Source organism: Mustela nivalis, assembly GCF_964662115.1.
Source record: "Mustela nivalis genome assembly, chromosome: 16".
Taxonomy (NCBI): Eukaryota; Metazoa; Chordata; class Mammalia; order Carnivora; family Mustelidae; genus Mustela; species Mustela nivalis.
In genome coordinates, this window is record NC_139035.1 from 20,972,197 (window position 1) to 21,044,285 (window position 72,089).

General features: G+C 39.5%; 1 long non-coding RNA gene across 2 annotated transcripts; it reads left to right on the plus strand.

Annotated features, from left to right (window-relative positions):
- Nucleotides 1–29,130: 29,130 nt before the first annotated feature.
- LOC309849912 lies at nt 29,131–53,958 on the plus strand. 2 transcript variants are annotated; one of them, XR_014303981.1, is made up of 4 exons: nt 29,131–29,324; nt 29,888–29,957; nt 50,039–50,118; nt 53,922–53,958. It is a non-coding gene; the product is annotated as an uncharacterized lncRNA (long non-coding RNA). The 2 variants fall into 2 exon arrangements; XR_014303982.1 differs by lacking the exon at nt 53,922–53,958 and having other exon boundaries at nt 50,039–51,853.
- Nucleotides 53,959–72,089: the final 18,131 nt, after the last annotated feature.

Below are 72,089 nucleotides of genomic sequence, written 5' to 3' on the forward strand. Positions count from 1 at the left end.
GACCCTGAGATCATGACCTGAGCCGAAGGCAGCGGCTTAACCCACTGAGCCACCCAGGCGCCCCGAAGAGAAATTTTTTTATGCAGGTGGAGATGATACAGTAGAAAGGGAGACATTTATCAATATTAGCCATTGAGCAAATAGCTGATTTAAACGATTTACTGGTTTTGAAAAGTCAAATGATTTCTGCACAACTGCTCTGTAGACTATAAATTGCTTTAAGAAGAATTTTGGGACTCTATTATTTCTAGGCTTTGTAATATTGTGGGTTTTTCTGTTTATCTTTTACAGTAAATACCTGTATGTTGATTGATGTTTAATGAGTGCTTTTTCTAAATCATCTCTTTTTGGAATTTTGACTAGTTGTTTTACACTCCTGGATTTCAATATTCTGTTTTGAAAATGTATGGTAAATGATGAAGAACTGTATTTATTGTTATAGAGTGAAGTTCAAACATATTGCTGAGTGGAAAGAGTGAGGGGGGAGTTAAAAACAACATATAGTGTATAATTTCATTTTTGTAGAACTGTATACATCAATATATTTATTTCCTTCAATTCATTTATTTCATTTGTCCACATCTGGAAGTATTTTTAATAGAATATCAAAATGGAACTGTTTATCAAAATTTAATAATGTGAAATAGAAAAATAGAAATTTCTATGAAATAGAAATTCTCTTTATTCTCTAAAGAGAGTAAAGAAGACAAAACCAGGAAGAAGTAGATAATATTTTCTTTCCCAAGGTATGCCAATTTTATCATTTGCAAAGGTATAAGTCTCAAAATCAAGGTGGATTGCATGGAGAAAAATCCAGTTTGGTTTATGTGAGCATGAGCCCACGGAAAAGGACCATGTTAATTTTGAACTTACTACTACTCCTAAGTGGGGAAAAAAAAAATCAGCCTGACTCCAGGTGTCTTTTGATTCTTATCCTTTCCCATTTTCTATAAGCCATTCCTCCCACAAAGCTTCCCTCTGTCTCTGCTTCGCTACCAGTACCAACCCCACCTCCTGACCCAGTTCTTTGGGTTCTGGCTTTGCGGATTTTGTCGGTTGAATCGTGCATCCTTCCTTTTATTCTTGGCTTTACCCAGAGAATGCTGAGTTCCAGCTCAGTGTCAATTCTGGAACACAGATTTCCTCCCTGGCTCTGCAGGACAAATGCTACTCTGCCAGTACTTTTTGTGGCTTTGTTCCACTCTATCTGCAGTGGCCAATAGTAGGCATCGTGTTCTGGTGCCCTCTGATGCAGTCTGCCACTTGCCCGACGACACCTTGGCTTCCATCCCTGTGTACCAGTGTTCTTTGTGATTGCCCTTTGTGAATTAGACATGCTTTATAAGAAATTGGTAACTGTGCTTACTTTTGGCTGCTGGGAAATGAGTCTTAAAAGTCTTGATCCTGGTGATTCACAGATCTGTACCCCTGGGGATAAAAATATATGTTTATAAAAAATAAAAAATTAAAAAAAAAAAGTCTTGATCCTTAAAAAAAAAAAAAAATCTTGTTATTTTTCCAATAGTTTTCTTTGCTTTGAAAAGTTATCTGAAAGTGAAGGAGTTGAAGGACATATTCTTGGGCTGTTTACTCTGCCTCTGAGGCCCTCCTGCTTTCTCCTTATCTAGTACAGCCCTCCCTTCAAGGTTCCCCTGAAATCCCAGGCACTCTGTGAAACCCTCGTCACCCCCGCTTTGGGGAACTGCCCTTTCTCTGTGTTTCGGTATCACAGAATAGCTGCACTGTTTTGTTTTCCTTTCCAACTTAACCTGTGCTGCCTTTCTGATAAGCATAAGCTTTGTTTTTCCAATTAAACAATCAGCTTTTTTCTTCCCCTCACTCATTGATTCCAGGGATAGGCTCTGGAGTATGAATTCCTGGAATTCCGGCTCTGTCGCTGGTGAGCTGCACTATCTTGTTCAAGACACTTACGTTTCTATGCCTTAGGCTCCTTCTCTGTTCAATGTGGTAGTAATACCCATATTTGGAGGCTGTTGGGCTAACATGGAACATGTTCAGTACAATGCCTGGCACACAGCTGGTGTCCAGTAATTTGTATCTTTTGCATTCTGATTGTTACTTAACTCCTCTGTAGCTGGAGAACTGGAGAAGAACTGGAGAGATAGTTACAAAACAGACAATATTCTACAGAACTGGTTTCTGCCCTGATAGAATTCACATTCTAGTCCTTAATAAGTGATTACTCAATTATTTCTTTAAATTCTACTCTTTTAAGAAGTACAGGGTGCCATGAGCGTGTCTTCTGACTTCCTCTGGAGGGTTTGGGAAGGTCTTGCTAAGGAAGCAATAAATGACTTTATTTTTTTTTTAAAGATTTTATTTATTTGACACAGAGAGAGAGAGATCACAAGTAGGCAGAGAGGCAGGCAGAGAGAGGAAGGGAAGCAGGCTCCCTGCTAAGCAGAGAGCCTGATGCGGGGCTCGATCCCAGGACCCTGAGATCATGACCTGGGCTGAAGGCAGAAGCTTAACCCACTGAGCCACCCAGGCGCCCCAATAAATGACTTGAAATTAGAAAAAGGGATAGATAGGGATCAGATTAATGTCAGGAAGAGTATCAGCAATGAGAGAATTGGGAAGGCAAAGGGAATAGCATGTGTGGGGAGGCAGTCCATGTGGCTGGAATTCAGTGATCAAATGAGGAGAGAGTTTCTAGACAGCCACCCCTGGGTTTTAATGTCTCATCATTTCCCTAATATCTTGTGCCTACATATTAAGGAGCCTAATTAATACTTGTTAATAATTAAGTCTATGTGGATAAAGCTGGTTCATCGGATTCCTTTAGGCACCAAAAGAAAACGGTTTTCTGGGTCAGTGATGTATAAGTGAGGGTCCAGTCAGGAAAAGAGGAACATGTTGGGCATTTCAACACTGAGAACTTAACATAAGGAGGTGGTTATACTGGCGTCAGAGAATTGAAAAACCAGAGTGACACCGAAGTAGCAAAGAAGGAGTAATGGCAGGAAGCCGCCACCTCTACAGACCAGAACCTCAAGCTGGTCTTCATTTCATTTTTTCCCTACATGCAGTCTCTCGCAAAATCCTCTAGCAAAATCCTCTCGCAAAATTTCTAGTCCAGAGGAGATGGAACTCAGGCCTGAGGTGAGGGTAGGGGAAGGTACGTGGGGGAAAGGGAAGCAGTCTCTCTGCTGCTACTCAGCAGATGCTGGGAGGACATTCCATATAGTGCTGGTACCTGTATCTCTAAGAGTGAACCATTCATGTCAGTTCTACGCATACTGAAATAAAGGAGGAGACCAAGACCAATTGTCATTCCTGGACTGGAGGGCCATTGCTAAGATAACAATGATAGGAACAGTCAAAAGCAGGAAGGAACCTGCCTTCTAGTCTTTCTCTAGTAGCCATGATGGGTGGAATCCAACAGGGAGTCAGAAAACAAAGGGGACACATGATCTGCAGAGCCCCAATACCAGCATCACACAGCATAGGATAGAAGGGTGCGATGAAGTTTCTATTTTTATGATGGGTTTATAGAAAAGATAGAGGGATTGGGTGTCGACTCTTGGTGCGCATGGGGTCTTAATTTTGGGGCTGTGGGATCAAGCCCCTCCTAGAGCACCATGTTCGGTGCAGAGTCTGCTTGAGACTCTCCCTCTTCCTCCCCTCCACGCTGCTGTCTCTCTCTCTCTCTAAAATAAATAAATAAGTCTTTAGATTAAAAAAAAAAAGAAAAGATACAGAGGATAGGAAGATAAGAACAAAGGAGAAGGTAAGCATGTTCATTGGATATCAAGGGTGGCATAGTCTTGCTTTGGATAGCATCCGATTTTCCGATTTCTGACCTTCAACATATAATAAGTTACTTTAAAAAGACTTTGCAGAAAAGATATTCCATTAACTCTTTCTTTGGTAGTAATAAGATGAATTCCTCCACTAATGTACAATCACAGTGAAAACCTCTTTGTATGTTTATGCCACTGTCATCTGAGTTGGAAATATGTATATATGTATATATGCACATATGTGTAAAAATAAATAATACATACATGTACACACGCATAGATATACACATCCATATTTAAGTATATCATATATATTTAAGTCTGTATTTTAAATGATGGGAAAAGAACAGATTTTGCAAGCTCTCACCTGTGGGCTTAAAGCTGTTGAAAACTAGCACACCTTTCATTAAAAGGAGACTGCAGGTCGTTCCGCAGGCCTAAAACGGTTTTGCCATATACGAAATCTGTTGCCTGTGCATGCCAGGGAAAGCTCTGCTTCCCTGCCTTTGCCTTGCTGGTTGACTGTAGACTCCCCGGGATCTGGGGAATCCCTTGTTCCTTTTCTCCCAGCTTATAGCCTAGGTTTCAACTGTCTAGTGAAGCCGAGCAGGTGCCACCCAGAGCCCTTTTTATTACTCCCTTTGCCCTGAGTTTCATGGTATGGGAGAGTTCACCTAACCCACAAATCACAGTTTACAAATCGTTGCTCAATATTTACGAATAAAAATATTCTTTTTTTTTTTTTTTGGAAAAGTTTACTTTATTTGTCTTCTTGGAGAGAAGGTAGCCTCTGCAAATCTCAAACTCATAAGTAAATATTATAATTGTGCATTGGCAGTGCAGATGTCAACCTGGCCCACAAACTTTGAGGAGGAGTCATTGGGAAGGTGTAGCAGGGTGAGGGAGCACAGCCCAAGCAAAGGGTATCTTTGATTAGCTTATTTTGCAAATCAGGTGTTAAACCACACTTTCGGTCAAGGACATATCTTGAAAGATGATAATATGAAGGCAGAAACTATTTTTATTTTTACTATTGTATTCTCAATATCTAGCAGAGTACCTTGGACATAGCATTTATTTAAAAATATTTACTGAATGAATAAATGAATGTGAATTCTATAAAAAAGTCTTCTATCTAAACATGAGGTTAAAGAGAGGCAATAAAATACCATCAAAATAACATAATCAGCCTATATTTCCAACTGTTTTGAGTTTTGCCTAAACATTTTACTCATCTATCTAGCCATCCATGTGATCAGTAATTCTTTTGTTCATCTGAAATAAATTTGACCTTTCAGTATAAAAATATTCTTAAAGGTTAGCCACTGTTAGGACACGAAGTTGATTGAATTCCAATCGTAAACAAATGGATGTTTGGGTCCCCCCAGATAGTTCCAACAAATACAAAAATGTGATATTAATTAGCTATCTTGGAATCTTAAAAGTAATGATTGGATCCCTGACAAGTACCTAAGAGACACAGATTTAGGCATAACTAATTTTTTCCCATGTGTATTGTATTAAAAGATATGTTTGCATGGAAGGTCTATTTAGTACAGACGTGTGATTTGACCAATTCCCTCAGTACGACTGTACTTGACTTAAGCACTTTACTTCCTTTATTTCAACTCTCCTATTTCTCCAGAGAATTAGTGAAATAAGTACTTCGGTGGGGAAGGAATTGATACTACAACATTTTCATATAAAAGGAGCATTGAAAATGTTACTGATCATTCAAATTGACTCATCTGTCTCAAACATTCATTTCCTAAAAAATAATCCCTTGTAATAATTGAAACCTTCTTGTTTCATTTCACCTGCTTTTCTTGCTCTGATTTTCAGCATTAGAAAGCAATAATAACCTTGGTACAGATAATTCCTGTGGATCATTATAACATGGCTAGCCCTAGCTGGCCATTAATCCCTCAGTAATGCTGAATACTTTGATTCCGTTGAGTCAAAAAAACCCACAATTACTGACCGTCACAAACCAAAGTCTGATAATTCAGTGTTCAAATGTAAAACAAAATGCAGTTTTTATCAGTAATATGAAATACAAGTAAACAGATAAATATATTTTTCAAAAATAGGGGCTTGTTACAGAGACCTAAATAATTACTCAGATACCAGTTTTTTTAAAAAAATAAAGTATGCATTATTTATGTGTTTGTTTTCCTGCTGGTAACAATATTTATGTGAGAAACAAGAGGAAAAATTCACAGTGCAAACATAGCATGAATCTTTGATGGGGTTTAATCTGCATGACATTTGTTGCCTCTTCACAGGACCCATTATGGGTTTGAAAGACCAGTCATTAAATTAGTTCATTTATTCTGGATGCTTTGTTTTTCATTCAAGTATGTTACCACAAAGTGCTCGGTAGTGCCTTGATTATGTTGTAGAGTTGCATACTTCAACATGAATGCATTAAAATGTTATCTGCCTCACACAGTAAAGCATAAACATTGGACAGAATTATGAAACACAATTATTATCTTTAAAATAAATGGCAAATTGAAAACAAAATAAACCCAAAGACTTATTAGGTACATTTCTGTACCTTTGTTAATGATTCTTCACTGTTGGCAATCAAACCTCAGCTCCTGTCTCTTTCTAGTCTGGAAAGAAACTGTTCATCCTCAACTTGACCAAAGACCCTTTTGGGGGCTTTTCCACCATACTGAGTCTTTTTAATGGCTTCACTAGGTAATCATTTACTATTACTATAAAATTTAACTTCCTGGGGCATTTGGTAGCTCAGTGGGTTAAGCGTCTGCCTTCAGCCCAGGTCATGATCTCAGGGTCCTGGGATCAAGCCCCTGCTTCTGCCTCTCTCTGCCTGCCTCTCTGCCTACTCTCTTATTGGTGCAGTCTTTTGTCTTTAGCCTTTTTCACTTAGCACTACTTAGTTCTCTCACTATCTTAGTTCCAGGTACCCAGGCTCTTACTTCCTCCTAAATAGGGTAGAAAATTGTTCTTTGGATTCACCGGGCTGCTGTCAATGGAAATTACAGATATGATGTTCTTCTCCCAGGCAAGAGCACGGAACAATCACATTTTTCCCTTCAACTATACAAAGACTTACTAGTTTCATTTGCCTTTCTTAAAAAAAAAAAAAAAAAAAAAAAACCTACTCTGAGCTTCTTTTCTCCTTTCTTGGCAAATTGCTTAGTTGAGTACCTTTAAAATGAGATGTATATCATATCAATTCCATAGCCACTGTCATGCCCAAGATCTAATATGTTTTCTTCCTGTCTTAAGGAGGCCATTTATGCTAAGTTAACAATCTAAGTAATATATCGGAATGTAACTTTGAAAACCACATTGAAATTCTTCCAGAAAGCAAACAAAAAAGTATAAAATAATTTTAAGACAAATTCAGATGTTAGGGAAAATAATAACTATGTGTAATGAAACTTGTAGCTAAATTAAAACAGCTCCCCACAAAAGATCTTGGTTGACAGAGCTCATATTTGGGGAGGAGTTAGGAAAATCTGCGTTAAGAGCCAAGGAGATTTCTGAGACTGAAGAATCAAGAACCTGACCCATCTCTTGTGAGTTTCAGTGTTATTAGAATGCCTTCAGTAGACAGAATTGATGCTAACTGAAGTCTGTTGGCAGGAAGAAATGTGCCAGCATTCCTAGGGAATGTGCCCAACTGGTACTTCAGTTTTAACACCAAGGTTTGCATGTTGAAACTACTTTTGGTCAAGCCAAAAAACTACTTGGGTCAAGTTTTAGTCGGAGTGACGGAATATTTGATCATGACCTAAGAAAAGTGCAGTAGGTACCAACAAAGACATCATCACTACAAGTGGACAGGTATCCTCTGGGCATCCAATGTGCAGTAGCTGTGTGATGTGGCTACTATTGTGCAGTTACACTAGTGGTCTCATTTGACTTCCCGGTTTTCTTCACTTGGTATTGAGAAGTAAGACTGACCACTTCAGACTGAACAAACATGAAGAAACATACACAGTTCAAAGCAAATATGGTTCCCGAAGGCAAATATAGGTCTTCAGCTAATGAAGTAATTAGTGGTATTATAGAGGAGTTATAATCACCTTTGTACTCTAAGCTTGATATAAAAAGTATCATCAGTAATGTAAGGTTGAAAATGTTAAGATACTCAGAATTTATTCTGAACTTCCAAAGAATTTCTCTTACATTATAACATCATGTTTGTTACATTAATTTTTTTTCTTTTTGGCCAAGAAATGAAATCTTGCCATTTGCGACGACATGGATGGAACTAGAGGGCATTAGGCTTAGCGAGATAAGTTTATCAGAGAAAGACAATTATCATATGATCTGCCTGATAGGAGGAAGTTGAGAGGCAAAGTGTGGAGGTTTGGGGGTAAGAAAAGAATAAATGAAACAAGATGGGATTGGGAGGGAGACAAACTATAAGAGACTCTGAATCTCACAAAACAAACTGAGGGTTGCTGGGGGCAGTGGGGTAGGGAGAGAGTAGTGGGGTTATGGACACTGGGGAAGGTATGTACTATGGTGAGTGCTGTGAAGTGTGTAAACCTGGCGATTCACAGACCTGTACCCCTGGGGCTAATAATACATTATATATTAATAAAAAAAATTTTTTGAAAAACTTTTTTTGCAGGGGCGCCTGGGTGGCTCCATTGGTTAAGCATCTGACTCTTGATTTTGGCTCAGGTCATGATGTCGGGGTTGTGAGATTTGCCCCGTAATGGGCTCCATGCTCAGTGCAGTCGGCTTGAGAGTCTTTCCCTTTCCTTTTGCTCCTCCCCCAGCTCAACTAAGTAACTAACTAAATAAATAAATAAATAAAATCTTTAAAAAATCTATTTTTGCAAAGGTCTTATCTCTCTCTCCAACTTTTGTTTATTGAAGGGCATGGCTTTATCTTCATTCTTGCTTCACCTCCCATGGAATACAGCAAAGTGCTTTACCTAAAATAAGCGTTAAATTTAAGTGTTAAATTATGGAATGAAAGCATAAATTTGGAATACCCAGAATATTTCAGATACTGAAAGATACACACATTTTTAATGAGCCATATTTATTTTACTTGAGAAAATATTTTTTTTTTTACAACTAAAGTTGACAATCATGGCTATGGTGTTATGATGCACAGAGAATTGGTTTAAGGAGATGAGTTTCAGTGAAAAGAAGAATTAGCTCTCAGATGTGCAGCCAGAAATTCTAATTTGTATTTGGAACTTGCTGTTATGTATTTTTGGAAGGTCTTTTGATCTCAATTTTCTAATTTCTTTGTCAATTTTATTTGTCATTATATATTTTACATATTGTATTAAAGTGTGTTCCAGTGGTTTTATTCTCAAGATTTAATTTTTTTAAAGATTTTTAAAAATTTTTATTTATTTATTTGACACACAGACAGGCAGGCAGAGAGAAAAGGGGAAACAGGCTCCCCCCTGAGCAGAGAGCTCGATGTGGGGCTCCATCCCAGGACCCCCTGATGAGATCATCACCTGAGCCGAAGGCAGAGGCCCAACCCACTGAACCATCCAGGTGCCCTCAAGATTTAATTTTTAAAAGTTTGCATCCTATTCTCTTAAAAAGTTTGTATCTTGTTTGTAATGGTTGTTTATGTGTAAGTTTAGCTGGTCTATAGAACCCAGATATGTGCTCAGACATTATCCTAGATCTTTCTGTGAGGGTACTTTTGGATAAGATTAACATCTAAATTTCATAAAGTAGATTTCATAAAGTAGATTGCCCCCCTTAATGCAGCTGGGTCTCATCTAATCAGTTGAAGGCTTGAATAAAACAGAAGACTGACCTCCACAGGAAGAGGAAATTCTGCCAGCAGATGGCTTTCAGACTTGAATTGCAGCATCAGCTCTTCCTTGGTGTCTAGCCTGTTGGCTTATTCTTGCCGACTGCCACAATCATGTGAGCCAATTTCTTAAAGTAAATCCATCAATCAATCTATCTATCTATCTCCTATTGGTACAGTTTCTCTGGGGAACCTTAACTAACAGAAAGTTAATGAAAGAAAAAAGAACAGAAACCATGGTATAACAGGATTGTCATGTACAGTAGTTTCATTGCAGAAATGAATTATTTGGTATTCTCTTTGATTTTGAGAAAATGTAGAGAAAAGGAGAATGTATGCAGTGATGGATACAAGGAACAGAGGAAGACATTAGAATGTGATACTATCACTAATTATCCCCTTGTATCAATTTCTCTTTAAGTGATAGGATCCCCTTTCACATCTTCATTTATAGCCATGTGTGGTCTTGCGTCTAAACTCTGTCCAATGGTATATGCAATCGACTGGATGTTTATCGAGCTCCCAAATTCATATATTGAAATTCTATGCCCCAATGTGATGGCATTTAAAGATGGGGCCTTTTGGAAATGACTAGGTCATGAGGGTAGGGCTGTCTTTTGAAGCAAGGATGTAAGTTTCAGGGTCATTGGAATGGTATCAAATCTTAAATTTATGTTTAAAATTATAGATAGAGGAACAGAAGGTCAGTACACACATACACACTCAGTGATTGTGTCCTGATTATGTTATAGCCTGTCCTGATTTTGTTAGCAAGCCTTTTCTCAACCACTCTCCTTGGGGTCATCAAAACCCCACAGGGTAGGGTCTAACAACTAAAATTCCTAGTGTTGAGGGGTCATGACGTTTGCATGTGATTTCCTTGAATGGAATGTCTAAACAATGGTTCACTACCGTGATGGAAACATCCTGGTCCCTGAATTATGAATCGAATATTATATCATATATGCCTGAGTGTAAGAAGTAACAAGGACCCAGAAGGAGTCTTTCCCAAGTCCGTGTTTTAGACTAATAGAAAAGGCTGTGAGGCAGCCTGAGGAGTTATGCACTCCTTAGGGGTGTGCTCAAGAAGGTAAATTCAACCACACAAAGGAATTTAGGCAACAAAATTCATAACCTCGAGATTATAACCCCAAATAAAAAATGGATCCAGCACTCATTTAAATGATTAAAATGTGGGAGAAAAGACAAATCTTCCATTAAAAAATCAAATAATTTAAGCAGATTCTGCCCTTTCAAGAAGGTGGAATAGAACTCTTTATCCCTCACGTGAGGACCACACTTAGTGGCTTAATTCTGAAGAATACAGGAAAAATAAGGAAGAATAACTTTATAGTGGAGAAATCTGGCAAATGCTGCGTCAGCTGGGCCCCCCAAGTTAACCCTATCAGTATATACCCTTGACATGACATGATAAGAATGACACTTCACCTCTGTGTTCTTTTTCTCCAAACTTATAATCTCAGTGAAATAATGAGAACAACAGCAGACAAAAAACCCAAAGTGTGGGGCGCCTGGGTGGCTCGGTGGGATAGGCGGCTGCCTTCGGCTCAGGTCATGATCTCGGGGTCCTGGGATCGAGTCCCGCATCGGGTTCTCTGCTCGGCGGGGAGCCTGCTTCCTCCTCTCTCTCTCTGCCTGCCTCTCTGCCTACTTGTAATCTCTCTCTGTCAAATAAATAATAAAACCTTAAAAAAAAAAAACCCAAAGTGTGTGACATTCTATACCATACTTGACCAATACTGCTCTACACGGTCGAGGTCATCAAAAACAAGGAAAGTCTGGGAAACTATCACAGCCAAGAGGAGTCTAAGGAGACAGGACCACTAAGTGCAATGCATCCTGCATGGGATCCTGAAACAGGTGAAGGCTATTCAGAAAAACTAGAGAAATTTTAATAATCATGGTTTAATTAATAATAATGTATCAGTATTGGTTCATTAGTTGTGATAAATGTACACAGCTGTCTGAGATAACGGGAGAAACTGGGTGTTGGATATATGCCAACTCTCTGTGCTATTTTTGCAACGGTTCTAAAAATCTCAAACTATTCTAACATGAAAAGGAGTTTGTTTTTTAAAAAAAAGAAATTTAGAGATAAAACATATGCTTTTCTTCTTAAAGAATCAGTCTAGGCATATAGTTCACAGCAAAATTGACTACAATCCCGTTTCTTTCTTCTCTGATTCTCCAGGTTTCTGAAACTCCCTGGTGGACTCTCTCTCTCTCCCCATATCCCCACTGGTTCCTCATTTCATGTCTCCCTGGTCACCTTCTTGATTATATGCTTCTGTAAGCTCCATCTTCCTCAATACAAGAAGTTCCCCACCAGGCTTAGCCCCATGGAAATTTAGTTTGTCCTCTGTTGCTACTGTTTTTCTTGGAGAAGTTAGGAGGCCAGGCTCTTGTCCTCTGCACTCTTCCTCATCTTTGTTTCATTTCTGGCGGAGGGCTGGGGTGGATTGTGGACCTGTTGGTCATTCTCAGTCCCACTACATGCACAGATGACAATAAATTAGCAAATTAAAGGGGGGGGGGAGAAAATGTCTTTATTTTGGAAAAGTTATTGCTAAATTAGCATAGGAGGAAGTGACCAGCCCAACATAATATAGTTAGTGACCAGAAGATCCTGGACTATTCTCCTCCTCTTCATTTTTTCTGTTCTTCAAACACCAAATTCAAATTTTTGCCATGATTGAGGAGAATTGCAGGCTTTCATGTGGTGATTCTTCTTTCTTGTCAACCAAGAAACATGGAAAGAAATGAAACAGGAAATGAATACACTGGAAGGATGAAACTGACCGAATACTGTTATATTCCCTTTAACTTAAAGAATATCTAGAGATGTGCATCCAATAAGAAGGCTTGTGTCAGCAGCATGACAACCTGCTTGATGAACTACTGCCTTATGGTACTTATAGTCTCCAGAACTATGGGGCTTCTTAGCGCCAACCTTCAAGTAGATTTCTCATTAAATAACCTGCAACCATTGTTTTTATTGAAGCCTTTTAGGGCCTTAGGAAGCAAACATCTTGTTTAATTACTTCTGTCTTTATCGCTTCATTCAGGTGGGTAGTCATTTGCTCACGTGCTCAGGCATCCATTCATCCATCTCCAAGATGCCAGACACTGAGCTAGATGCTAGAAACACCAACACGAGGAGGCATCATCCCTAGAGTCAAGATGTACACTGCCTACTAATTTAAGTGTTGATGAAGAAAACCTGACAGTGCTTCGTGTAAAATCTCTACAGTTCTAACTTAACTGTCCTCATGAAATATTGAACCCCATTTCATGACCTATTAGATAAAGACTCAAAGGGTGTCTATAGTAAATACGAGCGGAGAATTCTTAAAAACCACAAAATTCAAGAAAAGAAATTTAATTGTACATCATTTCTTCTCTCTTTTTAAGTGTAAATATGTATACACACACATGCAAGCATAATACTTTCCATGTCAATCAACAAAAATTCAGTCTCAGAAAGACACTGAAACATTATCCTACCAATAATTATTTTAAATATTTATAAATAAAACTGTATAAATGTATCAAGTCCTCTGTTCCCCTGTACCTCTGTGACTTGGGTTATCCAGTGATGATTTCAGTATCTGTATGTCCTTTGTGCACCTGTGGGTGCCAGAGCTATCTCAAGTGTTAAATCCAACCCAGACACTTTAGCTTCCCTTTACAATAGAAATCAAGAAATATTTTCTCATCAGTTATGCATAAGGGAATGTATTGAATATATAGCCCAGGTTATTGTAGATGGAGTTATTAAAGAATGAAGTTCTTTTACGGACTTAGACAAGAAAGCATAACTACAATGCTTTAGCACCTAGTGGCAAGACTCAGGACATTTGTTTTTTTTGTTCACTACATCCTGACACTTACCTATAAAGTTCAGTGTCATTGCATAAATTATGAATACTAGCTCTGTTTGGCACAGTCCCTGAGAATAAAAAATGTTATTGTCCTACCAAAGAAGAAAGACTTCAGGATTATATTACATCATTCCCGCAGCTAATCAGTCTGTTCCCATGCCACACTCTGTCCGTGGTTGCCTTTGAAAATTACAATTTCTTGCATAGTCTTTGGTGCCATTCCTGGTATTCAGTCAAGGTATAATGAAAACATTGTCAGTTGCTGCTCAAAGGCAGAGGCAGAAAAAATGGCTGCAGAAACGTTCCAAACCAGCTAACTGCCTGAGTTCTAGGAGACATTCTGGGAGAAATTCTTCACGAGAATAAAAATAGCAATAGTGAAAGTAGCTAGCATTGTGACATTTCCTTTGCCTGCATCATCTTATTTAAACCTCACAAAACCCTTCTGAAGCAAGTGTAATCACTATTCGCATTTTACAGGTGAGAATATTGAAGGTCTGAGAGATAATTTGCTGAAGTTCATACGTCTTATAAATGGTGGAATTGAAATTAAAATGGAGAGCATGCTGTCCTTGTAACCATTAGTTTTTAAGGAATTTGTATTTCAAAAAAGAATGACTTAAGCTCTTTTTTAAATAGCTACTGTTTAGTTTTGGAACAAGATCTAGATTGGTCATACTTCGAAGGAGAGTTACAAGTAAGTTACAAGTTACAAGTAACAACTCATTGAAATGTGCCCCCAGTTTTGTTTTCATTTCTGCCATTGATCAGGATGTTAGAAATGTGTATGTGTCTAGACGCATACATACACGTGTCATTTCACGTATCAGGCTCCTATCTTAACATTTCAAGTTTCACGTTGTGATTCTTGTGTTGTCAGCTGAGCTTTCTTGTTTTCCTGATTTTGTTCATGATCTTCTCCTTATTTGGAATATTCTTTCTCCCATGTCTACCTAGCTAACTCCTTCTGAAACCTCCAGCTTTGATCAGTTACCTCACCTAATCCTCATAACCAGTATTTTAACATTTTACCACTCTCTACTGAACCCTCACTTTATATTTAGCTACCTATTGCTGCTCTAGCAAATTACCATAAACCCAGTGACTTAAAACAACAGGAACACATTATCTTGCAGTTGTAGGGGTCCAAAGTCTGAAATGAGTACTGCTGGGCTAAAAGCAAAGTGTCAGTAGGGCTGCATTTTTTTCTGGAGGCTCTAGGGGAAGATATATTTGTTACCTTCCCCAACTTCTGGAGACCAGCTACATTCTTTGGCTTGTAGTCCCTTTCATCTTTAAAACTAAGAATATAGCATCTTGAAATCTCTCTGTGATTCTGACCCTCCTGCCTTCCTCTTTTACTTATAAGGATGCTTGTGACTACACTGAGCTCACCTAGGTCATCTAGGATAATCCTCTCTATCTTAAGGTCAGCTGATTAGCAACCTTAATTCTATATGCCACCTTAATTCTTCCTTGCCATGTAAAATAGGTTTGGGGGATTAGGGCGTGGACATTTTTTACACAAAGAGATATCTGTAGTCCCACGTTCATAGAAGCATTATTCACAATAGCCAAGGTATGGAAGCAACCTAAGTGTCCGTAATACACACACACACACAAACATACACACAGACACACACACACACAGAGAAGAATATTATTCAACCTTAACTAAGAAGAAATCCTGTCATTTGTGACAACATGGATAAAACTGGAGGACGTTATGCTAAGTAAAACAAACCAGAAATGAAAGATAAATACTGCATACTATCTCTTATATGTAGAATATATATTTTTTATATACCAGAAAATGAAAGATAAATACTGCATACTATCTCTTATATGTAGAATATATATTTTTTAAAAAAGAAGACAGATGTATAGATATAGAGAGTCGAAAAACGGTTGCCAGGGTCTAGGGAGTGAGGAAATCGGCTATTTTTCGTTTGTTTTTGGTTTTGTTTTTTAAGAAAGGGAGAGTGGGAGGGTCTGCGAAAGGTAGAGAGAATCTTAAGCAGTCTCCATGCCCAGTGGAGAACCCAATGTCCGGCTCCATCTCACAGCCTTGAGATCATGATTTAGGAGAAATCAAGACTCAGATGCTTAACCAACTGAGCCATCGAAGCGCCCCGGGGGTGGGGAAATAAGGAGAGGCTGATGAAAGGACGCAAACTTTCAGTTATAAAATGAGTAGGAAAAATAAAGTCTGAGGATCTAATGTATAACATGGGGACCATAGTTAGTAACATTATATTGTGTAATTGAAATTGGCTAAGAGAGTGGGATTTAAATGTTCTACCCTAATAAATAAATAAATAAGGCAGATATGTGAGGTGACAGATGTGTTAATTAACTCAGTGAAGGTAATCCTTTCACCACAGGTAGTGAGAGGATAAATATATATATATGTATATAATTATCACATTGTATACTTTAAACATCTTGCAATTGTATTAGTCATTTATACCTTGATAAAGCTGGGGAAAAAAGAAAGAAAAGAATCCTCCCTTGATTCTATGGCCTTCTCCAGTGACGATTCTGTTGTGCCCTTCTTGAAAGACAGCTACTATATAGGCTTCAATTAGTTCTATAGAGTCTATTTTAGGTGTGTCAGTTTTGTTCCATCAAAATATTTATGTTTCTCAACATCAATATCATAGTTTATTTATTACTATTATAGCTTTAGAGTAAGTCCTGAAGTCGGGTAATGTAAATCCTCAAATTTTCCTTTTCTGTGTAAAATGATTTGGCATTTATTTTTTCAAAGATTTTATTTATTTATTTATTTATTTATTTTGACAGAGACAGAAATCACAAGGAGGCAGAGAGGCAGGCAGAGAGAGAAGGAAGCAGGCTCCCCGCTGAGCAGAGAGCCCCATGTGGGGCTCGATCCCAGGACCCTGGGATCATGACCTGAGCCAAAAGCCGAGGCTTTAACCCACTGAGCCACCCAGGCATCTCTGCTTTGGCATTTTAAAGAGCTATGGCTTTTGGCATAGAAAAAGAACACACTAAACCTGAGAATGTGGTCTACTGAAATAATAAAAATAAGAGCAGATAATAACGAATAGAAAACTAGATACAAAAGTGAAGAATAACAAATCAGGAGTTGGTTCTTCAAAAAGACCAATAAAATTGATAAGCCTTTGAAGTCCTTGATCAAGAAAAGATGAGAAAAGAAATAAAAGCAATATTAGGAACAAAAATGGGGACCAGTTAGATATAACATAAGCTATAAGAGTACTAGAGAGATTATTATGCTGAGTGAAATAAGTCAAGCAGAGAGAGTCAATTATCATATGGTTTCACTTATTTGTGGAGCATAACAAATAGCATGGAGGACATGGGGAGTTAGAGAGGAGAAGGGAGTTGGGGGAAATTGGAAGGGGAGGTGAACCATGAGAGACTATGGACTCTGAAAAACAATCTGAGGGTTTTGAAGGGGTGGGGGGTGGGAGGTTGGGGTACTAGGTGGTGGGTATTATAAAGGGCACGAATTGCATGGAGCACTGGGTGTGGTGAAAAATAATGAATACTGTTATGCTGAAAATAAAAAATAAATTAAAAAAAAAAAATTATAAAAAAAAAAAAAAAAAAAAAAAAAAGAGTACTAGAGAATATTAATAAGCTTATGGAAAAAATTGAAAAGTTATTTGAATTAGATAGTTTCTTAGATAAAAATATAACTTACTGAAACTAATTTAAAAAGAAATAAAAAACTTGAATGGTTTAATAAATATCAAAGAAATGAAATTATGCCCACAAATAAATTTAGGTCATTTTAAAACTGAATTCTTCCAAACATTCAAAGAATTTCATAGTAAAATTTTAGCACATAAATAAAAATGAAAAAAATCATAAAGGACAAAAAGGTATATTTTGATAAGAGGAACAATAGATTAAGAAGATACTGAACTGAAAAGGATACATACCAAACAACAAATACACTTAAAATATGGAAAGCAAAAGCAACAGTGGTTTGAAATAGTTAAATCACCAACAGTAATTAGATTAGAGATTTTACTATACTTACCTCAGAAATAGAAAATAAAGCACAAAAAATAAGCAAAATGTAAACGATCTGATTAATATGACCAAACATCTCAAACCAATTGATATATGAAGACCGACCCGGCTATCGTTAGGGTCCTGGATAGTGCATTCAGACAAAATAAAATGAATCTATAAAGATCAAATGGAAAAGTTGAAACTGCTATTGATTGCAGATGATACACTCATCAATAGAGAAAATCTAATAGCATCAACAGATAAAATATTGGAACTGATAATTAGGTAATGTAAAAGCAAATAAGGTGTATCCACAAAAGATTTATAAAGTATCCAGGAGTTGATAAGATAGAGAATGTATAAGATCTTGGGGTGCCTCGGTAGTTCAGTGGGTTAAGCAACCAGCTCTTGATTTGGCTCAGGTTATGATCGCAGAGTCATGAAAGCCCCCTGGGGAGCTCGCACTGGGTGTGGAGCCAGCTTAAGATTCTCTCTCTCCTCTTCCTCTGCCCCTCCCCTCCAACCCTCCCCTCTCCCCCACCCCCCGCCACTTGCTTGTGCACTCTCTCTCTCTTAAAAAAAAAAAAATGTGCAAGATCTTTATGGAGAATATTTTATTTTATTTTTAAAGATTTTATTTATTTATTTGACAGAGAGAGAGATGACAAGCAGGCAGAGAGGCAGGCAGAGAGAGAGAGGAGGAAGCAGGCCCCCTGCTGAGCAGAGAGCCCGACGTGGGGCTCGATCCCAGGACTCTGAGATCATGACCTGAGCCGAAGCAGCAGCTTAACCCACTGAGCCACCCAGGCGCCCCTATGGAGAATATTTTAAAACTATTTAAAGATACCAAAGAAGAGGGGCACCTGGGTGCCTGCTTCCTCCTCTCTCTCTCTGCCTGCCTCTCTGCCTGCTTGTGATCTCTGTCTGTCAAATAAATAAATAAATAAATATTATTAAAAAAAAAAAGATACCAAAGAAGATAGTGCTTAATAGTAGAATACATCATATTCATCAGGGAGGAGATACAAGATTTTAAAGATGCTAGCTGCCTTTAAATTAGGTATGTACTCAATGTATTTTTTTTTAAATCACACGTTTTCTCACTTCATGTAAAATTTTCATATGTATTTTTAATTATCTGAGGAGTTGTAAAGAGCTTTTGACCAATTGAGTCAAAAATTATGTGGAAAGATAAAGGTACACAAAAAGATAAATTTATAAAAAAAAGAAAAGACAGATGCTTTACCATACGTGAGCAATCAGTAATAAAAATGAGGTCTGTCACAGGAACATACATTATATCAATGAAAGAGAAAGGAAACTCAGCACATCTCCCTTATGAATGGGAAATTGGCATGATAAGGTTGATATCTCAGAAGTATGGTGAAGGGGATGGATTATTAGTAGGTAGTATTAAGGATCTAAAGTCTTAGTAGGGGGAGAAAAATAAATTTGGATTCCTAACTCATACTATATATAAAAATAAAGTTTGAAAGGACTGAGGACCTAAAAATTAAGAGATAATGCTCTAAAGCTTATAAAGAAAATATAGAAAGATATCTTTGGCTTGGAATATCTTATTCAACAAGATAAAAAGGGAAAAATATGAATTTGCCAATAGCACAATTAGAGTTTCTGTTACACAAAATTGAGATAAGTGGCTGGGGACAATGGCAATGTCTAACAATGACAAGGGGTTACTACCTAGATTATGTAAGAAATTGCTGCAAACCGATGAGAACGAGAACACACAATAGAAAAATGGGGAAAGGATAGGAATTAGCAAGTCACCAAAGAGGAAACCCCAGTGGTTAACATGCGTAAGAAGAGATGTCAATGTCAGTAGTAATTAGATAAATAAGAATTACAATTTAAAACTTCCTAATTTATATACATCAGATTGGCAAAAAGTAGAAGGTTGTATGGTAACAGATGCTGGAAAAAGAATAGAGATTCTAAATGCTCTCCAAGGAAGTACATACCAGTGTAGCCTTTTGAAAAAGCAATCTAGCAGCATGGGGGGGAAATTTGATCTGTGTATATTATTTGAGCCAAAATGTATATGTCTATGTGCTTATAGAAGTCTAGTAGGGATAATGTACTAGAATACTGAACCCATCCTACTTGTGGTAGCAATAACCAAGAATCTGTTACTAGAAAATAGATAAAGGATACATTGAAAGCATACATTAGAACACTGCAAGGTTTCTGACTTAGATATACATACAGCAACATGGATACACCTGCAAACTCAGTGCTAAGTAAAAAAAGAAACTATTTAAGCAATGCCACACTTCCATTTATATTAAATGGATTAAAATAGGTAGGGACACAAAATAATATGATGACTTATATTTGTCAGCTCAGACTGCCCAAAAATACCACAGTCTAGATGGCTTAAACAACAGAAATGTATTTTCTTACAGTTTTTGAGTTGGTAGTAGCATGGTTGGGTTCTGATGTGAGCCTTCTTTCTGACTGCACATGATGCCTTCTTACATGGGAGAGAGACAGAGACAGAGACAGAGATCCGTCCTTTTATAAGACAATGGTCTTACTGGGTTAGGGCCCCAAACTATGACCTCATTCACCAGTAAGCACCTCCTAAAGACCCTATCTCTAAGTACATTGGGGTTTAGGGCTTCAACATGTGAATTTTGGAGGGACACAATTCAGTCCATGGCATTTTACTCCAAGCTTCCCAAACCAGATTCATGTCCTTATTACAGAAAAAATACATTTATTCCATCCCAATAACCCCCCAAATCTTAACCCATTCTGGCATCAACTCTAAAGTCTAAAGTCTGAAGTCATATATAAATATCATCTAAGTAAGATATGGTGAAAGTTGAGGTATGACTCATCCTGAGGCAGAATTCCTCTCCAGTTGTGAATGGTGAAATCAGACATGTTATGTGCTTCCAAAATACAACGGTAGACAGGCATAGGATAGATAGTCCCATTCCAAAAAGAAGAAATGAAACAGGAGGAAGGGATGACAGATTCTAAGCAAGCCAAAACCTACCAAGGCAACTATTGAACTCATTTGGTTCAATTTTATAAGAATTCCAAACCCTAAGGTACTGGCCAGGGTCCTATTGGCCCCCTGAAACTGGAAAGATGGTCCCACTCTTTGAAATGGTGGCAGAAACAACTTTGCCCCTTGGCCTGTTGGGGGGGGGGTGACAGTGGTATAATTCAGTACTTAGCAATGATTTTTTTTTTTTTTTGTAGAGATACATACAATTCTGACATAGTAAACAAAATAGAGTGGGTACCTCTAGGAAAGGAAGAAAATGGGAATGTGAGTAGGGGATGAAGAGAAATAAATGCTAAACAAGAATGAGATCTTGCATGAAGCTGTGACCATAGCGTGTGATCAACAGAGAAGTAGGATTACCTCACTAACTGCACTTGAGGTCCAAAGAGAAAAAAATGAATCTAGCTTCCCTTTCTTTAACCTTGTGCCTGAATAATTAGTTACAGCTCATAACAATTCTCCTTGTATGACCTTCTGCCGTGGAAATTGAGAAAACAATTCCTATGATATGTTGATGCCTTGGCTAAATTTTGACTTTTCCAGATGAGCCTTAAGAAACAAGTATAGGTTTAAAAATAAAAACCAAAACCCTTAAATGTTCATTAGCCCAAAAGGAAAAAGAGGCAGAGGGGAGATTCTGCCTACAGCTGAGCTCATTTGGTTATTTAGTAGGAAGTGGGAAAGGCAGTGAGGAAGGGAGAATAGGGTTTCCATTTGGTGACTGGTTCTCAGGGTTCACTTTGCTCTGCATTGTCTTGGGGGAGGCATGTTTAGGTTCTAGTTTGACGCTCAGGCAGGGATTTCTCTCCTGCCTCAGAGTACTGAACTTTGGAATGTCCTTACTGAGCACTTGGCTAGGACTGACTGACCAGAGCAGTTTTCCAAGAAACCTTGGTTCTGCCTGGAATTATGACGGGAGCAGCATCTGACGGAGTGTAGGTAACCTCTAGAATGTCAAAAATGAATTAATACTCTATTTTCATAATAAAACACCATTTTAGTTGAATTCCAGGCTAGCCTCTAGAGCATATACATTTTTCTAAAAACAGAGAAGGATATCTGTGCCTCTCTTGGCTCCCAGCACACTAACAACTTTTAGTACTTTTTTCCAAATATAAGGTTCTAATCTTTTATTAATGCTCAGCTCACCATATTTAGGGAGTCAGTCTTTTCTACGACTCTCCTTCAATTTGAACTTCTCTGCTTTGTTTGGTCTGAGGAAGAAGTATCTTTGTTTCTCATTCTGAAATTAAGACATCCTGATTTATTTCTGTGGTTCATGGGGGACTAGATGTTTATTTCTTTCTTAATTGCATACACTGTTTGTAAACTTCTAACAAGAAGCAAAAGGAAGATGCATTAAACAATAAATTTAATGGCATAATATCATTTAGCAACCTACTTATTTGTGTTTGGGGGCATACAAACAAATGTAAACATTATTTGCTAAGAAATAAATAGTGGGTACAGAAAAAAATAAATTTCTGGATTAGGTTCAGGACAAGCCACCTTTTTTTTTTTTTTACCCCCACCCCCCAACCCCATGACACTCAGTTATGTTTTTCTTTGCAGGGAATTATGTGCCAGGATTTTAGATCTGTGATCTAACTCTTTAATCTCCGTCCTTCTGAAAAGGAGTTAGAAAATTATGTGGCAACCAAACCAAAGTTTGGTTGTCAAACTTCCAATTTTCTTGGATTTTAGAATTATGGCAAATTCAGAAAATAGAAAATGGACACAGTAGAACCTGTTTTCAGTAAGAATCTGAAAAGTTTGATTTGGGGGCAGGTGGAGTTTCAGCTGTCCATGGAATCTTTGAAGTGTCCCTGGCATTAAGCTAGAGCAATTGGCCATCAGGACAGAGTGTGAAGTAGAAGTTCTATTTTGGGAGCCATTGGTGTGGTTTATTGAGCTATTATTATGTGTCCAGTATTGCACATATGTTAATTCATTTTACAGATAGGGAACTCTGGCACAGAAAGGTTGAATAAACTGCTTGAGGTCCCAGAGCTACTAAAAGGCAAACTGGGATTCAAACCCAAATAGTTATTGAGGAACTTTGTAGTTATCAATGAACTTGTGGGGGGAAAAAAAGTCCTACAGGGACAGAATTTATAGAATTAAAATCTATAGAATTAAAGTGACTGTTCTTTAGAGCCTACGAGCCTATATTTTCTATTTTGCTTGGTATTTACAATGGAAGGTGTTTCTTAAGCTTTGTGCCATGCTATGACATAGTTTGAGATGATGAGGTATTTTATTGATCTACTAAAAGGACAAATCAAAGGATGAATACCCAATTTTTGTAGCAACATGGATGGGACTGGAAGAGATTATGTTGAGTGAAATAAGTCAAGCAGAGAGAGTCAATTATCATATAGTTTCACTTATTTGTGGAGCATAACAAATAGCATGAAGGACAAGGGGAGATGGAGAGGAGAAGGGAGTTGAGGGAAATTGGAAGGGGAGGTGAACCATGAGCGACTATGGACTCTGAAAAACAATCTGAGGGTTTTGAAGGGGGGGGTGGGAGGTCGGGGTACCAGGTGGTGGGTATTAGAGACGGCACGGATTGCATGGAGCACTGGGTGTGGTGCAAAAACAATGAATACTGTTACGCTGAAAAGAAATTAAAAAAAGAAATACGAAAAAAAAAAAAGAAGTAGAAGGGTTTGGGGTATCTGAGTAGCTCACTTGGTTAAATTTCTGCCTCTTGCTCTCAGCTTACATCTTGATTTCAGGGTCATGAATTCAAGTCCCATGGTGGGCTCCCCGCCCCTTAAAATTTTTTTGAACACATAGAACCTGGCTTAAGAGTCCTAACTCCAGACGAGATCTGTCTTTCTAATAGCAGTATAAGGGCTCCACTACGAACTCCATATCGTAGTAGGTAATTCTGACATACATCATCCAAGAAATTGCCTAAATCAGATTGCTGGGATGAAGAAAGTAATTCTGCAACATCAGTACTAATGCTTTGTCCATGCTGTCCACAGTCTTTATAAGGTGGTGCTGGTGAAAATTTCACCTCCAACTATTGCACGAGTTTGTCAGCTTTGCTAGATTTAGGTGAATTAGTATTGGGGCCATACCAGCCCTTTGAATGTGCCTTGGAGAAATGGATCCTTCCACTGTGACAGGTCAACAGATGTAACTTTTCCCATTTATAAACTTTTGGTGGAAATATTCTAAATACCTTGGAGCCTCATATCACACTTCTACCTCTGTATTAAAGTCCTCCTTTGGCCCGCACTAGGGATAGGAAGCAAACCTCTTTGTTCCTCAGACTTTTGTTATTGTGGTTGTTTTTAGTTGCCTCTTTATTGGCACCCACACCAATGTATTACCAGGACAGGCTGTACAATGTCAGTGAGAAACTGATAAGGACCTATATTGGACCAATAAATTGTCAAAAGCATTACAGTCCCTATTCAGCATTCCCCATGCTACTTGTTTTCAGAGGAGGTCTCTCTCAATATATCAATCCGAGGAAGTAGACTGGGGAATATTGGGCATTTCCATTCTTGGCTAAATAGACTAAAGATCTATTTGGGTACTAAATCTGCTTCAACTTAGGAGGAGTTGTTACCAATTGCTTTTCAGTGGATTTTTAAAGTTCTTTTGCTGGCCATTATTACCTTCTGTTTACAGAAGTCTTAATCATTTTTTTTTCCCAAGGATTTGAGAATGGATAGGTGTTCCTAATAACATTTCTTAATTAAATAACACTTAGAAGTAAAAATCTAGATTAAATCACTGACACATAGAGTACTAGAAATGGAGACCATCAAGATAATAGCAGAAATCAAAAGGCACCAAAGCCTCTGGCCTACTTAGTGGTACTAAAACAAATCTAGCTTAGTGGTTTTCATTGGATTCAGTTCTTCAGCTCTATGGTTTCTAATATTTCTTTTTTTATTTCAAGAGTCTGGTAACAAATATCTTAATAGAAGAAAATATAATTTTTCTCTTAAAGGAACTTTAGGCTTCACAGAAAACTGTGTACCTTTGGAATCTCTATTAGCAGTTATGGATAGCACAGGAATGTGGTTTAAACAACAGCAGCAATATATTTTTCAAAAGATTGTATTTATTTATTTCACAGAGATCACAAGTAGGCAGAGAGAGAGAGAGGAAGAGGAAGCAGCCTCCCTGCTGAGCAGAGAGCCCGATGCAGGACTCAATCCCAGGACCCTGGGATCATGACCTGATCTGAAGGCAGAGGCTTTAACCCACTGAGACACCCAGGTTCCCCAGCAATAATATTTTTAATATCCTAGATTGTCTTTCTAGAGAAGTATACCTTTCCCCACGTTCTCCACTTTGTTATCAATTCTACTCTTCATCCCGATTTGTGGTGGTGATATTTTCCCTCTGTTCCATTTAATTTAATTTTAAATTTGTGAGTTTAAAAAAGAAGAAAAATAATAAGATGCTTATTATTACTAATATGGACTTAGCGCTAGGGTGGGTGAGATGGTTGAAACATGTCATCTAATTGGAGAGAAGAGATGTACCTGTCCGGGTTGGTCATGGTGGGCTGTCATGGTGGATCAGAGTATTCTGTCTCAAAAATGATAGAAATTTATTTCTTCCTCAGGTAACTGTTTATTGTTGGCTGTTCTGGGACGGTGGAAGGCCTCTACTCCATGCAATCATTCAGGAAACCAAGCTGATGGAAGCTCTGCAATCTCCAACCAGTTGTTCTGTTCATCCTTGACACCTTCATCCTTTGGGAAGGGGGACAGCATCGAAGGGCTCAGGAGGTTGTGCCAGTCTAGCCTTTTTTATCATTTTATCATTTCCACCCTTTTTCCGTTGGAAAGGACATAGTCATTTAGCCACATAACTGCGAATGAATCTAGGAATCATGGAGGAAAGGGTGAATGGATTTTAATGGACAATTAGCAGTCTCCGACATGAGATTTGGGAGAGGCCAACAGTGCTAAAACAATAATTTTTAAAAATGTATTTAGAAGTTGAGAGAAGGTAGAAATCAGCGTGGAACAAAATCTTTGGGAAGAGATGGGACGTGATGGAACAAAAAACTGGATAAATGAAGAAAAAAGATGAGAAAGGGGGGAGGGGCGCCTTCCTTCATTTTTCCAGTCTTCCTCCTTTTTAGCGAGAATGTCTCCTTTCCATTACAATATCTTTAATGATAATGTCATAAATTCTGTGACTGTGTCTCTTTTTAGTAACACTTTGGTCATCCCACTCAGACTTTTCCTAATTTCCTCCTTTTTGTTTTTCTTCTGCACAGATTACTACACAGGTGTGTGCATACACACACACACACACACACACACACACACACTCATTTACCTGGCAAAACTTGCCTTTGTTTTGTGCACTCCTCTGATCTCTGCTCGACGATCTATTGCCTAATGATTAAAACAACTTCCATTTCTTTACAGGCCAGGTGGGCACTGTATTTGGGGCTGTGGGTACAAAGGTATAGAAAACAGAGTTCTTGCCCTTGAGAAACATGTGGCAGCAAAGCTAATCAACTAATTCTTGAACATCATCTGATTTGATCCTTGCTCTAATTTGTATGTCTGGTGTACTAGATATTATTATGCTCAATTTGTTGATAAGGAATTTGGAAACCATAGTTTAACTGACTTCCCCGAATTTAGGCATCTATACAGATAGTGATATAACTTTTTCACCCAACTGGATCCTACTCTACTACTGTTCCAGATTACTCAACTTCCTCCTATGTTCTCTCTCTTACTTCCTTGCTCCTTTCTATCTATAATATATCCAGTAATTAAAATGATATATTTCATTCACTCAGCCCTTTATTTCTATAAATTCACTCCATCCTTACATTTTCTTATACTCTCAGCTAAAATATTTCTACTTCAATTTTTAATTAAACAAAAGGATGGCATAAAACTGATCTCCAGTGCTATGGCATTGAGTTATTTAATATTTAAATATTTAATATTAATATTTAAAACAATAAGCATATTTTAAAAGTAAAATGTGAAGTGGTAACTTCTGAAATGGAATCAATATTTAAGAGCTTTGTGGGAAACTTAGGAATTGGGAATTTAGTAGGGAAATGTACTGTACTCCTGCCAAAATTATGAAGTAGTGAAACGGACTCACTTATGTCCCCCTCAGTTGCTCAAGAGAGGCATCCATCCATTTCTTTCCAACAGTGCAATTCTTGTGGACCTACTATATGTAGCTACTGTCTGGGTGCGGAGAATACAAAGACGCAGAATCCACCCTGGAAGGGGAAGGCAACTGAACCAAAAATTATAGAACAGTATCCCTCTGCTGTCCAGAGTCTCCTGTTTCAAGGTTAGATAGAAGTCTGACTCCCTCGGGCAGTAAATCAGGCCCCGGATCTTTCCCTGCCTCCTTCTGTAAATGACTTTCTCTCACACGGAACATAGATCTCATAATCTCAAAAGGTGTTACAAGCTAAAACTAGAAACAGCCTACCAAAAACAAAAGGGTTAAGATAAATTCATGTATAACATGCACCATTGGCTCCAAATGGAGACTAAGACACCTCTAACTTCTGAAAGTGATGACAAGAACAGCCATAGCCATCCATGTTTCTTTGGAGTCACTGCCACCAGGAAAATACTGTGTTGTATAGAGAGAGTCAAAAGTAAAAAATAAATGTCGAGTTTGGAATACAGCTCAGCGTGTTAGGCTTCCATATTGGGAAACTTAATTGACTTTTTTTTTTCCTCATTGTGATCTGAGGACACTTTGAAATTACCATGGAGAGAAAATTATGCAAAAAAAGAAAAGAATACTTTCGAGAAAAATAGCAAGATTGCTTAATTACCTACACTAGGCATAGACTTGAATGGTCTCTTTATTAGAGTAATGCCTCAAAGAGGAGAAATAAAATCTGAACCAAAGGATGAAAAAAGGGACGTATTTGAACTGGTAAATCTAAATACAAAATGCTAACAACAACACAGCCCTGAAAAGATTGCTTCCTTGTAAGGCCTTAAGCTTTACAGTTGGTTGAATGTTTGTCCTGTTAGTGTACTGCTATGCTCTTCCTTCCCAGACACCCGGACCTCCCAGCGTCTGTGTCTGCATTCCATTTGACTAGATTTAAATTGCTAATGGATAAAGCTTCTGGATTCTGGGCCTGGCAGACTTTTTTTTAATCTTTCCTGATAAAACATTGAAAAACACCACCAAGGTCTTCCAAAATAGGACGTGTGGTAGATGCATTCCATTTTCCAACACAACAACTGCAGTGTAACAGGACTCACCATAGCATTGAAGATCAGTTTTATACCATCCTATATTCTATCCAGTGGTGTTTTTAAAGCCATTTATTTATTTATTTTAGAGAGAGAGTGTGTGTGTGTGTGTACTTGAGAGAAAGCGCGCAAGTGCGTGGGGGTTGTGGGGATAGAGGCAGAGAGAGGGAGAAAAACCCAAGCAGACTCCCCACTGAGCATGGAACCAGACTTGGGGCTCATTCCCACAACCCATGAGATCATAATGTGAGCCAAAATCAAGAGTCAGATGCTTAACGAACGGAGCCACCCAGGCACCCTTTCGATGTTGTGTGTATGTGTGTGTGTGTGTGTTTAATAAACTTTATGTCCAAAGAACAGTAAAATTCATGACATAAGACTTGTGGTTATGACAGTAAGGTCTTAGTGAACCAGGAGTCACCATGTAATTCCTAGGATCTGAGCAGTTAGCTCTTCCCTCTACGGTATGTAACAGTCGAGTACACTGGTACACTGTTTAGGGATATGAGCAAACTAATGGATTTCCCAGTTCTCATTTTCCCCCCTTGGTCAAGTTCAAAATGTAAATAGGAGGCCTCAAAGCAGTTTCAAGTTCCTGAGACACCACACCTGGAAGCTTCAAATTAGATTATAACTTGTCGCCTAATAGTGGAACAAACTATCCTGTTGCCAAATTCTATCTGGGCTGCTCAGATTTTGACCCCAAATACTGTTCGTTTGGTTTTAATTCTCTCTGCACCAGATATATCAGGGATAATGGGAAATTCAGAACAAAACAGACTTGCATTTCTGCCCTAGGATGAATCCAAAACTTTGGAAGCAAATTTTGAAGGCTATTGATTGTAAGAAAGAGCAAGTCGGGAAACGATGATACGCCACTCATTATGCAAAGATTTTACCAAACTCCTAAGGGGGCTTTTCAGCCCAGTTTCTTCTTTCAGGCAAGGCCACCATTTGAGCTTCATTACACAGTGTTTAATCTCTGTCCTTGAAGATCACAAATTAACTTGCTCTGTGATTTCCTCCCTGTGACAGCCTCTGGCTGTGTTTTTACTGCCTTAACAGCTACCGGCAGGCAGCTTGTCTCCCACATTCACTACAAAGTAAACAGGAATTTGGTCCCAGGGTAATTGGCTGCTCTCCAGCGTAAGAATGCAAGTTATCCATGAGCTTTGTGGGCTGGCTTCTGCTTTACTCAGACTGTTTTCACTAGAGAGCACAAGGACAAAAAGAGTTGTGAAGGTTCTGAATCTTGAGGATTATTCCTTTCAAATCTGTGATAACCTGTGATTCTTCTCCCCAACTCCTTGCTAATCTTTCCCCACCTCTTCTACCATCTTTCATTTCATTCTGACTACTGGAAATTTACCAAGGAAGTTGCAAATACAACTCACTCAATAAATACATATGGGTGCACTGTATTTTGGAGAAAGAATATGTTTGCAAAGCTTTTTAAATTAAATCTTCATAAGAATGTGGGAGTAAATGCCAAAGGAATTCGTGAGTACCTAGTTTAATGATAATCCAAAACAAACTTTAAGAAAACAATGGAGAAAAAGACTTGTGGCTTCAAGGATAAGAGTAAGTATTCTTTGAAATTTGAGTTGGTGAATACTAGATTTAAATTTATAAAAAAATTAAGAGATTTAAACAAAATCAAAAAGGCAAAAAGAGTCACCCATTCATCATGGTTGGGAGAAAGTAAAAGTAAGAGTTCTAGGTCCCTCTAAAGTAGGACACCTAAAACACTTTAGTCTTTTATCTTATTTGAAAGTTCATATTTTAACACTGAATACCACACTTTCTAAATTCTGCCATGAAGAATGGCAACTAACTACAAGACTCCTATATTTGATATTCTAGTCCTAAACTCTATTTGGCAGAGACACAAGCAATTGTTTGAGATTTGAGAAAAAGAAAATGTGTTAATTCCTTCAGTTCACTCAAAGCCATACAGTGAATGGCAAAGGACAAAATATTTAATACATTATGTGCTGTGATCTACTTAAATGTTTATTATTGTTTGCTGGAAATTGGAAAGGAAAAGTTTTGCTTTTTTGGAATATCATTTACAGGTGGATCAATTCTTTCATTTTTTAAAGTTCCTAATCAGTGTGTGGTGTCCTCTCTTTCCTTGCTTATAGATCAACCTTTGGATTGGCCCCTGCCAGTTGTGTTGAACCTTCTGAAATAGACACATGGAGACTTGGAAAGGTCTGTTTTTAATAAATGTGCGGAATATCATATAAGTTAACTTTAACATGCCACCTGCAGCTTTGAAATGTATTTTATAGATCAAATAAGTGTATTTTATAGATCAAATACTTGCATTCCAGACACTAGAGCTCTGAAATGGAATTGGGTATGATTTTTGCCTTCAAGGAGTCCTTGGTCCTGTGGAGAATCTAGTCACACAAACAAGCATTAAAGATAAGATCTAAAAGCAACAAAGATGAATATGGTAAACTGCCGTTGAAACACTGATGAAAAAGCAATTTATCCTGGAAGGGAGATTGGTAGAGTCTTAGAGAGAAGGTAACAGCTGAGCAGGGTCTTGAAGCATGTGGTGGATGGGGGGAGGAGAGGTCGAGGAAGGTGTTTCAGGTGGAGGGGCAGTGTGGACGGAGGCGTGGTGGTGTGAAGGCGGATGGGACTTCTGCACAGTGGCGAGGGGAGGATGGCTGGAGCAAGAGGTCTTCTGTGCAAAGGACATCCGAGTGCAAGTTATACAGTTTGGACTTTGTTCTGGAGATAGGAATCTTCAGAGAAAATGGCATAATCAGATCCAGGAGCCATCTGGGATTTTACATGTAAGGAATCCAAGCGTTTATTAAGTGCTTATAAACCAATTAAAGGTAGAAATGGATACATATACTGATGTGTATATTTGGGCAATGGATTAGTACAAGCAAATTATTCCTTAGAGATAAAGGAAGTTCTTAATAACTAAAAACCTTTGTCTTAGGATATGTGAAGAACAGGATAAAACTAACCAGGTTTAGCATGTGTCTCATGAATACCAGCTTGAGCCAGATTAGACCTTTCGGTGGTCAGACCTTTTCTCTTCAGAGCAGGGACGGTGGCATCAGAAGACCCAGGTGTCAGTTCCACGGCCTCATTACAGCTGCAAAGCCAGCTGGGCCCTCTTTGGCAAGACACTCGACTTCTTTGGGTCTCAACTGTTTTACCGATAAAATGGGGGAGATAATTATATCTATTTATCTCAAAGGATTATGAAATTAAAAGAGGCCGAATTAAATTAATTAAATAAGCAGAATTTTTGGAAATTGTAAAGTATCACATATATCACATACAAAAAGGTTTGGGATTATGCTTATCAAAAGTAGAAGTCCATTATTATTTAATATTATTTGCTATCATTTGATATTTGATTTGATATTAATATTATTTGATTTTATTAGCTATCATTTAATACCATTTGATATTATTAGCTATCAAAAGTAGAAGTCCATCTGATTATCATTCCAATAATGAGAATAATCATTTTATGTAAATTATTTATTAAAATAATTTAATAAGTAAAAAATTATTTATTACAATAAGAAATTACTTATTGAAAATTTGTTTTGTGGCAGCAGCGCGGTAAGTTCCTTACATATGTGATCTCATCTAGCCCTCATAGCAATCCTGTAAGGGAGGTTTTCACAGAGAAGGCAACTGAGGCTTGGCAAGGTTTAGAGTATTTGAGCGATAGAGTCAAAAGTCAGACCCATGCTTTCCAAACCACAAAGCTAGGCTCTTCACCACTCCTTCTCAATTAGTCTTTTAAAAAATGCTTTGCTTTGGGGCGCTTGGGTGGCTCAGTGGGTGAAAGCCTCTGCCTTCGGTTCAGGTCATGATCCCAGGGTCCTGGGCTCTCTGCTCAGCGGGGAGCCTGCTTCCTCCTCTCTGCCTGCCTCTCTGCCTACTTGTGATCTCTCTGTCAAATAAATAAATAAAATCTTTAAAAAAAAATGCTTTGCTTCTTGCTTTAAAGTCTGGGCAACTGACAAGAGATCATCAACACAGGGTCATGGCAGAATTACTAAGCTAAAGCTTATGAGTGTTCCTTGTCACTTTCAGAACTAGGACTCTAGACATGGGAATAGAAAATGTGACCCCTTGCCCTTTATTCCATCTAAGAGGAGCTATTATTGTTGACTACAAATAGAACATGCTGTGAGTTTTTGTTGTCAAAATATGACTCAAGGAAGAATTTAATATGGAAGCCATTTTTTTCAAGGAGGCAAAACCATAGTCTTTCAAATTTTCTATATTTTGTCCTTTAAAGACAACTTCAAGAATAAGGGAGCACAGAAAACGTGGAATGTTTGTTCCTAGTCCCCGTCTCCAATATCTAAAGGTCCAGCTTCCTTTGAAGAGTGAGTGAAGGAGGATCGTTTGTCTATTTTGGGTCCTTGAGATACTGAGGGAACTAAAAAAAAAAAAGTACAACTGTTCTTCCATTCGGGTTGCTGAGCATTCAAAGACATTATATAGATTGAAATTTTTTGTCTTTTAGTGTTGAAGCTCTTAAAAGGGTTGGAACACAATTAGTTATATGTAAGATATAGATATATCAGAAACCCTGGCTTGACTTATTCACTGGGTTAAATTGAATCCAGTCTCTGTTGTTTGCTAATGCAAGTCTTGTAGTATCTCTTAGGGATAATCTCAATGGCTTCTATCCCATCTTTCTCTAAATGGGGTTGATGCTCTAGTAGTGACCCTGGGGACTGGAACAGATGGTCTCAACCAACCATGGTTTCTGCTGCCAAGCAGCAGATGGCAGAATTGAGCTTGACTTTTGTGATTCTCACCTGTCTTCACTGTTGAGGTTGAAGTACTCAAGCGCTCTTTAAAATGTTTTATTTTTTAATCAAAAGTAATTTGATTTGTTTCTTTATTCTATTGGAATCTCATTATGTTGCATACTGTATAATGCTTTTTTTTTTTTAGATTTTATTTATTTATTTGACAGATAGAAATCACAAGTAGGCAGAGAGGCAGACGGGGGGCGGGTGTGGGGGGTGGAAGCAGGCTCCCCGCTGAGCAGAGAGCCCAGGACCCTGGGATCCTGACCCAGGTTGAAGGCAGAGGCTTTAACCCACCAAGCCACCCAGGCACCCTGTATAATGCTTTTTTAAAAAGCTTATAGTAACTTGAGTGCATTTCTACCTCTCACTTGGACGTTTTCTATCCTAACAAAGGACGCCATCCACATTTCTATACTTTCTCTTCTGTGCAATTCCATTAACATTTTCTATTTACCTTCCCCTTCTCCATGTACTAAATCTAAAGATGAACACCAGGACATTTTCTCTATGTCCTTCAAGTCATTCAGAGAGCTCTACTGGTCATAAGAATACAATGAAAACTCCTACCTCCACAGTATGTGAGAACTCAGGTATACTCTGTCGAAAGAGGAAGGGTCCTTTTGGTATAAATGGGGTCTTGCAAAAACTAGTGTTTTCAAAGATCTACAACTTGAAGCCAAGGAGAGACCTTGAGGACAAACTATAGGAGTTGAGTAAGGAAGAAGAAATGGAACTTTACTAAAACAGGAATCTGAAAGCCAAATACTTGGTAAGAGTACCATGGAAAAAAGCCAGAAGCCAGTGGACTCAATTTTGTTAGGAAAGGCTGGAAAAGCAAAAAATGAATATTTCAGAAAAACTTCCATTGAGTGTATAGGGCAATGACGGGGAGTTTTGTGCCTCCCCCAAATCAAGAACTAACTGAACCAGTTTTCCATAAGAACTTCTTGAGTTCATAAGGGCTTAATATTCAATGTCTATTCTAGAGAGACTGTATAACTGAACACTTATTATTTTAGCAATTAGTAGAACTAACTGAAGACTCTTATCAGCTTAGGGGTAGAAATAAATTGCAAAAGATTGACACTGACCCAAACTGACATAAATTGTCAGTTGGTTTACTTATCCTTGAAATATAGATCCAATATTTCTTCACGCCAAAGAAAATATGTGCTTTGCAACTTGCTGACTGATGAAATATTTTATGAAAGACTCCAGGTAGGAAGGGTATTTGAGGAAATCAGAAGGTGGAAAGCACAGGTATCAAAGTGAGGATAGCCAAACAACTAGAGAATTTTTGTTATGAGACTACCCAAGACCTATTTCTTCAAAATAATTTATATGATAAAATCCAAAATTAATAGTTGAATTATTCTACTGTCCGCCTGTCACCTTCCTTCTTTCGTTTTTCCCCCCTTTCTTTCTCTTTCTTCCTCTTCATCGATGTCTGTATATTTGCCAGCAGAGATACACGGGATATTAAAACTTAGTATATGCTCGTCACACTTCCCTTTCCAACATGAGAAGTTGTCTTTCACCAGTCAAGCGTGCTACATGTCTATACGAAATTACACTTGAGAGAGACCCTTCCTAGGTGCCGCCTCGTCTCTCTTTCCCTCCATCCCATGGAGGCAGGAGGTTGTCGAGTCTGATTTTTCAGAAACTGAGGCTCAGAATTACAAGATGACTCATCGGAAGTTTCATAACTGATAAATGGCTTAAGCTCTGTCTAGGTTCGCAGATCTAACAGCCCACTGGTGTTTCGATTTGAATGTCTTGTTGACGTCACAAACTTAATGTGCAAAACAGAAGCTTTCATCTTTCTTTGTCCCCCTCCGCAGTTTCTTCCTGCCTCCGTTTTTTATCACTCAGTAAATCCCACTTTATTAAACAGTTGCTCAACCCATAAACCTAGGAGCATTCCCTGACGATGCCGTTCTTTCCTTTTACCTCTCACACCGACCTATCTCCGACGCCTCTGGATTCTCTCCTTAAAATATATCACAGATCCATCTTTACGGTGTCCACTCTAGTTGGACACCAAGTCCTCCTACAGTTTTTTTTTTAAGCCATTTTACTTTGATCCTATTTCTGAGCATTCATAAAATAAATGTCGTCATTGTACTTAGAATTTTTTACTGCCTCGATAACTTACTTCCTAACATGCCCACAAGTCTCTGTGCAATCTGGGCCTGTTTATATCTCTAACGCTCACCCTCCTTTTGCCTGCCCTGTTCTAACCCCATGAACCTCTCTGTTGCTCAGACATGTCAAGCTTGTTCCTGCTTTAAAGCCTTCCCCCTGCTGTTTTCTCTGATTGAAATATTCTCCCCCAGCTCTTTGTTACTTAGTTACCCAGATAACTCATGCGCAACCTTCAGTTTAAATGCCCCTTCCTCGAGAGCACTTTCCCTAAATTCTCCAATTCAGTATACATCCCTCCTGCATTTTAAAATTATACCTTGTTCTTTTCTTTATGGTACTTATTATAATTGCAATTAAATACATTTTTTTCATGTTCTTTTAGCACCAAGAAGGCAATGATTGTATCTGTTTTACCTGCAACTATATCCATCCAACTAAAGAGTTGGCGAAAAGGGTTTGTGTATAAGTAGGCACTTGATACACATTTTTTGAAAGAAAGGAAACAAGCCAAATCCCAGAACCAAAGCTTCTAATTCTGAATTCAGGGGCTTTTCCCCACTGCTACCCTGTGTCTTTGGAGAACCATCTTTATATTTTTACTATTTCTTTTTCAGTTTCACTTTTACAAATTTAAATTTTTATTACCCAAATAAAACATTATTAACTCTTTTATCATTAATATTCTCAAGTGTTGCATTAAAAATTTGAAAATGACTGTGCCCCGAAGGGTGGTCAAGTCAGTGAAGGGAATTGAGGCTCTTACTCTTAAGGCATTAAATCCTAGTCCATATTAGACATTTTCATCCTCCATGTCACCTTGTTACCTAATTCTGTATTTTCCTTTATTGCCTCATTCAAGTCTATACTTTACAAAGACCTACCAGTTGGTCTTTCTACTAACATCCACACAATTCAATTCTCTTCTTTTCAAATTCCTTTTAATTTGAGGTTAAGAGAACCACCTTTTCCTTTAACCCATGTTGCACCACAGAACTTAGAAAGAACAGCTTCCCATCTAAAGGAGGCATAAATAGAGGTACCATTTATTAAGGAGAAGCTATGTAACAAACACAAAGCATACACCACCTCAACCCTCACGGTAATTTTGGAATGGAGGTGTTATTGTTTCTATTTGTAGTAGTTACCTACTGCTGTGTAACAAAGACCCCCAAAACTTAGTAGATTAAAAACAACACACTTTATTTAACTCATGGCTTATGTGTGTCAGATATGCAGGCATGGCTTAGTTGGTTCCTCTGTTTCAGTGTCTCTCACATGCTGGACTCAAGGTGTTGGCCAACAATGCAGTCATCTCACAGATCATCCAGGGAAAGGTACATTTCCAAACTTCCAGTAAATTGTGCTTCCACCTCACATGGCTATTAGTAGGCCTCAGATCCTTACTGGCTATTGGTCATAGAAGGGAAGAGAGGGAGAGAGAGAAAGAGAAAGAAAGAGAATGAATATGGGAGTTATTGTCCATAACCTAATCTTGTAAGTGATATATCATGACTTCTGCCATATTCGATATTTTATTCATTAGAACCAATACACTAGGTCCAACCAACCCATGAAGGGAGGAGACTACCCAAGGGTATGAATACTAGAAGTCATCACTGGTGGCTATCTTAGAGACTGCCTACTGCACATTGTACAGACAGAGAGATAGAGTGACAGAGATAAGTTAATGGTGAGACTGGGAGTCAAACCCAAGTGTGTTTGACCCAAAACCCACATTTTTTCCTCTGCATTTTGAGGCTAGATGTTGTTCAACAAATGATTGTTGATGAAGATGATTCTAACATCACAAATTGGTGCTTATAAAATAGAACCAGGTATTTTTCCATACCCATGGACTAAACTACTAAACTTGGCTATTCATTTAACAACGGCTTACCTGTGTTCTGAAGAAATGTCTAGTTAGATCATCAATAGAGTAGAAAATCATGAGCAACAATGCAGAGAGCACAGCCTAAGAGCAGGGACGATGACATGTATGAGAGACATGTAATTATTACTGTAGAATCGTAGGAAGGCTGGTATGGCTTCTATCCAGATAAATACTGTAGAGAAGGAGAAAATTTTTCTCTGCCCTTTAGATTCTTAGGCTGGGAAATTGATATAAGATTAACAGGAGAAAAACACATTTAATTCCATACATGTGGGAGCCCCATAAGAATATGACATCCATAGACAATCAGGCAGTTGAGGTGTATATGCTGTCCTAAGCTAAGGAGAAGGAGGTAGAGGTCTGAAACTTCAAAGGGAAGAAAGACAGTTAATACGAAAATACCAAGAGCAAATGTTTGGTAAACAAATGTTTGCCATGCCTTGCAGAGACAATGGGACACAGAATTTGATCTCCAGGCCCTGCCAAGATTTCCCCCAGCTTACCACACTTAGCTTACACTCTGTAGTTATCTCTGTTAGTAGTTCTCTTCCTGGACCAGACTCTTCTAAAGTCTGTTAGGCAGTTAAGGGGAAGGTGAAGAACTCTTCCTGAGTTTTTGGGTCTTGATTGACTTCGGCAAAGTAATCCACGTGCCAAAGTGGCAAATTTGGGAGGCTCATTTTGAACCCCTCCAATGGTAAATTTAGTCAAAGAATTATTGGCTCAAGTATTCAAGTATCTAATAATTTCACAGATTCCTGCTTGTTTATAAATAAGTCTCCTAGGCCTAAGATTATTTCTTTTATACCTATCTTCTTCTGTTTGATTTTTGAGTCCTGTCTATTGTGCATTTTCTGTACCCCAGTCTGGGAATAACAAAAATAATAAAGAAAAATAGTAAAGAAAAGTCACTCTCACATAATTCATTCTTGCCTTTTAAAAAAATCTTTGTTAGATTTGCTCAGGTAGACAAAGCGTTGGTTTAAAAAACTATTGGATACTGCGTACCAGAAGAGACAGGGAATGGCAGCCAGCCTAATCTCTACCCCTTATGTGCCTCTCATTTCTGTCTCTCCGACGCTACTCCCAGAGGCTCTGGAGGGGGTGAACTGCCAAGTTCTTCTTCCCAGAGGTATTTATGGCTTGAACTCCAGACATGAAAAGACTTTAGATCCTAGGTGTAAAGTTTATTCCTCATATCATAAAGCTAGTCTGGAGCTTCAGATTTATGTCTGGCTATAAGAACGACTTGCTGAAATAAAATAGCTGTGGCATTGTTGGATGTCAATTAGGTGGTCACTGATTGTCATGTACATCTGGGCATCCTCTTCTTTGGAGCCTGGGGATGAGGATCCTAATAGAGAAGCATTTTTTTATTTTACAAACTTTCTCCTAACTCTTTTTTAGAATAAAAGTGACAAGAAAAGGGAAGACTGCATTTTTAAAATCAACAATATTCTTGTCTACAAACAAAAAGGTTCAGAAAAATATGCTACTTAGAATGGGCAGATTCTGAAGCTTTTTGAAGCTTCTTTGAATTCATTACAGGTCACAGTATATAAGTCCCTCCTCAAGAAACTTGGAGAACAGTTTGATCCCCATAATAACCCTTCAAAGTCATCCTCTCAATGTCAAACTGCAAAGAAACTGCTCTTATCAGATCCACTGAATGGTTTCTAGATTATAGAAATAGAAGAAAGGGCAAGGATTTCATGCTAATCTTCTATTTAAATCTCATCTGGAAGAGATAGCTTATGTGTAAGTGAAAAGAAAATTAGTGCCTTTTTCTGATAAGTGCCAAGGTACATGAGCCCTTTGTCAGTAGTAAAGACCAGAGAAACAGGATAACCACAGCCAGCTTGATGGCAGGTAACCAGCCCTGTGTAATTTGGCTTTCTTTGAATTTTCCTTTCACAAAACTGCTTTAAAAAAGCAGCCCGGCAACCATGCAGCTAAATTGTCTGGGTCTTTCTTTCTTGGACAAGAATGACTTCTGATTCACGTGACAGTCATGAATAATAAGGGAGCACACTAAGCATCCTTAACTCACAAGAGGGCACTTTATCAAATAGCTTTACAGATCATGATTAGGTTGGGTCAAAGAACATCTTTTCTTTCTCTGCTCGGTGGTATATGAGATACAATCAGCTCACAGGCAGTGGAGCTTGTGTAATTCTCAGCTTTGGCTCTAATATTATTTATATTGCCAGAAATCCAGAACTCCCCTACTGACCAGAGTTCTTAAAAGATGCAAGTCACACTGGAAAAACTGTGATGTCTGACCCACCTTTCTAAAAGGTACACATATATGTCTCTTGTAAACACACACACACACACACACACACACACAAATCAAATGAGAAATATAAGTATTGCATTAACATAATGTTTACATGCCTCACTGAAACTGCCCTAATGAATTTTAAAACAGGAAGAGAGTTTGGACACACAGCCAAAAAAATGGTCATGTTTATGAATACATTACCTAATTAATCCCACAGTATTTAGGTGAGACTGTCAGCCTGCTAATTAGTGGTGAACCCCACTTGGACTCTGCAGGCTTTTTTTTCTTTTTCCCCCAGCAGGCTTTTTAGTTATGGGCACAGAAGTGAACTTTGGACGATTTAGGCAGAAAAGAGATTTCTTTAGAAGATATTGTTTAGCTCACAACACCTTCAGAAGGGCTGGAGAATCAGGACCAGAAAGGGGTTGGGAGCAGGTGACACTGGGCAGCAGACATCGTCATGTTTCCCAGCCCAGGCCTGTGAGATGGTATCTGGACTCTATGGGGTATCTGAGGCTGGTGGTACCACTTTCCTTGAAAAACTGTGTTCCATTCTGGCCTCTCTCTGCCATCAATGTGCTAGAACCACCAGGGTCTCTGCTTGTCCTAATCTGAAATGTGTCCTAATCTGAAATGTGAGTGGGGAAACTGAAGTTACCAGGGGCCTGGGTTAGTATCTAGCTTAAGACAAAGGGACGTTCTTTAAATACAGAAAGGGTTTAGATGATTGGAGTCTGAAACATTGACAAACAACCGCTGTACCAGGCATCCTGTGTTACAGTGTGCCAGAGCACATTAAAGACCACTCCACGCTTTTATACTAGTTCACTCCACAAAATCTGTAGAGCTACTAGAGGGTCCTGAGCATAAAACCATGACTTTGGTAACCTCTATCTTTCAGAATTTCACAGGTTATCAAAGCTGTACAGATATAAACTATAATAAAATAGGATGAACCTAGTAACACAGTGGGCTGCTATAAAAACAGAATACCAAAGACTGGATGGCTTATATAACAAACACTTATTTCCCACACTTCTGAAGTCTAAGAAGTTCAAGATCAAGGTGACTGCAGATTCTGCGTCTGGTGAGGGCCACTTCCAAGTTCACAGACAGCATCTTTTCTTCATCTTGTAGCCTCACGAGGCAGAAGGGGCCCAGGAGCTCTCTCGGGGTCTCTTTCATAAGAGACTGATCTCATTCGCGAATGCTCCATCCTCATAACCTCATCATTTCTCAAAGGCCCTCTAATGACAATGTCATTGCATCAGGGGTTAGGATTTAACGTATGATTTGGGGGTGAGGGCACAAACCCTTGGTTTATAGCATACTGGTATGAGCAAATGTCTCAAGAAATTTGTCTCTAATCTTGTAAATAAACTATATTCTTCCTGCTCCCCAGGAAATTAAATAATTCTAGAATAATTTAATGGGTTAAAGTAAATTATTTAGTTATTTGTCTGCTTGGTGGTAGTTTAGAAGTTTTTCTAAGAAAAAGAAAACAAAACTAAGAGGGACAGATTATGTTGTATCCTTACTGGAAATAAACTCATTTTTGTCTCCAGTAGAATAAACTTCACTATTTTTTTTCTTCTTGTTCAATGAACATTTACAAAGCCAGAATACTGACTTCCACTGAATTTAACATGGTTTAAAAATCCTATAAATTTGGACTTCATTAATTCTCGTTATGAACTTCAATAATAAAGGTTAAAAGCAACTTTTATTTCCTTTTTTTCTGTACAAAACTATATGCGTAATAAAGCTTTCATCAGTTGTGGTCTTTGCCCAGACATACTTAAATTAGGAACAATTTAGAAGTAAGATCAGACATGTTTTTAATACATTGAAAAGAAAAAACATTTTGTTTACTTAAGACCGACCCATGGGAAAATTGTGAAGGGAAGTTTGCTCTCGGTGCCACTGCCCTCCGACCCGCCCTGGCCTATAAAAGCTTTCTCTCCCAGCAGGCGCCACTCTCCAGAGCCCTGTGCTGTGGGCTTGACCACCACAGCTCCAGGGCTTCCTGTCTTATGCAGTATTTGCTGCTGTTGCTACCATTATTTTTATTTAACCAGTTCTGTATTTTCTTTCTTTCTTTTTTTTTTTTAAGATTTTACTTATTTATTTGACAGAGAGATTATAGGTAGGCAAAGAGGCAGGCAGAGAGAGAGGGGGAAGCAGGCTCCCTGCTGGGCAGAGAGCCCAACGTGGGGCTCGATCCCAGGACCCGAGATCATGACCTTAGCCGAAGGCAGAGGTTTAACCCACTGAGCTACCCAGGCGCCCCCAATTCCATAATGTTTTCTCCTGAGCTGGGCTTAAAATGACATTTAGCTGAAATGATAAACATAATAATTTTGTAATAAATAAAGTGGGGGCCACAGGGGAGCTCCTTAAAGTAATGATGCTCAGTGCTCGCTCTTCTGTCTTCTGACGATAAGAGGTACCATTTCCTGAATGTTTTGACAGCTTGCGAAACCCTTTATGATTCTTACGTCAATGTCGATGGAAAAGAATTTCACTGAGGCTCCCTTCATACAGATTCATGAACATTAACAGGACTTCTTTGAAATCCCGTAGATGTGGCTGGTTTTTAAATGTACATCAATAGGCTCACAAAGAGATGTATTTTCGTTAAGGAATAATCTCACTTCTGAGAACTTGTGTGTTTTCCTCAAAGATAAGATTATTCATAATAAACTCTAAGTCTGTATGTGTTTCTTTCTTTCCTTGATTTCTCGGTCTCTCCATTTTTTTATTTTCAGTAGATCTCTTTTTATTCACTTGCATCTTCTCTTATTTTATAATTCCTTTCCTTGGTATCTATCATGGCATAGGATGAGCCAAATTTGAAGTAGCCGTTGGCAGATCAGTTTAGTTTTTATAAATAGGCAGTATCCTGTATGTCCTGGATACCAAAACAAACAAACCAAACAAAAAAAAAAAAAAAAAAAAAAAACCACCCACAAAACAACACAACACACAACAAAATCATCCTAGCCTGTGCAGTGAGCACTAAGGAAGAGGATGCGTATCAGCTTCCTAGGGCTGCTTTCACAAATAACTACAAACCAGAGGCTTAAAAACAACAGGTATTCTCATAGTTTGGGAGGCTAGAGGCTTGAAATCAATGTGTCACCAAGACCATGCTCCCTCAGAAGGTTCTAGAGAAGAGCATTTGCTTGCTTCTTCCTAGCAACTGGTGTTGCTGGCAGTCCTTGGCATTCCTGGGCTTGTAGATCCATCCCTGCAATCTTTGCCTCCATTGTCACATGGACCTGTGCGTGTCCATTCTGTGTCTCTTCTCCTCTTCCTGTAAGGACACCAGTCATTCTGGATTAAGAGCCCATCCTACTCCAGGAATACCTCATTTTAAACATAACTAACAATGTCTGCAATGACATCTCTTTTCAAATAATTTCTGAGGTTCTGGAGGTTAGGACCTCACCATGTCTTTTGGTGGGGGTGGGCTGGCCGGGGCAAGGTGGGTGGGACCCAATTTAACCCATAACAGGATGCTAACAATTGAGTTAACATGAGTTTTCCTTCTTATTCCTTAGGGCTTTGAGTTGGTACTGCCATTACTTTTTTAAAAACACATATATGAAAAATAGCCATAAAATACAATGATCTCTATATTGAGAGTAAAAAAAAAAAGTGGGTTCTTGAAACATTATTGAATTAGTATTTACTTATGCCTGGAGCTGGATATTGTGGAGGAAGATACAAAAGAAATAAAACTGCACCAACATCACCTGGCAACAGGTTAAAGTGCAGATTCACAGGATTCACCTGAAGAAGGAAACGCTGCATTTTAGCAGACCCTCCAGGCTGCACTAAAGGTCAACTTTCCCCTACCCCCAGTGCAGTGATTTTTAAACTCTGTTGCATATTAGAATCACTTGGAGATCTTTGAGAAAATCTCAAAGCTCAAGATGCATCCTATGCAGATCAAATAGAAATTTCTTGGACTAGGATCTAGACAACAGCATTAAAAACCCAAACAAGCCCATGGGATTGCAATGTACAGCCATCACTTGCCTCTCAAACTTTCATGCACACACAGATCACCTGGGCCTCTTGCTAAAATGCAGATTTTGATTCCTCAGGTCTGGGGAACAGCCTGAGAATCTGCACTTCCAACCAGTTCCTAGATGATGCTGGTGCAATTTTAGGTCTCTCATTTCCTGAGCAGTGCTTAACTCCAGGTACAAGTATATGCTGATTAAGTAAATTAAGTATTTTTTTTAAAGATTTTATTTATTTATTTGAAAGAGATCACAAGTAGGCAGAGAGGTAGGCAGAGAGAGAGAGGGAGAAGCAGGCTCTCTGCTGAGCAGAGAGCCCAACGCGGGGGCTCCATCCCAGGACCCCGGGATCGTGACCTGAGCCTAAGGTAGAGGCTTTAACCCACTGAGCCACCCAGGTGCCCCAAATTAAGTATTTTTTAAAGACAAAATTATCTAATTACAGAATTAGTAAATATTTCAGATATGAAGGAAGAAATAGTCTCTGGCAGTGTTTAATTTGTAAGTACTTCAAAGAGAAGGCAAAAACACTTCAAACAAGATGCCTTTTGTTTTCTCAGGATTCTCTATGAGAAAATAGACTCAATAAAAGATAACAGCCTGGGTTGTTTTCCTGTTCCTCTTACATAGTTGCTTCAAGTTTCTTTATTAGGTTCCCTGGGTACAACACTCGGGGATCGTTCCCAGAGCGTATTAAGTTCCTGTGGAGTGATTATTTCATTACGACCCATGTACACAGACCAATGGTTTGATAAACAACAGATCACTTCAGACTATTAAGGTTCATGGCATTAATGCGCTGTTTTCTGTTTCATTGGAAATACATTGCAGGTTTGTGTGAGAGATGCTGTTTGGGATAAGAGCTACAGGATTTCTCAGTCTCTGATCAAAGTTTAAAATGTTTGAGTTGATTAAAAGCAATACTTCTTTAAAACAAAACCCATTGCAGACAGTCACAGACTTTGGTGGGGTATATCTGTTTTTAGACGTTCTAGAAGTGAGAGCAGAAAACTATAAAACTCTCAGTGCCTGTAATTCATTCTTACTTCCCTCACTCTCACTGCTCCAAACCTTCATGTCTCTTCCTCTTTCTTCCCCCGGCCCCATCTCATTCTTTTTTCATTTTTAATTTTTTAAATTTTATTTATTTTGTTGTCAGAAAGAGAGAGAGAGAGCACATGCAAGTGCACGAGCAGGGGGAGTGGCAGGCAGAGGGAGAAGCAGGTTCCCGGCTGAGCAAGGAACCCAATGTAGGACTCGATCCCAGAACCCTGGGATCATGACCTGAGCCGAAGGTAGATGCTTAACCAACTGGGTCACGCAGGTGCCCCTCTCCCCTCATTTTATTTTATTTTAAAGAATTTATTTATTTATTTGACAGAGACAGATCACAAGTAGGCAGAGAGGCAGGCAGAGAGAGAGGAGGAAGCAGGCTCCCTGCTGAGCAGAGAGCCCGATGCGGGACTCGATCCCAGGACCCTGGGATCATGACCTGAGTCGAAGGCAGTGGCTTAACCCACTGAGCCACTCAGGCGCCCTCTCCCCTCATTTTAAAGGTACTTCTGCTTTAAGTCTGCCTTAAATCAACGACTGCGTTCTTCATATGGGTTTATAAGAGATCCAAACTTGATCTAATAATAATCTGCTCAAGTCCTGTGTGTTCAAATACAGCCCATACTTGTATTCTGTCAGTTCTCCCCTCTCCTTGATTTCTCCCTCCATCCCTCAAGGCATTCCTCCAAATTATTCTGTTTGTCTAGGTACGGACATCTGGTGTTCTATCTGTTCTAAGTCCTGAGCACAGAGCTTAAGTACATTGTGATGAATAAAACACACCATTCCCTGACACCTTTCTGAGTTTCCCTTTTTACTGAACTCCACTTGTACTTTTAGTGAGTACAGTGTCATTTAGGATTAAATTGCTCTTTAATTTTTTTCCTGTGAGTTATTTTTGAATTGCTAAGTAGATCAAAGCCTTGTTGAAGATTTTGCACTGATGATATTCATGCAGAAAATGCATCCCTGGACTGTTGAAGAGGCTCTGGAAAATGACAGGGGGCACCTGTTCTAACTTTTAGGGTCATAGAAGGTTCATTGGAGAAGACAACATCTAAGGGATTAGGATGAGTGGGAGATAGTCAGGTGAAGAATGGAATAGGGAGAGCAGGGCAGAGTGTCAAGTCCTATTTCATGTTCAAGGAGAGGTATCTGCAAAGAGAAGAGAAAGTATGGCATGTCCCAAAAGTTGCATGAATAGTTCAGAATCACCAAACATTAACTGCAAGAGGGTGGATGTGAAAAAGGAGGTAAACCGTAAGAAACAAGCAGGGAACAATACGAACAGAACTGGTATGTCAATTGTGTTATAAGCAAAAATTCTACAAAGTAAAAATAATAGTTTGCTAGTTTTTCCAACAATTTTACACAGCCAACAAAATGCCATGAGGTAATAAAGAAGATGTGGTGTATATATACACAATGGAATACTATGCAGCCATCAAAAGAAATGAAATCTTGCCATTTGCAATGACATGGATGGAACTAGAGGGTATTATGCTGAGTGGAAATAAGTCAATCAGAGAAAGAAAATTATCTTATGATCTTTCTGATATGAGGAATTTGAGAGGCAGGGTGGGGGCTGTGGGGGGAGGGAAGGAAAAATGAAACAAGATGGGATCAGGAGGGAGACAAACCATAAGAGACTCATAATCTCACGAAACAAACTGATGGTTGCTGGGGGTTGGGGAGTAGGGATAGGGTGGTGGGGTTATGGACATTGGGGAGGGTATGTGCTATGGGGAGTGCTGTGAATTGTGTAAGCCTGATGATTCACAGACTTGTAACCCTGGGGCAAATAATACATTATATGGTAATAAAAATAATTTTTTAAAAATGCCATGAGATAGACCAAAGACCAGGGAGAGTTAGGGTGGGCTTGAGTCTTTGGGTCTCAAAAATATCATCGTGATCATTATTCTTACTCCTATGCTTTCTTTTAGATATTATTTTTAGACAATTTTTGAAAAGATTTTATTTATTTATTTGACAAGCAGAGAGAGAGGAGGAAGTAGGCTCCTGGCTGAGCAGGGAGCCCAATGTGGGGCTCGATCCCAGGACCTTGAGATCATGACCTGAGCCGAAGGCAGAGGCTTTAAACCACTGAGCCACCCAGGCGCCCCTGATATTATTTTTAAAGTTCTTTTTATATTCAAAGCTCTGTGGTAAGTGCTTTATAAGTTGTAAGAGACACAAAGCATTTCTACATGTCTAACATCCCTTCCCTCTTCAGAAGTAATACGTCTCTTTTCGTGTGTGTGTGTGTGTGTGTGTGTGTGTGTGCGTGTGTGTGTTTGGGGGAACCAGCCCTTCTTCACTTTACCTCCACACAGTCCATTCTATGCATCCACACCACTGCCCTTTCCCTGTAGGATTTGCAGTGGTGGTAGCTATGGTCTGGATGAATCCACTGGTGGGCACATATCCCAAAATGGACTGAGCCACGCCAGGGTCTAGATTCTTGTTGGAGTGTTTGGAAAAGATGTATTCTCATTTTTCTCCTTGGGTGTGAGAGCCATTGCAATCTAAGGCTGACCAGACCAAGTGGCTCCCATGAGAAGAAGACCTACCTAATAGTGAAGTCAACACGTAGGAAAGCAGAACCAAGAGAAGGAGATGGAGCAACGGCATCCTCAAGACCTTTAAAATCTGAAGTCAGCTATTTCCAAAGGGAGCATTCCTCTGGGCCTCTAGTTATGGGGTTCAAGAAATTCCTGTTGAGTTAGGCTTTTGTTCTGGGTCACAGAAATAGTCAGGATTTTTTTTTTTTTTTCCTAAAAAGCTCCTGTGTTTAACCACCAATATTTCCAAGGATGTGTCCTGGTGAAACGATGTCAGTAATTTAACGTAGAATCACTCTCCGCCTGCCCCCTGCTCCCACCAGAACTCTTCTAGGACTCACAGGGCTGATCGGGTTTTGAGGCACTCTGGATCCAAACCCCAAACAACACAGCATCCTCACTCTTTTCATCTGAAACTGGTGAGCAAACCCTTTCCACCACTAGGTGGGAAGCCTGCTCTTACCAAAAACAGTTCTGCTCAATTCTATTCAGGGCTGAAATTGATGAAATGGCCCCCTCCGGTGGTGAGAGCAGCCACTATGTTCTCCTTGAAGAAACTTCCTTAGGTGGGAGACCTGAGATGAACCTAGTGGACTGAGACTCCACAGTCTCCTAACACTTACGGTGTTGATAATTGCACAGCTAGAAGGCAGTGACAATGGTGGGACTCAGGGCACCATTCAAAAAATCTCCAGTTTGACTGACTTCTAAGTACAAGGACAGAGTTCCTTATATCCTGGGAGTGTTCTTTCACAAGGGGAAGCTCATGAAGTAAGGTTTTCAGGAGTAAACACGAAGCAAAACAACCCTAACACAGTAGACTAGCTAATCTCTGGTCATTCTCTGTCCTGCAGAAGGGCAAGATTCAAATGGACATAGTATACCAGAAGAGCAAAAAAATGCAGGCTCCTTGAAGTACCTACGCATTTGGCCTAAATGCTTCCTGGCTTGTTTTTCAATCAGCTGATGTGAATGACAAGTTATAAATAATCAGGCGACCAGCGTGCCTTGCACTACACAGAGATGACCTTTATGTTCCCCGTACATCTATTCTAGTGGTCTCTAGGGAAGCTACCTGGAATTAGAAGAGTTTACCATGGATGTTAAAAATAACTTTCCTTCTTTTCCCTCTTAAATGTGATGGCACTCAGTGATGCTACAGTTCTTGAGATAATGTTTTAAAAAATATTTTCAGAAATAATAACTTTTCATTTTGCTGTCAGATTGGCAGGGCCCGACTCCTATAAAATTACTTGTTTAGTTTGAAAACGTGACTTGGTAGATGTCACTGCAGTGTGAGTTCTTGGTTTTTTAACCTCCCTCTGGTTCTAAAATCATGATGATTATCTGAAACTGTTTATGGGAGAGATACAACTCACACCGAATAGGTACCATTCCTCCTTCTCTTTTGGAATGGTCCTGGCTTTGAGGTATCTGATTTGGGGGCTATTTCTGTCAGCCCCCAGCTGGTCCTTCATCTTCAGCAAGTAGCTTAATCATGGCCCACCCCAGTGCCCTGTCCTGGGCTCTCTCCTCAATAGCACCCTCTCCCTGGGTGATTGATTACATTCAGCTTCGCAGTTCTACTTAACCATTCATACTGAGTCCTAACTTCCAGATCCATCCATAAAGCTGACTTCCAAACATCTACCTGAATGTCCTATGGAGACTCTAATGTAGTAAAACTGAAATTAGTGTATTTCCTCCTACAACCTAGTTCCAGTTCATTTCATGTTATCAAAACCTGGGAAACATACCGGGATCTTTCCTTTCCCCCTCCTTCCTCAACCAACTCATCGCTGTACGCTATGTTACCTGCTCCTCTGATGTGTCCGGTGTTTGTCTCCTTCTTACTACCCTAACTGACGTCCTCATTCAGGCATTTGTCATTCTTACTTGAACTACTCCAAGAAATCCTGCTTTGAACTCAACCTACATGTTATAGCCAGAGTGACTTTCCCAAAAAACAAATCAAATCATGTTCCTCTCTTCTTAACACCCTTCAAAGGGGTTCCGTTTCATACACATACATTTAAACTCCATACACAAACATTTAACCATTTGTACAAGACCCTTCACATCTGGCAAACGACCACCTCTCTGGACGAGTTGTCCATCGCCACAACAACGCTGTGTAACAATCAGCCATGAAATCTCAGAGACATCTTAGGAAACATTTATTGCTCTCTTGTCTGGAGTGGTCTGCTGGGTCAGTTTCTTTATCTTGGCTGGCCTTGGCCGGTCTAGGGCGTACTTCACTGGAATGACTGGGGCAGTTTGGCTCTGCTCCCTGTGTCCCTTGTCCTCCAGCAGGCGAGCCTGGACATGATTTATGGAGACGACAGAGGTGCAAGAGAGAGCACACGCAGAAACATGCAAGGTTTCTTGAGGCCTAAGTTTAGATTTGGCACACTATCATGTCTGCTGAATTTTATTTGGCAGTGAATGTTAGAAGATTGGCCCAGATTCAGAGTTCAGAAAACAGATTCTGCATATTTAATGGGAAGAACGAGGGTGGGAGTGGGGAACTGGAGCCTTCACTGTGCTCCTCATCTTTTGTCTTCACTGTTCTGTGCCTCTAATCTGGCTGCACAGAATGGATAGGAGTCTCCTAAAAATGTCCAGCTCTTTGTACTCCTGTTTTTTTAGCTCCTGCCATACCATCTCCCAAGATCCCCCTCCTCCAGCCCCCCAGGGACTGGCCCGAGGACACACGAGCTTGCGCATCTTGATCTGGTTCTGCCTGATCTCCCTCTGCCTCCTTTGTGAACTCTGTCCAGCCCTTACTAAGGTCTGCCTAAGACCTTAACTATTATTTTGTCCTTAATTTTTTATATGCTTGTTTCCCCCTAGTGACTACAAATCTATTCAAACCAGAGACCTTTCTTAATTACTTTTTTTACCCTTACGTACTCAAATAGTTCTTGTCAAATATTAAACACTTTATAACTCTTGTTTGATTAGACATCTGGAAGTGTAACAAGTATGCGAGTGACAGGGCGCCTGGGTGGCTCAGTTGGTTAAGCATCCAATTCTTGATTTTGGCTCAGGTCAGGATCTCAGGGTCATGAGAAAGAGCCCTAACTTGGGCTCCACACTGAGCATGAAGCCTGCTTAAGGTTCTCTCTCTGTCTCTCTGCCCCTTCCTCCTGTGTGTGTGTACTCTTTCTTCCTCTCAAAAAAAAAAAAAAAATCTATCTATATCTGTATCTATATGCATATATATATATATATTATATATATTACAAAATCTATCCACTTGTGTTCAGATCCACTGAATTGCTAAAAAGAAGTAGCTCATGAAGGTGATTGGTTTGGGAAACAACTTTTGGGTAAACATGTACGAGAAAACTTTTTGGAGGAGTAGTATATTTTTTAAGCAAGAGGTGAAAATGAGAGGACCGAGACACTTCCAGCCCCCTGCTCTAAAAATTCACCCCAAATAAGGAAAATAAGTTAGAAAAGCATCCATACCATTTTGATGAGATGAGGCGATCTTTATGACCCTAGAGACAGATGGTGGTTGGAGCAATGACAAATGACTCATCGCAGAGGAGCAAGGTGAGCCCAAGTGTCTGGAGAATGTGTGGGTAAGTACACAAAAGTCATTACAGGAATTACAGGGTCTAGCATGGCATAGAAAGAAAGGGCTGGAAGATGAAAGTGAGATTGCTGGAAAGTCTGGATGAGGAATATTAAGAACTCCCGGCTTGCTGTTCTTACCCATCACAGTCAGATAACTACGTATCTCGCACTCTCTCAGGAGAGGTTTGTTGCCTGGAGAAAAGCCAGAGAAGTTTAGGACTTGGGACCCCACAAGAAGAAGAGGGGAATGCCAAACTGAAAACAGGGGAGTGCTGAAATCTGCATGCGGAATGATGAACCTCAACCCCTGTCCCCGCAACGTCCAGCTCCAGAATGCCAGTCAGGCTCATTTGTCTTTAGACAGACTGAGCATCCTTCACTGGAGAACCTAAACTTTCCCGGAAAAAAAAGTCTCTAGATACAGACATTTGGGGGGTTTGACACACAACTGATCGAGTCCCCTACAACTCTCCCACACTCTGCATCTCTCCGAGACCTCTCATGCGCACAGAGCTTCCAGCAAGGTGAAGTAGGGAAAGCCCAGAGTAAAAAACCTGAGGAAACCCTTCTTCCATTCGTAATGAGCACAGTCTTGACATTGCGTGTGTGCAATTCTGAGCATCTGTGTTCCCCCTTGCATTTTGTGTCCCAGGCATTTTGGTCACCTTACTAACTCCTGGCTCTGGTTTCCAATCAGCTTTATAATGCCCCAATATTATATACGCATGGACAACCAAGGATCGCCAGATATTTAAAGAAAGCTTCTAATATCCAAGAGAGACCCCACAACAAACAAAGTGGAAAAAAAAAAAAAAACCTCAGGAAATGGAGATAATGTGAGGAGAATTTAAAAAATCTTCCCAGGAACTATAATTTTCACATCCTTGGAGAGAAAAGAAATGTCGCATCTATTTAAAAGAGAAAGTGAGTGGCACAATGAAAAAAAATGAAGAAAATATCAACGCGATCTTGGAAATTAAAAATATGATAACAAAATACAAATTACTGGAAAAGCTGGAAGAAAAAATTGAAGGCTATCCCGAAAAGGAAAGCAAAAAAGACAGAAAGGAAAAAAAGGGACCGTTGGGAAGAAATGCTAAGAAAGTCAGAGTCAACACAGAATATTCGATATCTTATCAATAAGGCTTCCAAATAAGGAAAGGAAATGATCAGAAGTATAAGAAAATGTAGATGCCCACGGTTTATCACTGGAGAGTTCTGATTCAGAAGGTCAGTAGGCTGAATTAATGGATTGATTTTTTATCTTTCCTCCATCATCTTTAAAGGACACAGTATGACACACAGACACAGCAGGATTCCAGAACCAGTGAATTGATATTTGATTTGAAATGTCGAGGTTGGTTGTGGGAAGAGGGCATAAGGATGGGGATAGCTATGTTTTAAACTTATTTTGGAAGTGGAAAACAGCTACACATCAGTGTTCAGTGATTACAGGAAGTGGAGACAATGTAGCTGCTAAATGAGTCCCTTAAATATTGACAGGACTGATTCTAGTGTGGCTTGTTTAGTAGGAAGTGGGAGAGAAAGCAAAAATAGACCAAAGCAAACATTTGCTCAAGATAAATGAAGAGAAGTACATCCTCTCCGTGCTCCTCCTCCCCTATGAAAACATGGCCATAAGCTCCCGACAAGTTTGTTTGCCTCACATTTCTATTGTTATGGCCATGGTTGTGACTTAGCACATTCTAACGACTTTTATTTGTGCTTATCTGTCTGTCTAAATGCTAGGTAAATATTTTATGCTTATATTGTCATAGCTCTTGAGGGATGAAGATTAGTGCTCTCCTTCATCCAAGACTGGAAAGAAGTAGTCAGCAGTACAGTCTCATGAAGATTATTTTCAAAACACAATCTCAAGTGAGGGTTTCCATTCTAAAGGTTATGGAACTGTATAGAGATTACCACAAAGTTCGTGGGAGAAATTGAGGCAGCTGTTTAGGTAATTTAAAAAGACATCATTTTCCTGAAGTTTTAGATAATTGAGGCAAAAGTCAGTCAGCTCTGAGATAGCTGGATGACTGCCTTACTTCTCTACTGTGCCTTTTATGTGTAATGTGGGCCGCTGGGGAGTTGAAAATCTCTGTGGAGAAATCTCAAAACAGAGGAATGGAGAGTAGATGAAAGAAGTTTCATTTATCTTCCCTTTAATAAGTGAGGGAAATGTGCTATAACAACGATTCACTCAAGCTATATGGAATGTTCGGTAAACGATTTTTCTCTGTCAGGTAATGTAATTCATGATATCCCGTCTTCACTGACTGAGAAAACATTTCTAGAGACTCGTTAGGTAGAATTGTTGCAAGCACATTGAGAAAGGTCTACTCTTATTGAATTTGTCTATTTGTCACTGTACTGAATAGATGTATTTAGAATTAGATTGAATTTTTTAAAAAGATCAAAATTACAGGCATTCGCTGAGTGAAATGACAAAAATTCATGTTCTCTATTTGACTTACTATTTCATTTTTATTTAGACTACACTTTCCTTTGACATTATGTACCTAAAAATGAACAATGTATTGTGCTGTTAATACTTCTATTGAATTATACCGTGGGAAGCAGAAATATTCTGTTAACAGATACATTCAGTCATAAATTCAGAGAATATACTGGAGGTAGTGTCCTAATATGAAATCGTGAAACTTAAGCAAACTTTCAAGCAAAGAATAGCTGTAAATGAAACAAAATACTATAGTCAACCCTTGAACAACAGGGGGTTAAGGGCACACTATCGACCCCATGCAGTCAAAAATCTTTATATAACTTTTATATAAATCCCCAAAACTTCACTACTGTTGGCCTACTGTTGACCAGAAGCCTTATACATAACAGAAGCAGCTGGTCAACACATATTTTGCATGTTGTATGTATTACATACTACATTCTTATAATAAAGTAAGCTAGAGGATAGACAATGTTATTAAGAATATCTTTAAAAACAGAATTTCTCTGTATTTCTCAAAATAAATCCACATGTGAAATGGACCTGCACAGTTCAAACAGGTGTTGTCCACGGCTAACTATAATTGCCCATGTCATAAAGTCCAACTCTGGGTCATCTGGAAACTTGCCATAAGTTTATTCAGCCACATCCTACCATAGCTATTCCAATGTGAAAGAATTTGCCATGCTTTTCCAAAGATTCTCCTCGTTTATTAACAATGACAGATGTGTGAGTCAAGCGTGGCCTAATAAGATGCCAATTACAGAAGGAGACCATTAGTAGAATCCAGCCAGAACTCTGCTACCCAAGTGTACTTGAAGCTTATTTGATTCTTTTTAGAGCCCATTTAAAATTTGTTAAAATGTGTGGTGAATACTGATTAACTTTGGCAAATCATAAGCTGCCATCCCTTTCTAAATACATTTAATATGATACTTTTAGGCAATAAAATGGAGCAAAGCAAAAAGGAATAATTGTTCGGACTAACCACAGACTAATATATATATTCACTGGATCTTTTTGGAAACCATCAAAGATAGGATAACAGAGACTAGTAGATAGATAGATATAGATATAAATATAGATATAGATACAGATATATAACCTATATATAGATATAGATAACCAGAGACGTGTGTGTGTGTGTGTGTGTGTGTGTATGTGTGTGTGTGTGTGTATTTATTCACTGGATCTTTTTGGAGATCACCAAAGATAGGATAACATTTCTCCCTAATCCTTAAATTCTTCTCTAGGCTACCTGGCACAAAACATAAAATAAAAAGAAAAATAAATGATTTTTTATTCTGGGTAAATTTTAACAATTGTGCTTTTTTTTTTTTAAAGGTCTATGTTCTTCCTACCATTGCTTCCTACCATTTACCTTTTCCTTTTACCATTTTACCTTTTACCATTGCCTTTTCCTTCTGCTTTACTGTTGTCCAAAGTTGCAATGGAAAAAAACCCATTTCCATGAAAAATATCATCTCATGTATCGGAAACCATGTGGCAGAAGCAGACAGGGACTGGGGTTTATTAACACATCAACAAATCCATACTGTCTATATATTGTCAGGGACTTGAAAAACATTGTCTGATTTAATCTTCAAAACCAGTCTGTGAAGTAACAATTAATTCCGCCGTTTTACAAATGAAAAAAAAAAGAGACTCAAGGAGTTTACATAAATGTACTCAAGATACATAGCAAGGAAGCAACAGAACTCTCATGGGGAGGTCAGATGGCGTGATTCCAAAGTCCACATTCTTGCTATCTTGTCACCTAGACCTCGGGCTCGTGAAGAAATAATGCCTACCCCAGTGCATGGGAGCGGTGCGGCACAAGGACGCCCCTCTGTGACTTCTTGGTGACCATCTGCAGAGACAGTTTGCACCAGAGTATACTTCCGCACCCTGCTTTCTTTATTGAGAAGCTTTTGCCTGGAAAACAAATGTCAACTGCACTCAGAAGAGCGTGCTTAGTGAGGTAATTGATTTCCTTTCTGGAACAAGCCCCTTATCACAGATTCATTACAATAGTCCGGGGAATGGCTGGGGTCCTCGGACCACACTTGGAGCAGCGCTGGACCCAGAGAAGAGGCATGACTGCAGTGAACTCGTGGGGTCGCCGTTAGCCACCAAACGGTGCTGAGCCTCTTTAGAACTAGAATCAGTTCCATTGTACCCCTTGCCCCGGCCTTACTGGTGGCATCGTTATCCACTGCAGAAATCGAAGTGTCTAAGGATGCTCGGTATTTCCCACATAAGACGAGGGGAATGGTTCTGAAAAACAGGCAGAATCCTGACTTCAATCCTGGCACTTTCCGGAGCTCCGGTATAGAAAATAAATAAATAAATAAAAATCAGGCTGTATGTTAGAAGTGTGAGAGCTTTGGTAATTAGGATGGGCTGTGGCAGGAGTGCCATAATGAGGTTAATAGCCCTGGCCTGAAACCCAGAGCACATCAGATTGAAGGATATAAGGCTTACCTTAAGGGCTGTTGTGAATGCTGTCCAGGGCTTAGCACAGCCTGGCAGTGGGGTTCAGTAGATGGCACCTCTGTTATTAGGATCCACTTTACAAGGAAGCAGATCCACATGTGAAGGCACTGGATGTTACCTGGTGGGGCATCTAGTCACCGTACATGAAATGCCATCTTAAATTACGATTTCTTCCCATCTTAAAGCCTTTACAATCTCCCAAATGCCTCTCCTAAAATGCAAATACTCCAGATATCTTCTTATCTTTGGCTGGTATACAGAGAGGTCAGTTTCACTTTTTACCGTGTTATTTGCAAGTTTTCAAAGTAATCACTTCCTTCATAATTATAACAGAAGTATCTACATTTCTGAAAAGGACACATCTGAGCTCAGCTCATTAGAATTAGCTTATGTCACAGTGTTTCCCAAATTATGTTTCACTTTATCACAGTGTCTGTGACATATGCTGTGTTTAAAAAAAGAAAAGAAATCATAGCAAATAAGGTTGGGATACACATACTCCAAGATTTGTGAGGCACACTGACATATTAAGGACCTGAACAAGCTTACCGAAAGAAACCTTTATCATCAAATTTCCCAAACGAGTTTGATTAGAGAGCACTTTTGTTAGGCATCACCTAGTCATGGTGTGATTTAAGATCACCCACTGCCTTAAGAGATTATTTTCCAAACTCAATGGTTAACTGAGAAATTCAGACTCTGTTGGTACAGCGCACAGATTGGGCATTTGGAACGAGGGGAATGTGAAGAGAGGATCTTCAAATGGGAGGCACGGGGATGATAGTGAACTCTCTCCTGCCTGGAAAGAGCAGATAAGAGAGACTCATGACCTTCTGCCCATTTCCAGTTTATTCATATACTAGGCACTGACCCGTTGTTTGCCACTACATCACCTAACCTTGCTAGACCTCAGTTTTTCCCTCTATCAAATGGGGAGGGGGCAATGCAAGACACGGTCTCATCCAGATCAGCTATCCTAGTCTTCAGTTCAATTTTGTTTTGGAAAAGAATGCATGCATGATCATTTTTACATTGATAGAAGTAGTGGTGTTATAAATTTGTTTTACCTGTTTAGAGGTTTTCATTTTCTTTCAAGGATTCTAGCCTGTTCCAAAGGTCCATCAAAATGCTTGATATAAAGCATTTCAGGAATCTTTTTAGTTTAAAGATTGCTACTTGTTCTAGCTCAAAGTCTCTATCTAGATTGTGATTTTTAAATAAAAGTTGAATTAATATTAAGATTTTTTTACATAATGGGAGTTATTTTAGTGGCTAGATCAACTTGTGATTTCATTGCCTTGCCTTTTATGTCTATTCAGCTCACTGACAAAGTGAATGAATCTTTAAACAATGGGGGAACTAGAAGATGCCTCATGCTCAGTGGCTAACGGGAATAACTCCATAAACCAGCAATTGTATTTCACTAATGTGTTCACTGTTGACTCAGGTTATCACGGTCTTAGGGTGGGATTAATGTATTTTCGCAAAACCAGGCCTGCATGTCAGGTGGTCGACTTTTGTGATGAGATGAGCTGGAGAGGATTCAGAAGCTTTATGGACTTAATAGCCGTAAAGTGAGTTGGCTGACAAAGGTAGAGAATAAAAAGAGAGATCCAGAGGGCATTACTAGCCTCTGAATAATAGGTATGCATATCCCTGGATTTTTAGAAGTAGCAGGTGGTCATGAGTCACTGTTTTCAAACTTGTTCGCTTTTCTGTTACATAAGGGAGATATTTTGGCAAAATACATGGTTATATTGCAAAATAATTATTCGCCCATTACAGCAATTCCAATGATATTGCTTTCTTTGGACATGAAGTGTTAATCAATATTGCTTGTAGCAATATTTAATACTGATACAACAACAATTATTTTTGCTCTCAACCTTGGGTTTTTCCCTCCTTTTAATTCCTGGGGGAGAAAAACACTTCCTGTCAAATCAAAGTGATTTTTTAAAAAATTCTTATGACAGTGTGATTATATAGAACATGAAGTCTCTTCTTTTACCACGTAGGAAGTACTTTGAACTTGTTAGATAATGACATGTCAGTGGTTATTTTTGATGAACTTCTTAAGAATACTAAATAGATTTGAATTAAAATTTTTTACTAATTCTCATTTAATATTCATTCTTTAGAACTGCAGTCAGCCTGGAGAAATTAAAGTCTTCACTCTAATAATCTTTCATCTTTCTAATTGAATTGATGTATATCTGCTATTTTCAAATCTCTAAAGGAAAGACCATACCTGACCTTGGACAAGAGTCTTGGGATTTTATACCTTGATGGTAGAGTTTAGAAAAGGTGAGCGTTATTATTCAATGTTAACAGCTGTAGAGCTCACAGAGAACTCATTTCCTCAGGATTTTCTAATAAATACTGCTTAATTTAGCAAAATTGTCCTTTTCCAAATGTACCTCTTTTCTTGTTAGGTATCAAAATGTATTTGGACTTTCATGGCTTAATAAGACAAGGATTTCAAGTAGCAAAGAGGTAAGTGATGAACACACTCTTTTAGTTCAATGAAAATAAAGGAGTTTAAAAAATGAAAATCAAACTAGCTAAGATGAAATAAGGTCTGAGGAAGTTCTAAGGTCTAAGACACAAAGGAAATCTCCATCTTTCAAAAGATTCCAAAGACTTGCTTTTATGCTAAGCTTTCTAAGAATAAAGTCCAAATGCAATGCAAAAACTGAAAAAAAAAAAAAAAAAAAAAAAAAAAGGAACCCATTTGGAAATGTTTAAGGAGATACGTGGAGACATAGCCTTCAATCTTCATAGTAGTTTGGAATTTTAATTGGAAACATGTATTCCTAAATGTATAGTTTGGGAAGGGAGCATGTGCAGTGGACTAGAATTTTCTGTAGCTTAGCCTTGGACCGAGGAATAGAAGACCTCTATTGTACCATTTCTCCACCCACGAGTTTTGCCACCACAAATCACATCATGTGAGTGCCTCAGCTTCCCTCATCTGCAAAGTGACAGGACTGAAGGGATTATTTCATTGATCTTTCAGGCCATTTCCACCATATTATTTTGAAAAGCTTTATGATTTTTACGGCCAGTTTTTCTTTAGACATTATTGTTCCAATCCTAGCTCACTGGAGAGCTAATATTTTTACACATACTATATGGTGTCCTTCCAGTTGTCTGAGGAAATAGATGAAGGTTTACTGCAACTTTAGGAAGGTTCATTTTTAATATCCTCAAAAATTGAGGAATTGAATTTTACTAGACACAGTCTAGGTCACGAAGTAGGGCTTTCTGCCACTCAGCCATTCGGACAGTTCTATCACAAAAGCCTTTCTGTGAGGGTTTCGGGCAACAGGGCGAAACTCCTTAGAGCGCAGCAGAACTGAAAAGGCGCGCGAGAACTGCAAACCACCGCCATCCGTCCTGACAAACGCCTCACCCTTCCAGAAACTCTCACGACCCGTGTCAAAGACACAGGCCTTGATCTCATCATCGGTCCAGGAAAAAACAAACCCTCAGCGTGCGTGTCTGAAACAAGTGTGCGACTTCGCCACGACTCCCGAGACGGTGCTTACGTTAGGGAAGCCGGAGTGTGAAAGACAATGAGGATTTCCTTTTATTTGGCAGGACAAATCAGTTTATAGAGTAAACCCATTGATGAGGAAGAGAAAACAAGCCTCCTTGACCCGGGCTGAACTTCCTCCTGCCGGTCCCCGCAGGGGTGAGGAGAATCTGGCTGACAGATTCCCAGCACGCGGCCAAGGACGCGGAGCCCGCGGCTCCAGGGGCGCAGGGGCCGCGGCTCCGGGAAGGGCCACGTGCGCGCGCGCACCCGCGCCGGCAGGGCGGGGAGTGGGAAGACGATACGTGCAGCAGAGCATCCAGTGGCCTTGCGGACCCCGTAGGCCTCTTCCTCTATTACATAACATCCTAACCTGGCTTCAACAAGAACCCAAATAGCAATTAAAGAAAAAAAATTTTTTTTTTAATTATTTTTTTAAAGCTGTCATCTGTAAGCCACTTGGGCACTTTGTCTACGGGTAAAACGACATGGGGCTGTTTCATGAATTTTGGTTTCGTGAATTCTTTTGCCATGCCCCCTCCCCCCGCCCCCATCCAGACTGAAGGGTTACGTAGCCAAGCGAAAATCACCAAGAGTGATTGTTTCTGCATGGAGGCTTTTGCTATCACTTCCCCCAAAGTATCCGACTTGCATGGCCCGGCTTCATCCCCTTTCTGTTTTTTGGTTTCTGAGATTCGGAAAGCCCTTCTCTGTTCAGGGAGAGTCAGGAGGAACAGGAGGGGAGATAAGGTAGTAGAAAGAAGAAAAGGAACGAGATGACCTATAAACTGGGCAGCCGTGGCAGAAGTGTAGAAGAAGGGTTGGTTTAAGGAAGTACTCCTCATGGATCAGACTGATCCCGTAAGTTTTAAAAGCAGAGCAGACCTATTAAGTTACTCTACAAATATTTATTGACTGCTGCGTGCTTGCTACAACCTGAAGGGGAACTTGAACCTAAGATCCCTTCCCTCATTTCTGAACAGATTCAACACCTCACCTGCCCTGGCCTGGGTTCAACCATCACAAGGAACCACGCCCCTCAAACCCCCACCCCACCCACCCCACCACCGCTACCTCCGTGCCTCTCCCCGGGTTGCTGTCCTTCCCTGCCTCTTCTTATTACTTAACAGGTTCTTTGCTTCTGACCCTGGTGTGGGCCTCATTCTTGTCTTCTACCATTTCCTTAAACTTGATGATTAGATTAGCAAACCATGAAATATATTCTCCCTAAAACCTTGCTTTTGCCTTTTGCTATATTCTGTCACTTTTACTTACAAAGGATCTGCTCCACCATCAATGTCAAAGTACTCTGGCTGCTCTGGACCTTGTGTTCCCCCAAATTCATATGTTGAAGCCCTAACCCCCAATGGGTTGGTAGTTGGAGATGGGAGCTTTGGCAGATGAGAGGGTTTAGTTGAGATCATGAAGGTGGGGCCCTCGTGAGGGGATTAGTGCCCATAGAGAAGGAGATACCAGAGAGCTTGCTTTGGCTCTCTCCCTGTGCACACACTGAAGAGAAGCCCTGTAAAGGTCCAGTGAGAAGGTACACATCTGCAACCCAAGGAGGGAGCTCTGGCCAGACACTACCATGCTAGCACTTTGATCTTGGGCTTCCGGTCTCCAGACTGGAAGAAATAAATGCCTATTGTTCAAGCCACCCAATCTGAGGTGTTTTGCTATGGTAGCTTGGCCTAAGACACCGGCACAACACTTGGCCCTTGTGAGGCACTTAATACATACTTATAGAATAAATGAATGAGAACTTGGGGGTCTTCTTAGCTCCTCTGACCCTTTTCTTGGGGGTCTGAGCCATAGATTCACTTACCCTCTACTCTTACCCCACAGAAACCAGCTCACCCTCAGACTCTTTCATATACTCCAGCATTGGACTCCCAGCTGAACCAAAGCCCTGGTTCCACTTACCTGGGAGAGGAGCTCAGACCACTGCACTCCCAATAGCTTAGCATTCATTTGGTGCATAAACATAAAACATTCACAATGATTGCCTTGACGGGTTCTTAAACAGCTTAATATTCCACATGTAGCATAACTCTCTCGGGTAAATGGCTCACTCATGTTTGTGGAAATCTTTCTGGACCCTCTTCCTTTGACTAACTTGCTCTCATTTCTATTCTCTCCTCCATTTCCTACATCTTCTCTTTGTCTGCTGGGTACCATTGTAACCTGATCCCTTAGTTCTAGGGCTGGTGTCTAATCTCTTATTTCTGATTGATGGCTCCCTCTTGTGGATATTGGTTTGCCCCATCAGTCCTACCTAAGCTGAGTTGGCTCTGACCCACCCCTTCCTTCCTCTCTCTTCTCTTCTCTTTTCCTTCCCTTCTCTTCCCTTCCCCTTTCTTTCCTTTTCTTTTTTCTTTTATTTTCTTTTTTTAAAGATTTTATTTATTTAAGAGAGAGTGCACAAGCTGGGGAGAGAGGCAGAGAAGAGGGAGAAGCAGACTCCCTGCTCAGCAGGGACTGACTGACTCAAGGCTTGATCCCAGGACCCCATTCTTAGGGAGGATACATTCAAAGGACGAAAATATAAGAATATACTCTACGAGAAATATGATTGAGGTATAGATGAAATGTTAGGAAGAGTTAAGTCTGCTGGACAGAGTCAGGTGTGGCTACATAGAACTGTGAATTGTGAGAGAAAATGGGAATTTCTCAGGCAGACAAGAGGAAAGTTAGATCTTAGACAACATGCACTTTGGTAATCAGCTAGATGAGGCCCGGAGAAAGGGTGAATCCAAAATAGAGCTAAAGCCAGGTTTCTGGTTTCAGCAACTGGGTGCTGTCCCCCATACAAGAAAACACTGAAAGTCAGGAATAAGTAGGTACTTCTTTTGATTTAATAAATTATTTATTTGGAGGTGACACTACTATATATTAACATATGTAAATATTTTCAGCACATACTTGAATATTTAAAAATATTATTTATATCCAGATAATTGTCAAAATAATATGTGGCCAAATATGTATTTATATAACATTAAAAAAGTTTTTCTAAAATCTTTTATCAAGATTTTTGGCTTTAGTATATTCTTAGAATAATACCTATATATATGTCTTCTTCTGTAACATAGACTTTTAATATTTGACCTTGCTTCCTTAGTCCAAACTTACAAGATTCATTCACTTGTTCATTCAATTAAAATGTGGTCGTCTTCTTTGAGGGGCATGCCCTGTGTGAGCCTATGATGGTGTAGACCATGATAAGTTGACCCTACTTAGTACAGGTATATTAGAGAATTTGTTACAGTGATCCTGGTTTCTGTTTTGTAAGACTCTGTGCACTATTAATATCTTTTGGAAAATATATTTTATCTTAGAATTGATGGGATTAATTGTATTAAGAATATCTCTGGGGATGCCGGGTGGCTCAGTTGCTAAGTGACTGACTCTTGATTTGGGCTCAGGTCATGATCTCGGGGTTGTGAAATTGAGCCCCCTGGCTCCATGAGCCTGCTTAAGATTCCCTCCCTTCCCCTCCATCCAGTCCTCCCTCCTGTCCCCTTGCACTCCCTCTCTCTAGAAAAAAATAAAATAAAATATTTTTAAATTTAAAAAAATATCTCTGGCTGCCAGACTGTGCCATCATTGAGCAAGATTATCACAGGTTTTGAAATGTTGACTCACCTCAAGCACTTAACAAAGTTAAGTACAAAGATATGGTAAACAAAGCAGGTTAGTTAAATATATATTCTTTGAAAGTACTCTATTTGATGTGAATTCTTCTTAGCAGATGATGTAGTTTTACTCAAATTGAGGCAAGTAATCTCCCAGGAAGAGGGAAATATCTCAAAACTAGAGTGTATTAGCCATCTTACCTTATCATGACATTGATGCTATTATTTGTGCTTAATTTGGAATTGGGAGTGGCTGGGTGTCAGAGACTCCTAACCCTCCCTACTTACTGAAACCTGTAGGACTTAGCCAGTTTCATATTATTGGTAAAATAAATAACTTGCATAATATGTTTTGTCTTTTAATTTTTTAGGAAAAATTAAGTCTCAGAGGAAAAACCGAAGTTGTTTTTATTTTCAGCTTAGGTTTTATTGAAGAGGGCTAGCAACCCTCATGTAGCACATGAACACAGTACAGAAAACAAGCAGAGATGCTAGATACTGTCACAGGGATACTAACTTTGTTGTTTATTTGCCTGCTTCAATTAGATTCTGAAGGGACCAACAATGAGAAAACAATTAATTGGGTGTGTGGGCACACATGTATCTCCAGTCTTTCATGGATACTCCAAAGGAAAAAGAGAGCTGTTAACAGAGAGTATATGGTCCCCAGCCGCAGGATCTTTCACACATGGGGGCGACTCAAAATATATGTGTTGGGGGAATGGAATCACATCTGCCAGATCACTTTCCGTAATACAGAAGACAGCTACCCAGTTTCTGTTCTCTTGAAACCAATGTCACCTTCATTAAAATCTGATTATTCTAGCCTTTGGCTTGTCACTTGCAGAGATGATGCCCAGTGTCTGTTTTTCTGCTGGGCATTATAGCTGGAGTTGATGAAAGAATTATCAGGAAGATACAGACATTCTCTGCCCTCAACGGACTAACTGTCCCATGGGAATGATACATGCGACACAAGTGACAGTCATGAAATGGTCTAATGATAAAGGAACCCAAATGACTAGGAGAGCAAGAGGGGCCCTTGGTTTTTAGGAAATAGAGCTGGGAGTGGAGCCCCAGGGAAGGCTTGTTAGGGGGGCAGGAAGCCCAATGCGTCTTTACCTTTTTTTCTTCTTCCTTCCTAAAAACTTTATATGATGGAAATGTTCAAACATATACAAAGTGGAGAGATGATTTAACAACTATTTACACGGGCGCCTGGGTGGCTCAGTTGGTTGAGCAACTGCCTTCGGCTCAGGTCATGATCCCGGACTTCCAGGATCGAGTCCCTCATCGGGCTCCCAGCTCCTTGGGGAGTCTGCTTCTCCCTCTGACCTTCTCCTCTCTCATGCTCTCTGTCTCTCATTCTCCCTCAAATGAAACAAACAAACAAAAAAAACAACTATTTACAAATGACAGTTTTGTTTCCTTTCTACTCTCCTCACTGCCCCAACCCCTCAATGGACTATTTTGAATCCAATTCCAGACCTCATCTTATTGTTCCATAAATATTTTGGTATGTATCTCTAAAAGACCAAGATTCCTGTTTTTATATAAGAAGTCATAACTACAATACAGTGTCTCACCTAAGAATCAGTAATAATTTCTTAATATTTTCAAATATCCACTCAGATTCCAATTTCATCTGTCTCAAGTTTTGTTGTTGTTGTTTTTTTTCCCCGAGGTTCAGATGAGGTCCACATGGTGCATTTTGTGGATACTGGAGTACATTTTGAATGGGATGAAGTCATCCAAGGGAATATGCAACCCAAGTAGGAAGCAGCTTTTTGTATGTTTTCTTCACTGCTTTGTTATTTTGTGGTGGTTGTTCACCGTTTTGGTCAGTGCCTAGAACAGCACTTAACACATAGTAGGTGCTCAACCAATACTTGTTTAGGTGAGTGAACGGGTTACGGATGCATCTCCAGCTGAGGGAGCGGAAGTGAGTGTGAAGGTCTGAAGACCTATGAGGTCACAACGTGTGTGTGTGTGTGTGTGTGTGTGTGTGTGTGTGTGTGTGTGTGTTTTCACATCACCAAGTGATTCTCTGACACCTGCTGGGTGTCCTGCAGTTCAACTCAATTCTCACACTATCTACCCAGAGATAGCATCAGCTCCCACAGGTTAAGGACTCTGTCCCAAAGACTGCCTTGTCACTTTAGCCACTGGTCACAAAATCAGGTTGTTCCCTGTGCTTCTGACCAACTGACTGAAGATCAGAGGTCCCCACAACCCCCTACTAAGGTTTGAGTCATTTGCTAAAGTGGCTCCCAGAACTCAGAGAAACATTCTGCCTACTAGATCACCAGTTTATTATAAAAGGATACAACTTGGGAACAGTCAGATGGAAGAGATGCATAGGGCAAGGGATGTGGGAAGGTGTGCAGAGCTCCTCTACTCTCTAAGCAAGCAACTCTCCCCACATTTCCAAATGATCACCAGCCCAGAAGCTCCCTGAAGCCCGTCCTTTTGGAATTTTATGGAGGCTTCATTACGGAGGCGCAACCGATGAAATTGCTGGCCATTGGTGATTGACCCAACCTTCAGCTCCTCTCCACTCCGCAAAGGTGAAATTGAAAAATTTCAACCCTCTACTCACAGGGTTGGTTCCCCAGGCAGCCAGCCCACCCCCAAACATAGGTTACTGAAAGTCATCTTATTAACATAACAAAAGACATCTTTACTTTTGTCAGCACGGAGGAAACTTAAATGGTTTTAGGAGCTTTGTACCAGGAGCAAGAGAAAGACTAAAATATGTATTTCTTTTTATAAGGCACAATATTACAACAGAACATTTTGGGAACAATCCATTTTATGTGTGGCTGGAGCATAGACTGGGTGATGGCAGATGTGTCTGAAGCAGATCATGCAGTGCAAAGCAGAGTGATTAGGAACTTTCTGAGTACTTTCAGGAGAGAAGCAAGGTAATCAGATCCTCAGCTTGGAAAGGTCGACTTCAAGTTATGCCTGAGGGACTAACAGATCCCTTGCAGGTGGTGTCCCAACTCAGAACAATATCAACCAGGCAAAGAAAGTTAATTAAAGAGAAACTATATATTGATTGCTTGCCTCCCTCAAAGTTCTGGGAGAGAGCTCATCCTTAGCATAGTGAACCTCATCAAATTTTCCTATGTCTCTCTCCCGCTAAAATCTGTCCCATGAACTCAGTTTGCACAGGCTCTCTTGAATCCTTGACTTGTATCTTTCCCTCATCTGTTTTGTTTTCCTGTCCTCTAATAAAAATCCAGATGGGCTTCAGGCTTTGCCAGTTTCCCTGAGCCTAGCAGGCCAGATGGAGGTCTCTTTAGTTCTCTGGGAGGCAGTTCTAGAGTAACATCTTGTCTCTGTCACTCTCACACAACACAAACTTCTCTTGGGTCTGTAGCACCTGTCTGAGGGACAGTGAGATTCTGACTGATGCTTTTTTCCCCCGGAAGTGCAAATCCTAGTTATTACATTTGAAATCAGATCTCTTTCCTTTTCCACCAGAACACAGCTCTGTTACATACTTGAAAATTACATCAACGCCTTGACGATATGTGCCTTTCATTGGAATGTCACTGCTGCAGTCTCAGAATTTCACCTGGGTTCCTCTGCGTGTGGAGAGCAGCACCCCGGGGCTCTTCTGTGAACACAGGGGGAAGGCACTGGGCAAGAGGGGAGCCAGGATGGGGAGATGTCAGGCCGAAAGCCAGGCCTGCTGGCTCCCAAGAAGCTGGTTTCTGGCAGAATTCAGACTTTAGAAATGCATAAAATGTCTCAATTTAGGATTATACTTGATATCTGGGAACTAGATTGTTTTGGATGAAAGAGCAGTTAGTGGTAAGATAATGTTACAAGTTTTGGGCCAGTCACTTTGTATTTGTGTATTTTATAGCTTACTAATTTATATTACTGTATTGAAAACTTAATACTTCTTTTAGAATTTCATTTAAACACCATGGGCTTCTTATAAGAAATCTTTATAGACCAATGATGAGGAGGTGGGTTGTTTTTTTTGTTTTGTTGTTTTGTTTGTTTGTTTGTTTGCCCTTTCTAAGAAGCCACCACCATACTATCTTTGCTTTTATTGGATTTCTTTTAAAAGCCTATTTAGAAACAGGTTTATTTTGAAAAACCTTTGGGAAAACTCGCATACTAAAAAATTCTTAATATCACTGTGAAAGACACCAAAAATATCCTCTGATGAATGGCTGTAAGGAGGGTTTCCTTAGATTTAGAATTAGCATAAACTCGAATTGCTTCATTACCAAAACAATCTTTTTGCCATCCAGTTGAAAGTTAAAGGATCATTCTCAAAGGGATGTTTAGAGAAACAGATGGGTAAAGTACTAAACTTGGAGTTTAAAAAACTTGTACATTGCAATAAAATCAAGAAACTCATGGGTTTCACTGTTTGCCTTCCACTACCAGTGAGTCCTTTTAACACTTTAAAAAGATATCAATATTCAAACTATTAGCAATTTCTTCTTAAATTCATGCTAATCCGTGACACAGTTCTGAAAGAAAGAATAAGAGGTGAAACAGACCAGTCATAAGCCTTAAGGGACATACTTAGCAATTCTTTTATTTATTTATTTATTAAAATTTTCATTTATTTATTTGTTTATTTGTTTAACAGACAGAGATCACAAGCAGGCAGTGGGGGGTGGGGTGGCAGGCTCTGGTTCCCCGGTGAGCAGAGAGCCTGATGTGGGACTCGATCCCAGGACCCTGAGATCATGACCTGAGCTGTAGGCAGAGGCTTTAACCCACTGAGCCACCCAGACACCTCCATACCTGGCAATTCTTTTTTTTTTTTTTTTAAAGATTTTATTTATTTATTTGAGAAAGAGACAGTGAGAGAGAGCATGAGCGAGGAGAAGGTCAGAGAGAGAAGCAGACTCCCCATGGAGCTGGGAGCCCGATGCGGGACTCGATCCCGGGACTCCAGGATCATGACCTGAGCCGAAGGCAGTCGTCCAGCCAACTGAGCCACCCAGGCGTCCCAATACCTGGCAATTCTTAACGAGAAAGTAGAAATTCAAGTGAATTGGTAACCTGTTAGACCACAGCTGATTTCAGCTCTGCCTTCGCACCGCGTTTCACAGGTGATAAAAAAGTAGCTTGATCCTGGTTGACAGCAGAGTGGACACTAGAGCATCACCTCTACCATCTCCTGGAGCAGAGTTTTCTTTTTTATGTTATGACTCTATATGTTTCTTTTTGCTTTGGAAACAGTTACTCCACATATATGCGGATTTGTGAGATTTCAAAGGGTCAGATCAGGAACAGAGTTGCAGGACATAGAAAGAAACTCAGATTGTATCCTAAAGGTAATGGGGAGTTATTGATGACTTTGGAATTGTAGAAAGCTCTCTCTTCCAAAACTCACTATTCTTTGTTTGACTTTATGTCATCTCTCAATCTCTGTATCTCCTCATTTCAATATTATCTCATGGTATAAATGATAGAATTGCTAATTGTATCATGTGGAAGTGGGTTCAGAGGTTCCCACATTGAGATTTTAGACATATTTGTAGCATATGTATATACTTATGGCTTTGAAGTCCTTCCTTCCATTAAAAGGAAATAAATTGCAGAATGGTATATGGCTTCTGGCAAGAATACCATTTCAACTGTGTTTTTTCAGTAATGCTCTTTTTTCCCGAGTCTGGTATGAATTATGATTTCCAACACTGGATTTATTTTTATAGAAAGCTCAATTTATCTTAGAAACTACTGTTAACAGCAGTGAAAGCTAAGGCCAAATATTGATGCACACTGTTTTAATGGCAAGCACTCTATTTTCCCAACTTCTAGTACAATTCTATAGCATCCACTGAACACGCTAATGTTATTACTGAAATGATTGAGAAGATGAAGGAGAAGTGTTGTCTAACAGAACTGAACTTTCTTGAGGTAACCAAAAGGGGTGACACAGACCTTGTAAATTAAAAATAAGCATAGCAACCTTCTTCCATTGTTTTTTTTTTTTTTAATTTAAATTCAGTTAGCCAGCTTATAGTACATCATTAGTTTCAGATAGTGTTCAGTAATTTATCATTTTCTATAACACCCAGTGCTCATCACATCTTGTGCCCTCCTTAATGCCTGTCATCCATTTACCCCATCCCCCAGCCCCACCCTCCCTCTAGCAACCCTCAGTTTGTTTCCTAGAGTGAAGAGTCTTCCATTGTTTTTTAACTCCAGATTTTGTTCAAATCAGCAAGCCCCAGGAAAAGGTAATCTTATTTATTAATCCTCAACCACTCGTTTTCATTGATTAAATAATAAAAGTCTGAAATTCGTAGAGCTACCTAAAATAAGGCATGCACTGTGCTGAGCATTTTATGTACATGCTCTTCAATACCACGGAAATATATATATCTATTCAACGTATAGGACGTAAGAAGGATTCTATGGCAAAATATTGAACATCTGCATTCAGCACAAGAGGGGCATCAAAGCCGAAGGATTCTCAGTCTGGGGTATTATTAGCATGTGGGAAGCTCGGCTCTTTGCTCTGTGTGAGGCCCCCAAAAGGCAAGGTGTATAGCATCTCTGGTCCTTGACCACCAAGTGCCCATAGCGGCCACCAGTCAACAATGTGACCTCCCCACCTAGATTTTCAAATGCCTCCTAGAGGGATGGTTGTATCCATGGGATGAGATGAGGTGATGACTGTCCTCCCTTCACTCAAACCTCTCTCTAAAAACAACTTTAGAAGAAAGATCTCAACACATTTGTCTGAAGCAAAATTCCTGAACAACCTACTTGATTGACCTAATGAATAAAGCTCTCCAGGCCACTGCATTGGTGTGAAAAGCTTAGGGTTATGAGTAACCCGCCTCCTTCCAAAAGGAGGAACAGTGGTGCATCCACATAGGGCTATAGTAGCTGCCATAGAGCTGTAGTTCCTAAACTTCAGTGTGCTAGGAATGGTTTAGAATGTTTACAACAATGTAGTTTTTGATTTAGTAAGTTTGCTCCAGGACTCAGGACCTGCATTTTGCAGAACAACTTCAGAAAAATGTAATTCAAGCTGTCACCTATTCTGCCCTTCTATATATACTCCCTTAGAAGATTTCAACTCCAGGAAAGTTATTTTAGACAAACTGGCAGTAAAACTCCCATTTAATAACAGTGTGCAGAAGACTGGGAAGATTCTAGTATAAGTTGAGAGCAATGTTAGAGGAAGAGACAGCAGTAGTCTTGTCTTAAGTATGTCTTTTGACAGAGGGTCAGGGGTCAGACCTATCAGAAGGTGGAGGAAATAAACAGCCTGACCCCTAGGAGTGGCCCCGCTGAGCTTTCTATATCTTCCCCAGAGGTGGGAATATGGGACATGACCTCTGCCCAAAGATGGATGGGAATGGAGGAGTGGTTTCCTGAGCTGTGATAGACAGGAAGTCTATGTTCACAGACACAGCTGTCTATCTTAATGGGGGTCATTTCCAATAACGAAGAGTAAATAAGAAAATATGTGCTGGAATTCATCCTCATTCCTGGTTGATATCCTCTAGAGGGAGGGTATTGTGTAAAACCAACTTATAATGGTAGCCTTCTTTCTATAACAGCCTGCCACAGCTCCTCATTTATAAGGTTCGCCCCAGCAAACTGGAGAAAGGAGGCAAAATTTGTCTTTAGTGTCTCATCCCGTCTTTCTGCATTCTGCTTCCATACTCCTTCCTCTTCTGTCATCTCCTTAGGCCTCCTAAGGAAGACCTTCATCCCTATTTTTCCAGAAGCTCATTCTCAGCTCGTGTGTATCTAATCCTCACTGGTGGCTTAACCAGAAAGCAAATTAAATTTTTCCTTTGGGAGGCATTGTTTCCAAGGTGTTCCCGAAAAATTATGAGCCTTTACCACACAAGAGATGAAATGCAAATAGTGAGTTCAAGCATCTCGGGGATGGGTATTGGGCAAGCTATCCAATGACTCTGAAACAAAATGAAGTGTCACTCATAAGGCTGATCATGTGACAGTGTGAGTTAGAACCTCACTGAAGTCATGTCAGGGTTTTGAGGAAATTTTGAATGAGCATGTGGTCCATTTGTAGACTTGCAGACACACTGATACTCAGACTCCTGGAGAAATGGCGGGTTTTTTTTCTTCTTCTTTGCATAAATTTCCACAAAAGAAAATTACAAAGAATAACAACTATTCCATCACCACAAAGTCCAATCTACTATCATTTCTCTCTCATGGGGATTGTAATGGTAGTGCCCCAAACCGCACTGACTCTTGCCATTACCACCCTTTTGCCATTGATTTCCCCCTCCTCAACCTCATGACTCCACATCTGGTAACATATTTACCACCCTGAACCCCGTGTGGTCTCCCACAAATGCTCATTAAATTATTGCCAATTCTGTGATTAAAACTGTTTTGTGGCTTCCCACTGTCCCTAGGATGAAGACCTACTTGCCTGGCCTACAAGACCCTTCACGATCCTGACATAGCCTTAGCTCTCCCCTCCAGCCTCTCTGGTCTCCTTTCATACTTTCCTACGTGCCATCATGCTCTTGTTACTTTATGACTTTGCACAGGCTGTGCTAGCTCCCGCAGGCTTCCAACTGTGCTGCCCCAAAGCCCTCACCGCTGCATTGTTTTGATCATATTTTTGGCCCATTGCACCAACCACATCATTGTTTCTCTTTTTGCCGTATTTGTGTGCTGCTTTGATTAATGTTCATTTTCCCAACTAGACTATAATCTCTATGAGGTGAGGACCTGGGTGTCTCTTACTCATAAGTATATTCCCCATGTCACAGAGAGACCACAGTACGTTTAAAATGAATATACACCTAGTAAATGCATGAACTATTCCTCTTATCTAACTTTGGGTTAAGCCCACTTTTAGTCATTGAAAGCAATGGGGAGCTTCTGGCTCTCCCTTTGCTTTTGGATGTAATATACTATCAGTTTGATCAAAGTGCACAGGTGCCTCATTAACATGGAAATCAGGCAATATAAATTAATTCTAATGTCACTATTAGTTTATTAACATATATTGTCAATTTTCTTCAATTTGTTAATTATCCTCTTGTGCTCAGACTCTAATTTGGTAACTGGAGAGGGTTAACTCCACTACATAGGGGTTTAGAGCCCCTAGAATTTTCCATATTAGAAAAAAAGAATCTTTCTTCCTCTCTTCCTTCCTTCCTTCTTCTTCATTTTCTTTCTTCCTTCCTTCCTTCCTTTTTTCCTTCCTTCCTTTCTTTCTTTTTCTTTCTGAATAACAGAGTAGAGAGATCTATCAGCAAGAGACAGAATAAAGAAGTAAATGCTAGGGGGCGCCTGGGTGGCTCAGTGGGTTAAGCCGCTGCCTTCGGCTCAGGTCATGATCTCAGGGTCCTGGGATCGAGTCCCGCATCAGGCTCTCTGCTCAGCAGGGGCCCTGCTTCCCTCTCTCTCTCTGCCTGCCTCTCCATCTACTTGTGATTTCTCTCTGTCAAATAAATAAATAAAATCTTAAAAAAAAAGAAAAAGAAGTAAATGTTAGAATGAGCTTTAAGATGGCATTAAAGAAATGGGAATTACTGATAGTTTTCAAGAAAGAACCAGGAATCTTTTGAGATTTTTATTTTAAAGGAATAAGATTGTACTTTAAATTTCTTTTTATGGATTCTGAATCCAGTAGGAGCCCACATTGTATCCTGACCAAAGTTTCTCCTCACTTAGTTCTCAAAGATCACTGCCTATATCTGAATGTATTTGTTTGTTTACTTACTAAGAGTGTCTGTAATTTTTTAAATAAAAATAACTGTTTATAGAGTACCATGTGCCAGACACTTTATATACAGTATCTCATTTGCTTCTCAGATACAGTTTATGATTATTTTCCCCATTTTACAGATAAGG